The 69,510-nt window shown below is 36.9% G+C and overlaps 1 protein-coding gene across 1 annotated transcript; it reads left to right on the forward strand.

Moving 5' to 3' along the window:
- Positions 1-147: 147 nt before the first annotated feature.
- LOC104535865 (collagen alpha-1(XI) chain) lies at positions 148-35,888 on the forward strand (the record flags this gene model as incomplete). The annotated part of the gene is made up of 23 exons (XM_010190436.1): positions 148-201; positions 922-1,029; positions 1,775-1,828; positions 2,774-2,827; positions 2,913-2,966; positions 10,556-10,609; positions 11,110-11,217; positions 11,406-11,459; positions 11,754-11,807; positions 12,951-13,004; positions 20,686-20,739; positions 21,162-21,269; positions 21,353-21,406; positions 26,112-26,165; positions 27,079-27,186; positions 27,736-27,789; positions 27,879-27,914; positions 28,024-28,077; positions 28,867-29,116; positions 31,368-31,480; positions 32,277-32,345; positions 33,003-33,236; positions 34,947-35,888. Coding segments are annotated over 23 exons (1,983 nt in total), but the record flags the coding sequence as incomplete, so codon positions are not given.
- Between the last annotated feature and the right edge of the window lie 33,622 nt (positions 35,889-69,510).

Here is a 69,510-nt window from a genome sequence, read left to right on the forward strand (position 1 = left end):
CTCAATCCTCTCATCCAGATCATTGATAATGTAGAAATGCTTAGTAGACCCTGGTCATGCAGATGGGGTTGTCTCTGTATTTGCTTTTAATCTCATTACAGATGCCACAATCACTAACTTTTCCTTTTGGATGTTTGTTTGTTGCAGGGTCCTCCTGGTCCACCAGGTCTCCAGGGTCCTGTTGGTGCCCCTGGTATAGCTGTAAGTAGCTTATTCAGAGCAAATCCCAATCTTCCATAACTCATCTGATGCTTAGAAGTTCTTTGAACTGCATGATCCTTACTCAGGAATGTAATTCAAATCACTATTAACAGTTCTGTCATTGTTCCTGTACATGCAGGTTTTCTTTTTTTATTTGTAAGCAAACCTACACGTGTTATTTTATTGCAGATTTACAATAGGTCAATAATTTGAAGGAATTATTAAAAATGAAGTAGTGTAAATAGTGAATGGGGCCCAACCTGTCAGTGAACTTGTTTGATGGTTTGTATGACAGTGGTAAAATCAGCTCAGTACCAGATGCGTTTAAAAGAGAGTATCTCTCTTCAAAATCCACCTGATATTAGGTGAATTGGCCTCTGGTTTTATTTAAGAGGCTTTGAGTTCTTCTACCATGAAATCTGATAGAACTGTAAGCTGTTCAAATTTAGTAATATGTAGGTATTCAACAGCTAGAATCTATCTGCAGATATGAAAGAGGAGAGGTATTCAGGGAAAATTTTTTGAGACATGCAGTAGTTGGCCTACGTGAAGCCTGGTATTCTATTTGTATAATGGATTTCATTCAATCAAGGTGGTGGATATGCATTTGTAAAGACATTAGGAGTGATTCTTGTAGTTGTTTTCCAGGAGCTTTTCCTTGGAACATTTTCTGTTATTATCAGACTTGTGATATTTTTGCTTTTTGCTGTTTCCAAATAGGGAGGTGATGGAGAGCCAGGCCCAAGAGGTCAGCAAGGGATGTTTGGGCAAAAAGGTGACGAAGGTCCTCGAGGCTTCCCTGGCCCTCCTGGCCCTATTGGCTTACAGGTAAATTCCTTTATTATTTTACTCTCCATCTTGTAAGAACCTTGATTTCTGTGTCAGAAACTATTTTCTTCTATTAAAGAAATGATAGAGTCAGTGAATAAGAATTGAAAGATCCCCTGTTCATAAAGTTCATGTATAAATAGCAGATTCAGTGCTGAAGGAGATTAGTAGGATGCTCTGAAACTGATTTTTTTCTTTAAAATGTGTATCTCTAGTAAAAAGAAGTGCTCTTTTTAAAACACAAATATTGGACTTTATAAATGAATTAATTAGTGAATAAAATTCCAAAGCCAATGGTAGCCAGGGGTTCAATCTGGAGGCATATTTAACATGTCCTAGTCATTTACTGTATTTTCACAATAGGTTTTTGCAACACAGTGTTTTTCTCAGTGATACCATCACACACATTGCTTGTGTTCTGAAAGATTAGCAGAACACCCCACCTGGGGTCTGAATAATGATGGCAGTGTTTTTAAAGTCAGCCACTCTAGCACTTCTGTGTTTGGTTTTTTTTTTTCCAAAAATTTTCTGCCTTACCCTAAGTTTAAGCATCGTAGGACTACCTATACATTTGCTGTAATATAAAAACTCCTTTTTTATGCAAATAGGTTTTATTTTCCTCTTCCCCCCCAACAAGTTCCCAAGTTTCACGTGTAGATCCAATTTCTATTGTTTCATATGGACTTATACCTCATTATTCCAGGTATCCTACTAATAGTTTATTTTTCTCCTCCCTGTGTTTTAGGGTCTGCCTGGCCCACCAGGTGAAAAGGGTGAAAATGGCGATGTGGGCCCAATGGTAAGACTTCTTCCCCGTTGATCACTCTGGAGGATATGAAATATCATTCATGTATTATTGTCTTTTCTCTGTAGCTCGCTATTTGATAAGCTATTCCTGAATTTGGTGCCTGAGTATGAACTATTTTGTGTAACATAAACTCCCTCTGGGATTTACGTTGCTTTCCCACATCTGCCTCCTCATCTTTAATATCAAGATTTATTTAACTTAAGAAAATACCCTGAAGAGTAAGTAGGTAGCAAAGCAGATGCTACGTGTGTCTGAGACAGGACAGTGGCAAGCAGGTTCAGGAAAGAAAGAGAAATAGGAGAGACCACTGCATCAGAGTTTGGAGCTGCTTTTCTGAAATTCAGGGGCATTGTACCTTAGCTTCAGGTAACTGCAGGCCAGAAGATGGTAAACACCATTTGGCTATCTGTACTGTTTCTCTCGGTGATCTTGAGATTACATTTTCCAACTGTGCATACTGTTGACAGAATGCCTTCTGGGCTGCTCCTGACTGAAATGCAAACTATCTACAGTATAAATTTGCCTCCAACACCCTGTGCCAAGCCTGGATGCTTTATTATTGGCCATCTGCAGGCACCATGGGGCAGTACTGTCACATAGCTTTTACCAGACATACAAGCTACTCCAGGGTCTTTGCACGGTGGAATGGTTATGCAGGTAACCTGCAGGGAAATTACAGTGCAGGAAAACAATCCTCAGGAGTCCTAAGCATCAGATCTTTTCCAGCTCAGGTACTGTATAACATAGCCTGGATCGATCCCCTGTCACCTTGTGAATTCATGCAATGGGCAACAATCTGGCCCTGCTGTTTCTTTAGCACTAGAAAGATTTAAAGTCCTTTTCAGATTGAGAATATTCTTTTTCATTTTCCAAAAAAAGCCCAACTGGACTTATTCTTTATGATTTTAACTATATAAAACTGTCTCTTTGATACAGGGTCCACCTGGCCCTCCAGGTCCAAGAGGTCCCCAAGGTCCTAATGGAGCTGATGTAAGAATCAACCTGTATGTTTTTTGTCTCAATAACTCAGTAACAGCACTGTATTTGGGATAACTAACATCTTTTATCATTGTAGGGTCCTCAAGGCCCTCCAGGCTCAATTGGCTCTGTTGGAGGTGTTGGTGAAAAGGTAAGTGTTGATAATAACTTCCTAGAAAGAGAAAACCTTGAAATAGGAATATGTATATATATGTTTATTATTCTTTGAAGCTATAGAGATATATTACAGTTCCCAAGTATCCCTCATCAACCTAGTAATTGTTAACAGTGATCTAGCTGTACTCCTAATGGCTGACTTATCACAGTCGGTCTTTTTATTTCACATTTTACATCACAAAAATATTGAACAATCAGAGGAATGAGCTTTGAAGCAGAAAAGAGAGTTTTCAAGTGAAGGGTTAAAGTAAGGTTATGGTTATTCTTTTAACTACATAGTTTGATGCCTACAGTAACATTATTGTCTACCAGTGTTTTTCATTTTAATACTGGTGTAGCTTAGAATGTCATCTAGCCCTCTATCTGGAATATTAAGAATATAAGCTATTATCTAATGTATCATTGGCAAACATATCTATGAGGTGAAGCAGACCTGAAGCATCAATCAATATCATCTGTTCCTCATACAGATAGATACAGTTCCAATAAACCCAAAGGTTTGAGGATGATTTGTGCAAATTGAAAACCTGACTTAGGACTGATGCTATATTACATTCATTCATGAAAATTACTTTCATCACTATTTTAAGTTCTCTATTTAGAAATTTTTCTACCAGTATATGAAGTGGGTTTTTGTTTTTTAATTTCATGTCTTACCTAAAGAACATGTCAGATATATCTTCCATTTTCTTAAAGGAAAGATATTGCATGCAATAGATGTAATGGCTTTTTCATGTGGTTTATTTGAATCACCAGTGTTAACTATTATAAGATGAGCAAACAAAGAATTCAGGAGAGAATCTCTTGAAATTCCCATTTATGTTTATTTTACCAAGTTAGATGACCTCAGCCATAGCATACTTGTAAGCCCACAAGCATTTTGCTGTAATGTTACAGATGTAGTATGGTTTTTTTGTTTAACTTTGGATTTGGAAAGAAGATTCTGAAAGGAGCACAAGGTGAAGGAAACAGAATAGAAGTGTATTCCATGCCACTGTATAAATAACATATTGAGAAACTATGTAGACTGCTCTTGAGTATTTAAATATTTGCTGCAGAATATCATATGTATTCAATGGAACACTGATGTCAATGAATCCTAGAAAAGACATCCCTAAGAATGTCAGTATTGGTAGTTTTTCAGAAAGGTCATGGTATTGATAACTTTTCAGAATATGAAGCAAGTTTTCCCTTTTTATTCTTGTCCCATCAGATAGTTAAATGTACCTTATTTACCTGCATAGGTACCTTTTCCCTCATCTTCCTCATACATCATTATTGAACTTCAGCTCTTCAGAAGTCTTAATTTCTGCTTCCTTTCATTTAGCCACATATTCTCTCTGACACAGTGTACCAGTATTGTACCTTTAGGTATAAATATATCAGATCTATGAGTTTAAAAGTAATGACTCAAGTACCAGGTTAATCAAAATCACTTTTATTTCTTGTGATTCTCTCTTTGATCACTGTCCAAAAGCATGTCACTCTGCTTCACAGAGCTTTTAGATACTCTTTCTTTTCACAAGATAAGGAAGATGCCATTGTTTTGCCAGGATCATTTACATTAATAATAATAATAACAACAACAACAACAACCACCCTGCAGTTCACCCTACAGTATCTCACAAGCTTCTTGTTCCCCTGTGATAACAAAAGATGTTTTTAATGATCCTTTTCAATATTGTTGACATCCACTATAAAATGTTGATTGTATGTCTATTTTTTCACTAAAATATCTTTTCTTTAAATAACCCTTCAGTTATATTAGGGCCATGTCAAAAGGAATCACCAGCTTCTTGTCAGTATGATGAAACTATTCTTTTAATAGAATCTCCAAATGTTTCATGATTTTTCCTACATGCCCATCAAACAAATCACTTACCAGTGCTCTAGGATATGGTGAAGAGAGGACTGGAATAATGTAGTATAATATATGGTGTGATGAAAAATATCCTACTTTGTTTTCCTTCTTTGACTTTTAAGATCAAAGGGTACTGAGCCCAAGCAGATGAAAATATTATCCTTGTACTGTAGTTTTTTCATGGTAGCACTGTCATGTCTTAAGCTGACAGCGCTTCATTGCACTCCCTGTTTCTCAGGATGTGGCTCTGAGCATCAACTCATCTCTTGGTAGCAGTGGCATTCTTTTGTCTTCAGTCTTTTTTACCCCAAATTCCATGAGACACACATAACATGACGCTCTCCTGCTTCACTGCATTATTAATAACGATATTCCCTCTAAGTGCCAAAGTTTGTGACATTGTTCCTCCAGACTATCTTAAAAGAAAGCTTGGCCTCATGAAGAGCTGAGGGATTTGTTTTTCTCTCTGGGAAGAGTACCAAAAATGTGTCTGAATGCAAGAACCGGTAGAGATGGCAAAAACATTACTGGAAAAAGAGATTGTATATCAGTGGAATACAGAAAAAAATGGGCACTGTGGGCAGAAAAATTCTTCCTGTGACCACCATGGTACTGAGAAAAACGTTGATTGTAAGAACACTACATCCAGGGTAGCACCTATTATATTCACTGCTTTGAAAAAACCCACCTTGTATAATATTATGGTCCATTGAAGTTAATAGGAATTTTGCCATTGGATTCAATCACCTCTTTATTTTTTACTGTTTCATGGTCAAATTATAGTCCACTCATTTTCTAAAAACACGGACTTACATTGAACTCCTTAATCCTTTGTTTCTCCCTGTGACTCTTCTATGTGATTCAGAATCCCTATTTGTGATAATCAGCCCACCAAATTTAATTCAAGCACATTAAATTCAGACTGTTTATCACTAGTTGTCATTTTTATTTCCTCTTGCTTATTTCCTGTATTCTCTGCCTTCACACAGAGAAGCTTCCAAGTCTATTATTTCAGAAGTTTTTATTTCTTCTAATTACTTTCCTACTCCTCAAGTTTTAATACATGCCTGGTTTTTTCCTACTTAGGATACCTTCCTTCTTAATTTCGATTCCATTGAATGAGTTCTGCAAGCTTAGAAATCATAAAGAGTTGTTTTGTCAGGAGGAGCTCCCACAGTGGGAGGACAGTTCACACTCTAAAACATGCATTTTCTCTTTTCCTTTTCTTCCCACATGTTTTTTCCTAATGTTTTTCTTATTACATCAGCATGCTTTGGCCACTGCATCCCTTTCAGGAAATACGTACCATACTACAGATAATACAATGCAGTGCTGATTGTAAAGTGTGACTAAACATTTTGGTATCCTCCCTGTCACTGCTGGGCAGTGAAATAGATTTGCTCACTTTCATATTTGAATGGTTAGACTAGGAGATATTTTGTCATTAATACTGGGGATTCAAAGCCTGCCTATCCTCTGGCAAATTATAAACAATTTTTGACACATTTAGTGCCATGTATTTTTAACTACCTTGTTTCCTCTGCCACAAGCACAAAGGCCTAAATGTTCAAAGACCTCTGTGGTACAAATGTGCATGTAGCTTTCCATTATTAATGCCTGTAGCCTCCCTGGAGCAGTCTGGAAGTCTTGAGACTTACGCTTAACTAGAACCACTGAAATTCAGATTCCACCCTGAGATTATTCTCTTTGTTGTGCTTATAATTAAGAAAAAGTGGAAAATCAAAATGTACCAACACATGCTTATCTCTAATTTGATATCAAAAGCCTAACACACAGATATTCTAAATATCCAGTAAGTTGCTCACAACTTCTAAAAACTTATTTTACAACATCTAAGAATTTACAGCACAGAGAGGAAAATAAACAAGTAACATTAACCTCACACTTCTGTTCCATAAAACCTAACAAAATAAATCTGCCTTTCTAATTAAGGTTAATCTGTGATAACTGCACAGTAGTGCACCCCTTCTCCCACACCATGCGTTAAACTGGCAGAGTCAATGAGTAATGCAAAATGAATGCCTGCAGAATTAAAGCGTTCCTTCGGTAGCCTCTCAGGGTTTAGATCTGTTTTACTGTATGAAATCTGTTTTTTACTGTATGAAGCCTGATGTTAGAAAACCACTACACTCATCTGAGTTTATACTCTTTCCTATTCTATCATTCTAAAATAATTTTTAAAATAGTACACTAATAGGGAGTCCCATACAGTAAACAAGTGAAATCAATAACGTACATGTTTAATCAGTCACTGATTTATACTGCATACAGAAGTAAGAGGACAGAATCAATTGAGTATTCTGACCCTAAGTTTAAAAGCATGTCTGATAAGTTTGCACAGACATCTTTGTGTGCCTGTCATTTTTTCCACACACCTATGTGCAGACAATTGCTAAGGTACTTAATCAAGATGTGTCTATGACAGTTTATGCTACCTGAATATCTGGCCTGAAAAACTGCTTCTAATAACTTTACGTGACTCACTGACTGTGATCTCTTCCTATTCTTCTCCATCTCTTCAACATGCTTGTAAACATAAGCCATCCCAGAAAATATAGTACAACTTTAGAATTTCTCTCGATTAAATTTAGCTTTCTCTTTTCTGTTTGTTTTTTTTTTTTGTCTATTTTGTGAGGATGGCAAAAAGGAACAGAAGTGTAACTGAATCCTTTTCACAACTCAGTCAGTTCCAAAGTTGCCTCTTTCTTACACAATAAATCACCATGTCGCAGAATTTAACCAAAGGGTGGCAGCCTCCCATCCACTATCTCTTTTTTTATGCTTTGTATGGACAGTTCTCTAGAACTGGTCATAAGGAAAACAAAGGACTTACTTTGAAACTACTGTCCTTAGCCTGATAGAAATCATTCTGCTGCTTAATCCAAGGAGGTTTTCAGAATTAAACATGTCTGTGAAATGACATGACTCTTTGTAGTTTAAAATGTCTGTCTTTGCTTGTTGAAATTCTGTCAGAGGAAAGCTTTGCCTAAGAAAGAGTACACTCACTTTTAAAAGATCTGACCTGATAACAAAGCAGGGGGAAAATCCCAGAGGTGGAATAAATCTATCATTAGATTATAAAATCTATTTCCCAAAAGAACATGAGATATTTCCCATGGAGAAGATGCATCAGATTCTGAATTGATACCATCCTTACCAAAAATGCAAAGACAGACAAGGGCAATCAATAACCTATAGATTGCACAGTTTTTAGTAGCTATAAATATGCATTCTGTAAATATATATTGGCTATAATCTTCTCCATCAAAAAATTGTTTAAGTCCCTTAACAGCTGTCTAAAACAAGTACAGCCTTTCATAGTACCTAATATTTGGAATATAAAAATTAGTGTCAGAAGAAACAAGGACTGCATACAGGGAAGAGTCACATTTTTTAATAGAGCAATGACTTTGAAGTGTTAATGTGAGATGAAACTTTAACTGGTCTCATCTTTCACAGATGTCCTTTAAGGGGAACATCTTGACATTTTCTAGCCCTTCTAACTTTGCCATCTTCCACACCGTTGCTTATTGGGGAGTTACTATGCACAGTGCTCATATAGGCTGCCTGCATCTGCCAGTTTCAACATATGTGATGTAGCAGGGACCCCTGAGCTCCCAGGAGCACCGTGTTCCCCTGTTGTCCCCATGTATAGGTCAATATGCCAGAGAAAGCTCCCCTTTTCTCTTGTTGCGTGATAGTATAACTTGGAGGTGTGTTTGTCAGTGGGAAGGGTAAAGTGGATTACAAATCAAGTATGAAACATCATAAGTTACAATATCATTTGGCAGCAAGGCAGAAAAACAATTTACTCTCTGAGAAGCTTAGAAGGGGATTATACTGGCACAAGTGCTTGTCAGGCAAGACTTGGCACAATTAGTGCTCTCCTGTCACTCAATCCTGCAATGAGGACACCTGTTGAAACAGTCTATATTGTGGACTCAGTTAGATATAACTACCAACTTGAATAACATTAATTGTTCGCTAATTCCAGATCTTATTCTCTGTGGCTACATAAATCTAAGTAGTCATGGACAAAAAAAATACTAATGACGTTGCAGATTCAGTAAACCCCATGCAGAGGATAAGGAAATTAAGATTGTTAATTTTCCCAGAAAAAAATATTTAATTCTTATTGACCTGAAGTATCCACTAGATTTTTGTTTGGTTTTTTTTTTAAAATAGTGAGTGCTGTATCACAGAACCAAATTAAGTACTGAAAGGGATCATTAATTTTTAAGACTACTGCAAATTTAAGTATGTCTAATAGGACATAGTACAGTTTCTAAAGGCAAATTCACCTTTTAAAAGTGCCCTTTCTAAAGGGCATTTTAATATTGCTCCTAAAATTGTGGTTATCTGTTAATTATCCTATTCCAGAATTCACTTGGGTACTCGGATCTGCCTCCATTCATCTAACATGATATTTACATTGGGCCAAATTCTCGTCCCAGTGTGCTCATCGTGCTGCCATTAGCTTCTACAAAAAAGAGCTCAGTACCTACACCATAAGATTTGTTCAAAATTTATATTTTATGATTTATACTTTTATACTGTCTGTGTGGAAATGACGGGCATGCATGTTGTGTTAATTGAATTGTCATAGAATGAAATGGGGCGTGCAGGTCATACAGGATATGAAGGATACACAAATCTATTCCAAACCTGGGTTTGAGTTCAGTAGAGAGGATTGGGTGAAATGCATTTTCATTACTGAAGTACTCCTGTTTATAGGCATAATTATTGTCAGTGTTCATTTGGTTTGGAAAAAGAATATATATGTGGAAAAAAAATCCCTGCATTAGCAGTTACATTGAGAAATCCTTTGGAATAAAAACCTATAGTTCTTATCTCAGCACTCCATGGCAACCACAAAGCAGATTCTGTTATGCTTTCACAGATTTGTGTGTCTGAGATGCTAATAGCTAAATGTTCTACTAAGAGAGTAGTTTTCTATAAAGGTTTATTTATCAGACCACTGAGCTAGAAAATAATCAGTCATAACTAAACTTTAAAATGAGCAATTGCAAAGACAGTATTAATATACAGTACTAGCTCAAAAAGAGACTGAATTAACTTAAACATTCATGTAATAGAGTATTATCTGTGACTTGCACAGATTTTCTCTATATAGTGTCATCCTCAAAGCCATCTGCTTTACTAAACAATTTCCATCATCATTATTTCATCTTATTTCATACTTAGGTTTTTCTTTATATTTACTTTATTCTAACCATATCTATAGCAGTAATATCTTCTTCACTCCATTGACATTCATTGCCAATTAATATTCTCTTACTTGTAGAAACTTGCCTCCAGGCAAAATGTATCTTCTAGCAAAAAACCCATACACAGACAATACACTTCTTTGTCATTTCTGGGACTAGAAAGAAAGATGACAAACAGGAAATTTGCAATATATGGGATAATAAAGGGGAAGATCTTCCAAAGCCCAAAGGGAAGGTTAGTCCTCCTGGCTTGCAAGAGCTTTGTTTGATGTAATCTCTAAACTTTCAGATTCCAGTTCTGCAAAGCCATATGTAACTCAACCCCCTTTAAGCAGACCTAATAAAAGACAGCTCTTTTAAGCTGTTCACATGAATAAGAATATATAATAACCAAGTAAATTCATAGAAATTTTCTCCCTAATGACTCATCAATTTATCCTCACACATTTATAGGGTGAACCTGGAGAAGCTGGTAACCCTGGACCACCTGGAGAATCTGGAACATCTGTGAGTATTTAGGTTTTGTTTTATTATTAGCCTATCTATGGTAAACTAAGGTATCTGGGAGTGCTTACTTTAGAAAACATTTAATCAGATTACTTGTGTACTTATGTATGTTTTATTTAAATTTTCAGTGAAAGACTTGTACCTTTAAAATGTGATTTGTTTCCACATAATTACAGCAACATCTTGTACTAACAGCTGGAGGACAAGGATGAAGACTTCCTAACAGACTACCTATTTTTGCTTCCAAAAGTGTTTACTTTGACATGCATGTTTTTCTCTCTGAAGACAATTCATTGATGCAAACTGGGTGCAGATGTTGGCACTCAACCTGAGCTACACAGGTTTTCCAATCTGAGGCTGAGGTCTCAATTTCCCATTCACGTGCCAGCATTTACTGAGCAGTAACATTGCCCAGGTCTGAAAAACAGTTTTGCCATTGTAATCTTTTTTCAGTCATTCAATTTCTAGATGACATTTGTGTGTTTGTATGTTTTCTACAGGGTCCAAAAGGTGAAAGAGGAGAAAAAGGTGAGGCTGGTCCACCTGGAGCAGCTGGACCACCAGGTGCTAAAGGACCTCCAGGTGATGATGGGCCTAAGGGTAACCCAGTAAGTGAGCTTTATAATTTTAACACAAAGCACCACGAAACACTGCTGAGGTTGTGCTACATATAGAACTGTATATAAATTTCTACATTTGAACTAAATTCATTTTATGCTTCATAATACATTTTTGATGATTGGTACCTGCTTGTCAATGGATGACATGTTCCTTGCTTTTTTCCTGACTTATCTAGGGCCCAGTTGGTTTTCCTGGAGATCCTGGTCCCCCTGGGGAACCTGGTCCAGCTGTAAGTATACTTAAAACCCAGTTTTAGGTCCTACTCTTGGTTTGCACTACATTCTAGTTAACTCTACCTCTTCCTTGTCTGGGGATGAGGTCTCACCTGTAAGATCTGTTGCTTTTCTGTTCATGTGTTACTTAAGACTTAAAAAAGGTTTAGAAATCTTGAAAAAGTTTTGAAAACTAGTGTCCTTAGGAAAATGCTCTGTAGAAAAATACTGCTCCAATGTTCATATATGAAACTAAGTTACTTAATTTAGCTGTATTTTCTATTTTGTTTATTTCCCTGTGACTTCTGTAGGGTCAAGATGGTGTTGGTGGAGAGAAGGGTGAAGATGGTGATCCTGGTCAACCTGTGAGTTGTTTCGGACATTTTACTTTAGCTGCTCTCCTCTGCTAAGAAAGTATCTTTTGCTAAATCAGTGCTTTCTATACATTCATACTCAAAAATATTTTCTAAGTGGATGTTTTTTCTATTATACTAAAAAATATCTATTTATTTCCTTGCAGAGATAGAACTGTCCATATTATAGTCACAATCAGAAGCAAGAGATCAGTTTCTTTGAGACGTAGAAACAAATGATGTGTTAAAGATTTGTGCTGGAGCTGTTGAGGAGCACTAAAAATAGAGCAATTCTGAGCATAAGAAAGGAATGCTGCAGCCAGATAATTTTCATTAGCTGGCCTGATGAAATGAAGGAAAATCTTGATGTTTGTGCTTTAAGAAAGTTAAGGAGCATCTGACCAGTACCCACATTAAGCATCAAAGTTCTCATATTTCTGTAGATGCCTATATTAAAACATCATTAATTTAACTTTTTACTGCAAAAATATAGGGTTTCCATTTTGGATAGTCTCTGTCTAGCTCTGGAAGCTCTAATTATCAAGAAGTTATCGTATACAGTACTGTTGGAAAATACAAGAAATGCTAGTACATTGAACATATTGTCAAGAAGTTATAAACCGGGGTTTACCTGTAAACTTTTAGTACTTTTAGAGTGTTTATCAAACTGTTCAGCAAACCTGAAATATTTAAGATTATCACAGTTTACCAAGATGGAGTAGCCAAATGGCTATCAAGTGCACAAAAGATTTTTCAAGCAAGTCACCTATGGGGCAGCTAACTCACAGCCGTTAGTGAAAAATGTTAGCAAAAGTAATGACTTCAGCACAAAAGAAAGCAAGAAACTTCTTAATGGATTTAGACCGTAGTCTATGAATGTATGTTACTTCTGTGCAGCCACTTTCTGGTCTGAAATGTTTTGTTGAAAACAGGAAGAGAAAAAAAGAATGGCTGCATTTTGTACAGCTGTTAAAAAGATTCAGATGACCACCCTAAGATAGAATTTGTTGAATAAAAACGTGTACTTCTGTGTGTATTTATGGTACTTACTTTTTCTCCACTGAAAGGGGGCCAACATATTGCAGATGTTTATTGCATTTAATAAAGATAATAACTTTATCTCTGTACCACTGAGGTTATCATTTTCCATTGCAGGGTCCACCAGGTCCTTCAGGTGAAGCTGGCCCACCTGGTCCACCTGGAAAAAGAGTAAGTAATCTCTCATTTTCTCTCATACATGTCCCTTTGTGAGACATTATGTTCTAGAGAATTTCAGTTACTTGTTTTCCATGTTGTGACACTCATATACGATGTTTGAAATTCCTTTTAAGTAATGTAATAGGAGAAATGAAAAAACAGAAACAGCAGATAAAACCCTTTATCATGTGTTACATGGAACATAGGAACAAAAATACATAGGGAAGAATGTATTGTTTATCTATAAATGCACTTTTTCTTTTCAACCAAGTGAATTCAGTATCTGCTAGGGTAAGAATTCAGTGTGTGCTGAATTAGTCTTCTAATAGGAGTGAGTGATTATGAGAATAATGCAAGACATCATCCTTAGGCTCATGACTGCTGGCAGGGAGCAGGATGAATGTGTCTGCTTTGGTGTCTTTAGCCTCTGAAATAAAATAATTTCAGTGCAGCTTTTGTGCAAACCTGTGTCATCCCCTCTGCACACAAAATTAACAAGCAGCAACTTGCCATAATGAGCTGTAACTTTTGAAGCCATTCCATTATTTCTGAATTCTCTAAAGCTTCACAGGCTTTACAAATTTAGCTAATCAAAACCACTAAGTAATGTTACACTTACAGAACTGTAGTAGATGCATCAATGTTTAGGTCTGCTTTAGAGAGCAATTAGATGCAGTTTTTGCACTTTAAAAAACAAGGGAGGGGGCATCATTGAATGTACCCTGAGAGCTATTTAACAAAATGTGTTAAATTGCTCTGTTTAATAGGCTTGAGTAAACTGACATGCCTAATTAGTTTTATCTATTTTGCACAATAATATATTTTCTCCACCGACCTGCAAAACATTTATAATACTGTAAATGATTATGGTAACATTAGCAACCTTATCACTAGAACTGAAACATGGCTGGATTGAATGTTACAATTAGTTTGTTTGTTCGACATTAAATTAGAACTTCCTACTTTATTATACAGAAAGGCTGTAGCTCATTCCTCACAGATGGGATATATTGCAACTGGTCGTACCCAGACAAAAACACTTCAGAAACGCAAATACCACATCACTTGTGGTTGCACACATTTCCAATTTAGGGAAAATATATGGTTAAATATTGCCAAGAAATCCCATTCCTGAATTCTGAAGAAAACATTTTGTAGAATCAGATTCTACATTACTTCAGTACTTGAATGTTTCAAGCTTGTACAGAGTCTGTATTGTATTGATATTATACCTGATAGAAACAAGGAAGGGTTGAAAGCTTCACAGTTTGCTGGCAGAATGAATGCAAAAGAAATGCTCCTCAGTAGTTTTCATCATTTCTACAGTAGAATCAATTTCAACAAAAAGTCCTAAGAAATGTCCTTTCATCTGGATTAAGAAGGACTTATCATTTCAGTAGTAATACTGCTTTCTATGGAGGTGCAGCTCTGGCTAAACTACTAGAAAGCAACATTCTACCCCATTTTTTGTTTTTCTGTCTCTGAAAGAACACACTGGCAAAGCTCTCTTTTAAATCTAGTCCCTTGAACTCATCAACTGTACAGTCTCTTTATTTATTCTGTTATTCATTTTCATTCCCTTGAGCTCATCAACTGTACAGTCTCCTTATTTATTCTGTGATTCATTTTCATTCCCATCTTTCTTTCTATTCTGGAACTGACCTGAACCCAGTTTCACTACCTGGTCCTCTGAAATTATTACCAGGTTTCAGAGTTTTGAGCAATCCATGTTCAGTATTGCTGGTTACAAAGAGGTTCCCCCAGCTTTCCCTGGGAAGCAAATTTTAGTGAAAGACATGGACATAAATACAGTTTTCCCATTGTATCTCAGAGACTTCAGCTACAGATCCATACTTACAGTGACATTCAACTATCAAGTGAAGGCCAAGAGTAAACTGCTTTTCCCAGTTATTGATGGATAGCAGTAATAGGATTACTGTTATTTGGTGAGATAAGCAAATACCAAAACTGTTTTAATTTGGTGCTCTAAAGGCTTTGACAATAAGTATCAGAGCATAAGTACCAGCCTTGCAGACTGAGCAAGGTTCCCGTGGACCAGCAGTATGGTTTTAATACCACTTAGGAAGTACACAAAAAGCCTGTTCCAGATTCCTACAGTGAAGAGGTAAAATTGACTAGCATGCTAATGACCACTGAGCTCAAGTCTAAATCAAAATAAAAGGTTAAATCTATGGGTGAAAGAAAAATGGATCATTAGGGCATCCACAAAACATGTACCCTAATTAATATATTACTTTTCAGACCTAACAATTGCTCTTCCAAAAAATATTTCCACCGCTGCCTTTCAGTAGGTTCTAATACCATAGATACACTGGTCTCTCCCTTATAGAACTGGAACTATCTTCAGAAAGAAGCCCTATATGCAGATGAATGACTAGATTAAATATATAATTTTATAGGCCAAACCCATAATCTACAAAGTGTAAACCTTGTGACACATTGATACAGTCTCTCAAAGTGATCACATTTTTTTCTAATTTTCATTAAATCAGAATTAATATTTTACAAATCTTGGCTTCTGAAATGGTCTGTGCATGTACCAGACCAGATAAATGCATGCTCAGAAGGCTTTATGCATATACATAGTTATGGTGCAAGAGATCATAGTTACTGTGTGTGCAATTCTAGCATGGATTTGTGCATATACTGTTTGGGAAATTAGAGGTATGAATTCTGTTAAGGGAAACATATAGCTGAAGTGATTTTATCATTAACAAGTGGAAGGCCAGATTCTCTAGTTCAATGTGAGAGAGGGTCAATGCCCAAAGCACAACTGATGCAAAAATACAGTCATTGGGTCAGACTTTCAGGGACTAGTTTAGTATTGACTAAACTCTGTCTTTTAATTCAATGATAAAATGTCCTGTAGTGAAATAATAAAATAGTAATTCTTTTAAAGAGTATCTTGTCAATGAAGTAAAAGACTATGCTCAATATTTCCTATAGACAAGAATATAGATATATATATATATACACTCCTAGCTTTACTTGCATAGTCAAGCTAGGTTTTTATTCTGTATAAATTCTAACTTGGCTTATAACTTTTAATTAGATACTGTATTAACTGAAAAAATATAGTAAATTTTGGAAATATGTGGGGAAAACTTATTCCTCTTAGTTTAAAAAAAGCTGTCTTATACTTGATAAACCAAAAAAAAGATGTAGTTCTAAAATAAAATGAATGTACTCAGAAGCATTTGCTACTCTGTCTTAGGCAGAAGTAGTCAGCATATGGAATCCTGATAGCAGAATGTAAGAGTAGTGTAGAAGTAAAAGCATGTCATGATTGTTACTAAAGTAGAAAAGAAAATGAAATTATCAATTGCATAATATACATTATATATATGTATATATATGTTCTTTCACATATAGATGGGAAAACTTGAGGAACTGAACTACAGAATTTAGTGCTACAATTAGCACTCTAGCTAGTCAGTGCTAACAGGTCTGTATCATTCTGAAGAATGCTTAGTAGTAGTTAAAAATGTTTCCCAAAAATATATTCTTAAGTCATCAAAGCCTTACCATGCAAATGAAAGAACTTTTAAAGTAAACTTATACTACTTAAAGAAATCTCTTGCAGCTCTCACTGTAGGCTTTCCATCATCAAATCCCTTGACAAGTTCTCCACTGATGGAATCAGCCCAGATTCTCTAGAAAACTTGAGGCATTACATGTATGTATATTACACATACTGAGCTGAACAGACAAATAGTCTAGTACGGCTTTGGGACTAGGAACCCCATTTCTAACCCTTTTCCTATCATATGTGTATTAAATGTTTGTCATATTGCCCTCTGACCTTCTCTATCTGCAAAGAAAGAGAACAATTACATTTGTGAACCTCACAGAAGTACGTGGCTTCTGAAGTGTTCTTAAATGTTCTGAAGACAAAAACTCATTTATAAAGTTAACGTTATTGTTGGAGCAACATAAGACAACAAAAGACTTCACAGATTGCTATGGGCTTGTCAGTGACAGTTCTCAGCTTTACAGCTTTCCTTTTGCTGACCAATGACGTACTGTGCAGAGGCTGTGTTTCTGAAAGGGTGTAGTATTTTCCAGCTTCTCTTTCCAATGTAGGTGAGTTAGTTGTGATCAGTTGAAAGTGGACCACTTCAAAAGGCCTCTTGATCCAAAGCCTGCTTATCTAGAAATGCAGATGCAAAGACTGAACTACTCTACAGTTACTTGGTTACTTTTAGTTTCTGAAACTTAATTACTTACACATACTTCTGGATTTTTGTTTTGTTTTGTTCTGTTTTGTTTTGCCACAGAGTACTGGGTAACATCTCTAGTGTGAATTTATTGATTTCTATCTTACAAATGTTAAAAATAGCATGAGGAAAATACACTATTAACAACTTTCGTTCTTAAAGCAAATAACATATACAATACATAAAACCAACACAGGTAGTACTTCTTGGTTATGCTCCTCTCAGCCTTGCAGTGCTAGGCCCTTCAGCTGTGTTTTCTGCTGTTTGGCTGTTTTCTTTATTAGAGTCAATTAGACATCTAGATCACATACACATAAGGCTCCAGATATCAATCTAAAAATGTTAGAATTTAAAGTGCAAGATTAAGATAAATTTTTGTTCTCAACTGGAGGGCATACTGCCTGCTTTGAACAAAAAAGCAGATGTCAATACTGCAGCAAAGCCCATCTCTGAATTTTGAGAGTTTATTTGGTTAATGGCCTATATATACAATGTTGAATAACTTACTGAAAAAAGGAAGTGTTTCTACGAAGGAGATATCTTCCATTATGTCTACAGCATCATGCTGCCTCAGCTAGGCACACACACCACTTAAAAATTAAGCTAATTTTCTCTCTTGATTGCAAATGCACAGAACACCTAACAATACCCTAGGTTCCTGTCTTAACAGACTGATGAAATGTGGTCATGGTGCTCTGTGTTGGAAATCATGTTTTCAGTCAGATGACAGACAGCTATAAACAACAGTTTAAATTATTTTAATGAAATTATGAAATATGGAAGAGCAAAAATGTCCAGTACGTTCACATAACAAAAATTGAGGACAAGTTTGTTTCTATGTGAGTTCTTTTGTCTGCATTTTGTCTGCAGTTCTGCATAAAATATAGCAGGCAATCTGTCCAAACTTCAAATGTAATGATCATAAAAATCACTGTGGTAGCTTCGGTGGGGAGGGTGGGGAGCCATGCGTTAATTCAAAGTTATTGTTATTGAGTTCTCTTCTGTCAGTTGAAATTTACCAGACACTCCAACAACTCAAGTGTAGGAAGGTAAGATAAATAATAATTAGCAGTCTTTCTCTGTAGAAGCACCATCTGTGCCAAGCCCGCAATCACAGCCTGTTAGAAAGAGCCCTTTATTTGGCTGCTTTGCACTTGGTGCAGCATTGGCACTGTTTGATAATGAATGCACCCCCTTTGTTTAGCAATCATGATTCATTGTATTTGTAATTTAGCGATCACAGTGTCTTTAGCCCTCCTAATTCATGTTGCAGCTGTGTTTCTAGATTATGCAGAGACCATACTTCTCAAATACTAACTACCACACTAAACCATTTTCAGTTCCTTGGGTAGTGTAGATTATAATCCATATGGGACCTTGAGTGCAAGGAGTAAAGACAATGGGTGTGTAAATTAATTCATGTAAAAAAAGAGTCCCATTTCTAAAATGTTCCTGAGTTTGTTTATATACCTGCTAATCATAATTCTTGTTATCACTGCAAACTGCGATCCACCCAACCAATTACGATGTACACAAAGGGGTATATGCATCAGAGATTATTATTGGAACAGTAGTGATTTAAATTATTTAGTGATTTAGTGTTCTAAAAAGTCAGCAATTAGATCATAATACCCAGGGCTTTTTAGGTTTTCTGTGTTTTGAAGAGGTAAAGCTAAGTCCTGTACCCTTTACAGCTCTTAAAAATACCAAAGAGAACAACCTGTAGATAATTACAACAAATGACCAAAGTCCACTGCGGGTAATTCAATTAGTTTTGCATTATTTTGATGGAAAGCCTGTATTATCTCTGTTATCCAAGGGAAAGCTTAATTTCAGAAGCAAATGAATGATCTTAATATAGTTCTACGTAAATAGTTATAAAATGAATGTAAATTTCCAGGCATGAAAATTGGTGGAGTTGCTCAAGGTATATGCCAATAGTAGTGGATGGTGATATATATATATATATAAGGCTATAAAAAGTTTGGGTTAAATTCAGCTCTAGTATAAAAAATTTGCTGTTAGATCAAATTGATCTAAAGCCCTGAGATCACAAAGCTTGCAGGTAGATGCTTGACTGGAAGAATAGTGCTTATCTGTAAAATTAAGAATGTGGTTTAGTGCTTTTAAGGGCCTGCATTTTTTTGTCTGCTGTTATGAAGTAAAAAACAGTGAATAAATGAAAGTGGTTGAATCTTTCTTGTTACTGATCCTTAGAATATTTCTTTTTACATAACAAACTGCTTGTTGCATTAATGAACAGGCGAGACTTAGTAAGTTTTAAAGATTCTCAAAACCACCTTGTATTTGATCATGGTCATTTGAATGTTCATTTGATCATTTTTCTTTCCTTTTGCTTTAAGCTGCTCATTGTTTGGCAAGAAATAGCTACTTGTAATAAAGACATTTCCCAGGCTAAAAATTAACCTTTTAGAAAAACATTTGGTCCATTATCTTGAGTGCATCTTTTCTAAACTAAGTATATATAAGAGAACCATTTTCAGAAGAATACATCAGTTTCTAGATACCACTTCTGTTCATAACTGAAGCTATGAATATTAATTCCCTGACCTGAAAAACAGCCCTTGATGTTTTGGAAGAGGAAAATATCTTTTTATTTTTCACTGAAACCTTAAGAGAATGAAAGATGGGTGACATCAGCAATAGCTAGTCGGTGCTGCCAGACAACTGCAGCTCCTGTTTTGTGGCCTTCGCCTGAACCTTATCCCACCTCTACATCTGCTTGCCATACCGATTTCTGTCTTAATAGTCAAACAGGGCTTTTGTAGAGCAATAGCAGGAAACCTGATAGCAAGAGCTATTTGTAGTCAATGTCTTTGTCATTCCTTACAAACTCTAGCCATGTGATTTATTTTTCTTTTCACTTTCATATGTACTGGATAATATTAAGGCATGTATCATTTTTTAGCTATCCAAATAGTGTTAGTGTTGTGTTAGTGTTGTGTTAGTGTTAGTGTTAGTGTTACTAAGCCCATCTCTGACTTAAAGAATAAAGAAGTATATGCCATTCTGTGCACTGCAGAATGACAGGCCCTTTTGGAATCAGTGGACAAACTACAGTGGATAGAAGCCAATGCAAAGCAAGTTTAAAACTGTTATCATATATGTAAATTAGTATTGTTCTTTTCCTTTTATATCCTGTTTTGATTTTTCTTGAGCTATTTTTTTGATTTTAACTTCATCATATCAGAGGTGTTAGGTGATGTATATTCTTTTAAATATTCTAAAAACCCAGAAAATTTTACAAAGGGAAAAAGAGCTGATGGGACAGACTGGGATTTTTATCCTGTGAATAAGACGTCAAGAAAGAAATTTAATGTTCTTTTGTTAGCATTTATGACTTATTAATACAGTGGAAATTACACTCTTAAATTATTTTCACTGGTAGTCTTTTTGAAAACTGAGATAATTCGTTCAGCCTCTGTGTTTTGCAGGGACCTCCAGGAGCAACTGGTGCTGAAGGCAGACAAGGTGAAAAAGGTGCAAAGGTAATACACTCAAGAATTGTTTTAGAAGCATGGAAATGTGAATTATATATAAATGAAAAGTAAACTGCTTATCATGCATCAAGTTTGAAACTTATCGAAGTAATAATAGGTAAAACCCAAATTAAGACCCAGAGTTAGTAGCAATACATAATGGAGTACATGGTGGACTCTTACCAGTGCCGGTCCGACTTAGCTCACCCTGGCAGAAAAGCAAGATGAGCATGCTTTGCTGGCACCACATCTTCATATGAAGCTATCAACAATTTGTTCAGAAAATCATCCTGTGCAGAACACTGTTTCAGAATAGCTTAAAAAAAAATGGAGTGAGGAAGCTTTGCTTTCACTTTGCAGTTTGTGTTATCTCTACAGTGCCAAGCTTAGTCAGCTTTTCCTCTCTGACCTGCTGCTTATCTTCTTTCTAGGGTGAACCTGGTGCAGAAGGGGCTCCTGGAAAAACAGGTCCAGTTGGTCCACAGGGACCTGCAGGAAAACCTGGCCCAGAGGGTCTCCGGGGCCTTCCTGGCCCAGTGGTAAGCAAGCCGAGCACATAATAATATTTTAAATGTTTCATTTCTTGTACATGCTCTGGTAAAGCAAACTTTGTTTTTTCTAGGGAGAACAAGGTCTACCTGGAGCACCAGGTCAGGACGGCCCTCCTGGGCCTCTGGTGAGTACTCTTCCTTTCAGTGCCAAAACAGAAAAAGCATACTTTAAAATATACCATTAACATGTCTGTGCATTTACAGAGAAATGAATGTACAAGTCAGTTCTTAGCACAAAGTCACTATTCTTCTGTGCTGGTAAAATCTGATACACAACTGCCTTCTAATTTTACTGCTCTACTTTAGTAGGCAGCTGTGCTGAAAGCTGCTGAGTTATAGCAGGTAAAAAGTGAAGTAAAGCAGTGTAAAACCAAATTTTTTAAATCCCTGGGATAGAATTAAAAATAAAAGTAAAACGAATGAGGCTTACAATCACACAATCCACTTCTGTCTCCAATTCAGCAAAGCTTAATACCTTATATAATTTTGTTTCCTTAGCAGTGGGAAATTTTGTACATCCATTGATTGTAATGACTGCTAGGTTAGGAACATTATTCATAGCGTAAAAGTTCAGATTATATCTATTTCTTAGAAAAAGAAAAAAATTAAATCAGAAGTAGGGCCAAAAAGGGACTTCCACCAAAGTAAAAAATATGCTAGTTTTATAAAAATGGACAGTAACATCCTGTCTGTTGTTCATTGTGGCAGTCCCAGGAAATATAATCCATGACCAAAGCGTTTAGAAGGGTCTGACTGAACCAAGCTCCCAGTTTCTAGGGCATCTAGGTCATACCACAGCTCTGCTCTGTGTTAATAGTATGAATAAAGCAAGGGAAGATTGTAGATCACATATTATCAAATTAGATCATTGCTCCTATTTACACTTGCTATTTTAGTGCATTTTTTTCTAACAAGCTGAAAAAAACCAACACTGTGAGCACAAATTGCACAAAGTTGGTGTTCTTATTCGGCATTATGTCCAGAAATTCAAATCTAAACGATATGGCCACAGGATAATTCTTCACACGTCAAGCAAAGGTGATCCAGTTTAGTGGAAAGATCTCATATCTTTTGCTCTCCAAACTCACTGTAGAGTTCACCTGTATTGTCACATCTGAGTGACACATTTGGAATAAAAAGCTTTGGAAAAAATATGTACTGTTATAGTTTGATGGAAAAAAATAAACAAGCGGTGCACTCTCAAGGCATTCTACAGTTGGCAAGCAGTGTTCTCATATACTAAAAAAAATCCTCCCTGTTCTTTTGACCAGAATATACAATCAGATTGCTTTAGGAGAATATGGTAATAAGGGGCTATCCTTATGCAGCTCTTAAAGGGGAAAAGGAAGGAAAACAGGAAGTCTAAAGGAAAGCCTCTGTTCCTTTTCTTAGATGAACTTAGAGGATGCAAATGATACAGGTCCTTAGATAGCCTTAATACTGAAAATTTTTGTGCTTAAGCAATATATACCTGTACTCAAAATCTTTCCAAGAGCATTCCTGCCTCACCAGTGAGCACTCGGGCTCTGAACATCAGCTATAAAATTTTCATATCAGACTTTTCCAGTATATAAAAATTAAAGTGGAAAAAATGGGGAATTTCAACTGAAATGCTGCATAGATCAAGACTTTTACCTGAAACCAGTCTTTCACTTTCATGTACATATGTGGACATGAGCAATTGCCTTTTCTTTCACTGACTGAAACACTTTAATGAGTGAAAGTATTTGGGTATCCATTTACATTTCCAAAAAATGGTCCAAACATGCAACTTCTTAACCTAGAAGCAAAGAGTTTCAGAACACATATTTTTACGCCCCACACACTAGAAAGACTTTTTTCCAGTGAACAGTAATCTGGTGTGTACGTGTATCTATCAATCACTTCTGTGCATATAATTATAGACGGTATTACAATGGATCCTATATATAATTTAATTTTTCTCATTTCCATAGAAAACAGTAATAAGCAAATAACATACTGAGGAAATCTTACACTTACTCTTTGTTATTTGTTTTAACATTCTATTTTTGTCTAAAGTCTCATGAATAACATGAGATAACACGGATAACATAATATTGCTTGTAAGTCAGAGGTTGCAAACAATGAACGAAAAGCTGCAAGGAAAAGGACTTCACTGTGCTAAGCCCATGACAAAAACCTCTTGTCTCCAAAGAGTTTATGATGGGACCACCACCATAGTTCCCAATTTACAAATCAAATGCATGGAGGACAAATCAGGGAACTGAAAACGGATGATCTCAGTTACAATTCTGTGCTGAAATCTAAAAGCTGATGAACAATTACTCAGCAATAATAAGCTTTCCTTTCCCACATGTCAGTCACCAGAAGCCTCCAAATACACCATCAAAAGATCGCTCTTCCAACATTGGAGAGCTTAAATACTCTATTCATATCTGAAGCTGGGTGCAGTAATGAACTGTATATTCCCAAATGCACAGGCTTCCTGTCAGCTCAACAATAATTTTTTTTAGATGCATTGCTGCAACTTAAACTTTATTTTGAATTTTAAGAAAATAAAGTTTATATGTAAAAGTTGCTGAGGTTAGGTCTTCCTCCTTCCCTCCATAGTAGATTGCTATCAGGAGAAGGATATGAAAGCCGATTTGCAGTAGAGCACAACACACTGCAGGTGAAAAAGGTCTGATTCTGTATTCCAAAAGCTTAAAAATTTCAGCTTTCATTCATGAATTATGTATTTGCCTAGGCTTATGCATCTAATGATATCCTGAAGTAGAGATGGAAAGGATACGCACTGAATAATATTTTGTATGTGAAATGTTATCGCACTTTTGACTCTGTGCCAGGTTGAAAATGTCACTTATTACTGCTGTCCATACCATAACTTCAAAGATGTCCACTGCCAGCAGGAGTCCAGCAGTGGTGAGATACTGACTTAGTCTAGCAGCTCTATACCTAATGCATATATGTTCAGTGTGAGATTAATAGCCTTGGAGAAATAAATGCCTTTTCTGTGCTTCCATAGGCCCTGCATGGCCTGAATTTTTCACTTCATTCTGTACAAATTACACAAAACCAGCAGTCATTGTTATGAACCTCAGAAGATTCTTCACTCAAATCTCTCAAAATTCTTCTAAAATTATAAATAATGATGAAAACAATTCTTTTTAAAGCTGGAGGGAAAAAAAAGCAAACAACAAAACAAAAAAAACACCAAACAAGAAAAAAACAAAACAAAACAAAACATGACAAAACAAGACAGCCAAACAAAACAAAAATTTAAAAAAAAACAGACCAAGGAGATTTTAACAAATTTTATATATAGTCTTTTTATGTCCCATCTATCCAGCTGTATTTTTGACTATTGGTAAAAAAGCATTTTTAATGGATTGTTCTTATGACCCCAGTAAAGATTAAAAAAACCACTGTCAGAAAAAAGAAGCTTGTGTCAAGTTGTATGAATGAGATTATTCAGTGTTGTTTGCAAGGGATGTGCAGAAGGTAAGACCTATCCATGTGAATGTGTTTATCCTTCACAGTGGTTTCACAGGTAGCAAGACTGCAATGCAGTTTTCCAGTAGATTCTCTAAGCATCAGCTTACACTGGAACCACCTGGAAAAAAACATGTTTTGAGTTGTCCCCTCCCCACACCCACCAGAGAAATATGGAAGGGCTTGTAGAATGGTTCTGTTGACCCCTATGTTGGTTGTTCACAGCTCTGTCTCCTGGTCCAGCATTTTTCTATTTCTCTGGCTGCATGGAGTGATGTTTAGCAACAACTGCAGATAAAACTTAGAATAAAGAGCATTTTTTAACTCAGTTTCATAAAGTAACATATCTTTAGTGTGCTGCAGAAAGGATGGCAAATTAAAAATTGTAAGCTGCTCATATGATGTGAACCATATAAGTAGCAAAAAAAGGTATCAGTTTAACACCTCTGTAAGGTAGGAGTATTATTCCTATCCAACAAATAAGGAGTGGAGGCCCAAAGAGTCCAAGTCAGATCCTGAAAACATTTAGGATTGCCCAGACTAGTATTGCAAAACCTAAGTAACTTTTGTAACTAATCGCATTTACAAAAGTGACAAAGTAAATGTCAGTGGAAGTAGCACACCTACATCACATTAAGTAAGCTCACAATGTTGAGTAGAAAAGACCTGAATATATAGAAACTACAGATTTAAATTACTCATGGTCATACAGGAATTTCAGGTGGCAAGTCAAGGAAACCATAATCCCAAGATAATGCCCTGAGTGCTAAAACAAAATATGGGGTAGTTCTCCAACCAAACAATATTGAGGAACAGTTATTATAGAGCAACCTGATTTATATTCTGCAAAAATCTTACTGAGATGTACTAAAATGGGAAAAAACAAATTAAGAGGATACTTTCTGCTGTCTTATGAAAGAGAGGGCTAATATAACCAACCAAAATAAGGTACAGCAATTAAGGTGGAAGTAGTAATTGAAAGCATGTAATGTAACCACAAGTGAAATTAGGCTAATCAACCAAAAATTATTTGAATTTTTTTTAATATCACTTGCTTCACTGAAGTGCTCTTTAAGAATTTAGTTGATCCTCTGCTTCATAATTTTCTAATAATAAAACCCTTCATAGTTTTCTAATTATAAAGTAATTTAAATGCTACAGTATCATTATTATACCTTTTTAAACATACATTTCAACTTTATCTTGGGTCCTAAATCACATGCCATCAATTACAGCCATCAACCACTGAATGGCTCTGTACTTTGACTTATACTGCCTTTAAAAATATTCCAATGAAGCATGATCCATGCAATACGTTAAAACTTATTTTAACATTACTTCTCTTGATTTCTTCAGGGTCCACCTGGCTTGCCTGGCCTGAAAGGAGATCCAGGTTCCAAAGGAGAGAAGGTATACTTTACTCATTGGTCTTGCCTTTGTAATTTTGACCCAGTCTAAATGTCTGTATAAAATTAGCAGAAAGAAACAGTAGGATTTTTGTATCAGAAAGCAAGGCTACTTACCATGTCTATCAATCAGCTTCCTGTAGCTTTAATAGTAATCATGAAGTTTTAGACGTTTGATATCCTGGAGATATATAGAAAGAAAAAGATTACTGCCTGTCCAGTTATCTATTGACCATATGATTCTTCCTTGCAATAAAAATCCCAAAGACATTGATGTAAAAAGAAATGTTGGGTTTATGTAAACAAAGTAAGCAGAAATAAAAAGTATTTGAGATTGTTGTCTTAAAAAACAAAATGTAAATATTTAGCAGCTATAATGCTTTCTTTTGCAATAATGGATTGAGATATCCAGGATAACATTTTCTAATGGAGTCCCAACAATTTATTGATTGCTTGTATATCAGATAAAAACTGTATAGGGGGATGAATATGATTGTATCTTGTGAATTTCAGGTTTTGTTTCTGTGCTTGGATCAGCTCTTTATACAGCTATATTACATACAGAAACAAATGTGCAACTCTGTAAGATGCTTATAGCATCTAAATGTGAAAGTTGGGATGAAAATTGTACCCATGAGTATTGTTATTCCTGTATCAGTTTCAGTGCAGACTATGTGCACTTAGATCTCTTTCACTGAATAAGGGGTCACAGCTTGCAAAAGGCCAACCATTCTATCATTCTATGATCATTCTATGAACTAACCACAGTGAATAAGCTTTCAGAATAATTTGTTTCCAGGTTAATTGATGACTAGCAATAGTGATGATATTTGAAAGCTCTGATTTTTGTGTTTGCAAAGCACATTTACTTTATATATATATAGAGTTTTAACTATATTTTCTTCTGTCTTGTTTAGGGACATCCTGGTTTGATTGGCCTGATTGGACCTCCAGGAGAACAGGGTGAAAAGGGTGATAGGGGCCTTCCTGGCCCACAGGGATCTCCTGGAGCCAAGGGTGATGCAGTGAGTAAAACACACTTGTGTTTTCATTCAAGTTCCATGCACTTCCAGTCTTGCTTTTGAAAGACATAAAGATGCTATAAATATTTAACACCCAGAGCCTCCTGCTAGAGGTTAGAACTTTCCTAGGCATTGTAGAAACACAGTGAAGTTAAACAACTTAAAACGAGATCACAGTGTTTCAGAAGATGAAGGAAACATACGCACTTAAGTTAGGGATGAGATAAAAGTAGCACCACCAACCTCACCATGTTTATTAACTGTACTACCCAAAGTAGCTTCCTTCACCCTAGTTATTAAGCCATGTTTTAAGGCACTATGTAAAAAGTGAGGTTTCCAAGCCAGTCGTGATTGCAAGTACTGCAGTGTAAGAACAACTGTCGGATAATATTTTAAACTTACAACTATTTGGGACCCTAGCAAATGGTTAAATAAAAAGTCTTCAGGGTTGTATGCATAGTAGGACTACCTTTTTCACAGATATGCATTTTTTAACCCATATCAGTATGTAAAATACTTTAGTTCTTTACTCATGCTCTTACTCTTTCTTAGGGAATTTCTGGTCCTGCTGGTCCACTCGGACCCCCTGGTCCTCCTGGGTTACCTGTAAGTAATTTCATCCAGTCCCTCTGTTCAATACACTCCTGTGCTGTGTGGAATACACTCCAACTGTAGTTATATGTTCTCGCCCATAGGGTCCCCAAGGTCCAAAAGGGTCCAAAGGATCTAGCGTGAGTAGTTCTTCTCCATAGTTTTTGTTCTTTTACTTAACTTTTGTGTGTGATCATTTTTAACATTGTGTAGCATGGTGAACACTGCATTTCTTTCATTGCTTTATAGGGTCCTGCTGGTCAAAAGGGTGACAGTGGGTTACCTGGTCCACCTGGTCCTCCAGTAAGTAAGAACTCTTATCTGACATAAGTGCACATTACACTGACATGATGACCGTGTTTTGAGAAGGGTAGAAAAGAGTATTTGTAAACTTGAAGATCAGGAAAATAGTAACTGTGTTTTGAAAATTCATTTTTCAGGGAACAGAGATCCACCAGACACAGAAATACATTGTCTTCACTGAAAAAAACATTAGAAACTTTAAAAAACCCAACAAACACCACCACAAAGCCCTCCACAAACAAACAAAAAAACCCCTTGCAATAATTATTTAATGTGTTATACTGAAGCACAGAATATAGAATTATATTGGTTCTGTTTCTAGTAGTTCAATATAAAATGAAAACAGTCCAAATCTCAATGAAGTGTTTCAATTTCTTGAAAAGAAATACTGCTTTATAGACCCCAAGTGGAATTTTACAGTTTTATCATAGGAAACATCCACAGTTTTCATTTGTCATAGGCTACGCCTGTGCTTGAGGGAATTGCCAGGGATAAAGAGGCAATGGCAAATCCCTTACGTGAGGGCAGCACACTCTTCCCCAAGCAAGAGTTTAGAAAGAATTGTTTAGAGTACAAAAATGGTTTGCCCTTCTACAATCATCTTTTTCTGCAAGTAAATCAAAGCACATAGGCATAAATCTGACACTAATAACTGAAATAAAGAAATAAAGAATTTGAAGAAAACCAATTGAAAGCACCCTCAAGCCACACTTTGTGGTCATCCTCTACATATTTATGCAGCAGAAAAGCAAACAGAAAAGGTAACCAGATGTGTTGTTTTCCACTCAGGGTCCTCCGGGTGAGGTAATCCAGCCATTGCCAATCCAGTCACCCAAAAAGACAAGAAGATCTCCTGATTACATGTTGTCTGATGCTGGTGATAACATTCTTGATTATTCCGATGGCATGGAAGAGATCTTTGGTTCATTAAATTCACTGAAGCAAGACATTGAGCATATGAAGTATCCAATGGGCACTCAGAATAACCCAGCCCGAACTTGCAAAGACTTACAGCTCTGCCACCCAGACTTCCCAGATGGTATGTTACTACTGCATGACAAAGGCAAACAAGGCTGAAGTTACTGTCTACTAAGATAATTTGGCAGAATAATTAATTATTGGTAGATTATTAATACAGTTGCTCAATGAAGACAGTCTCATTAAATCCATTTTTGTGGGTATAAAAGTTTACAAAATGTAAGTAAGAGATGTTCTCATGGTAAAAGCCAAGATTTTTTAAATACATAACCTAATCTGGTTTTAGATTTAAAACTTTTAATAGTTCTAAATAAAAAACAGTTATTGTTTTGAAAGGTGGGCCTTGCATTTTCAAAACTATCCAAACAGGGATGAAGGATTGATGCTATTTAGATCAATGGAAAGTAAAATCACAAATGTCAGCATGCTGGGATAGCCAATAGCTTCTTTTAAAAGAAATAATTTTTTTAGTAGCTGTATACTTTAGGTTAGCATAATAATATAAAATAGCATTGCTATTATATGAGATTTATTACTGATTATGATTTTTTAATTATTTACTATTCTCTTACCCTTAGAAACAATAATTTGTTCTACCACATGACTACTGTTTGTTTTGTATCATTCAGCAAATAAACATGCAAGTTTCTTTGGTGCTGTTTAATGCTACTAAGTACTAGCTTAATAAAAGGCAGAGTAGTATGAACAAGACACTCTGTTCTAAAGAACTATCTTGATTTAATTATTCTTTGTTGTTTTCTTCTTTTTTTCCTAACTGAGTTTACCCCTCTGGAAAAGTTTAAATGAGAGCCACCCTTTACAGAGTTTTCATCCTTTCATATTTTTTTTATTGCAGTAGATATTTTTCCCAGTTCAGAGCAATATTTTTCTGTTTTTAAATGGGAGGAAAAATAGATTTTGACAGTTTAATAATATTTTATTGCTTTCACTCTAGACAGATAAAAACAGATGGTTACCTTGAGGAGCAGTTAAGCAGTGTATGTGCTATATGAAAAGTACATACTTTACAATTCAGTACCTCCATAATAATGAATGGTTTTTATAGAACACATTCACTTTCTTCATTTACCAGTATTTCCTTATTATTTGGAGCTTTCTTCAAATAAAAAGTAATGTTATTTTTGGTAAAATAAAAGTAAATGTATTCATTAAAATACAAAATTCTCCATGGACAAGACTTGGAGGTAGGAAAGACTGTTTTCAATAAATACAGCCTGAATCAATAGAATTTTAAAATACCATAAATGCTTTTTCTATGTGCTGTATTCAAAAGACAGAACTGGGGAGAGGATTTGTCATGCCTTTTTGAAACCTCTAGTATTTGCTTAAACTAGATTAGAAAAGTAGTGTCAGAAAATCATTTGCTGTCACGCTGTGAAACTAGCTGGAGATAAGGACCCACATCATCACAGAAATCATCATTATAATTAGAATGGTAGATTTTAAAAAGCACTGACTTTCAATGGACCTTGGATTGACTGTGGCTTTCTTTCATCTGCAGCCTTCATTCAGCCTAGCATTGTAGGGCCCAAATTACCAATCATGCCAGTCGGATAGGACTGCTGAAACTATGGGAAGACTCATGCAAATTTTAACTGTCTTTCCCACTATGCCACCTAAGCAAGCATTGGTTAAGGTGTTTTTATCAACTGAAGCAGCCTGATGTTTCACTAGTGTTGCAGCTTCATAACCCAGTAGTAAAAAACATCTTTGCTTGAGGTGTATTTCTCTCAATGGAAGCTTTAGGTACTTGTGCCAGCTACAACCTCCCCAAGTCCTGTATGACCACCTTTTTATGTAGATAGGTGTGCAAACAACTCCATTTTTGCTCTCTGAACTAAGCCATAGCTTATTTCTGCATAAGGCTGCCTCTGCTCTGTTTCTGATAGTGCTATCACCACAGGTACAAATTATCCTTCTAGCTGTAATACTGCAATGGCCAAACTGTTGAGATCTGCAATGTATGCTCACACGTAATGTCCTTCCTCCCCTAGACTGAGGTCTCTGCAGTTACTCCACAACCTTAGCAGTATCCTGCAATAAAGTCATAGTTTGAAGTAAAACTAGACAAAAACAAAAGGATGCAGATAAAAATAGACTTTGATACTAGTGGTGTCTTTCCTAAACACCAACAACTGCAACAAATCACAAGGCAGGAAAGAAAGGGTTGCCTTCTTATCATTCAGATAACTTTGTAACAAACTTTGGAGGACCATTAGGTACCAGTAAAACCTGGATCTGCCTAATACCATTTCCACTACATAAAGCAAATATTTTCTCATTTGTTTTAGGGGAATATTGGATTGATCCTAACCAGGGCTGTTCTGGAGATTCCTTCAAAGTATACTGCAATTTTACAGCAGGTGGAGAAACTTGCATCTACCCAGATAAGAAATCTGAAGGAGTAAGTACTAATCTGTGTTTTCAGTTGGTTGTTTACAAATCCTACCATTCTGTGGCAATGTTGAACTAAACAGGTTAATTACACTTCACATTTTCATATATCTGTCTTTCTGATTACACTGAAATTTGCAGAAATGTGAATGAAGTGGTAAAATGGTACATAAACTGTATTTTCACCCTCTTGCTTACATAAGGAGTCTATGCATCTGCTTGCTAACCTTTCACTGCACTGCAGAATGCAGCGTAGCTGTGCAGCCAGTTAAAGCATAATCTAGCATTTGACACCTAAAAGCTAAACTCTTACTGTGCTTTTCTTCTGGGTTCATTTATATCTGTTCATTTATACCTATACAAATTAGATGTAAACTGCTATCTATGTGTGGCCTCACTCACTGTTATAAATTACTGCTGATGGGTCATGTGGTGTAGAGGAAGGCTTTCTAAAACTTTGCCTAAATGAGAGAGATCTATTAGCATACACAGCAGTGAAAACTAATTATACACTCTTCACAGGAAAAATTTGTATCAGCAGTTTACCTGAGTCTTAACAGATGATAACAGTCTCCTTTAAATAGAACTAGTTCTCTTTATTAGCTACCACCTTGATTGAAAGTTACTAATTTGAAGGCACTCTATACAAGAAAAACAGCCTATTTTAGACCTTTGAAGAGGCTGAGGTCTCAGAAAGAAGAACCATTCTTTACTGTATGATGTGCAATTTTCCCAGGTAATGTAAAACCCTCATATCTGTTAACATTTGTTTTAAATAGTTCTATCTCTGCTGTTTTACCACACAGGTCAGAATTTCGTCATGGCCAAAGGAGAACCCAGGATCTTGGTTTAGTGAATTTAAGCGAGGCAAACTTGTAAGTTGTCACTGCAACATAATAGTTATTCACAAATAAAGTACATGTTATCAGTGATCAACAGATCTTAAGGAATTTTATAAATATTTAGGTAATGAAAAGACCTTTCAGCCCTAGCCTTTTTTTGTCCTAAATAGTAGCACAGCTATATGGCCTCTTGCCACTGAACAGCAGATGTCTGCTTTGTATAGTCCTACAATGATCCCAGTGGTCACCCTCACAGCTGATGGTGAGGATCTGGCTTCTGGCAGACCACCCATCACCACTGAACCTTAGTAAAGCAGCTGGAGCACAGATCCTCTGCCCCATTCTAGGTAACTGGAAATGTACTGAGTGTGCAAAGACAAGACTGCAGGCTGACCTAATTTTATGATTAACTAAAACAGAATCCCAAAGAGATTCTGTTGGCTTACACAGTATGATAGAATTCATTCATTCATTCATTAGAATGAAGATAAAATATGTAGTTCTTCATCCTAAATATATTGCTACAATATGAAAATCTACTTAGTGAGCCATAATTTTATTGAACTTTAAAACTCCATAAAATGTTATCTGTTGGTTGATTATTTTTTTAAGGACAGTTATGGGGTTCTTTTGTCAACAATAGTTTTATTTTGCATTTTAATAAATATTTATGTAACTTATATTTTCCAGCTTTCCTATTTGGATGTTGAAGGCAATTCCATTAACATGGTCCAAATGACATTCCTTAAACTACTGAGTGCCTCTGCCAGACAAAATTTCACTTACAACTGTCACCAGTCTGTAGCTTGGCATGATGCATCATCTGACAGCTATGACAAAGCACTAAGGTTCTTAGGATCAAATGATGAAGAAATGTCTTATGACAACAATCCTTACATCAAAGCTCTTCACGATGGCTGTGCAGTAAGTAGAGATACAGAAGAATCTTTACAAAACCAACCTGTCAATTAAAGTACAAAACTAACAAATTCAGTTTTTTCCAGAGCTTTCTTCTGAGAAAAACTTTCTAAACAGTTTAGTTTTAATAGACTGCCTTTTAAGAGATTTTTAACTAGAGTACACTTGTCCCTTATTTAATTTTCATATGTATTTAAAAAAAACAAACATAAAACAAGCAACAGAAATGGAGCAAACCTGGTGTCAATACAAGTCATCGGCACCAATGTGCTGAAACTTGACTATCTGCTAGTATGAGCACAGTATAAGAGAAGAACAGAAGCAGAAAAGCATAATCAGAGCAGGCAGCCCATCAGCAGAATATATTTATACTCAATACACACACAGATGGAATATTTAGTGAATACAGTAAAAACATGTATGAACTAAGCCATATGTATTTACCCAAACATAGTGAATTAATTGCATATTTTGATATATGACTTTGTATCTCCTTTTCTCACTTTTTGGCAGTCAAAGCCAGGCAAAGTTTGTGGACTGTACCTTTCAACATCCTCTCCTAGCTCAGCTAAAACCCCTGACGCTGTCCACACTTGCATCACCTCTCTGACCACCTCTCCAGCAGGGTCTTTGTAGGCATAGCAACCATTACCTCTTCAGAAACAGAATGGTGTGTGGAGAACACTTTGAAACAGTTAGCAAAGGAGCAAGTGACAGTGGAAGCCTCATTAATTATTTTAGGTTCTGATATGGCAGCATTTTGGAGGCAGTTCCTGAGAAGTCACTGACAGAGAATCAGACACCTGAAAGTGCCAGAATACATACCTGGCTCTGAGGCAGAGATGCAGCTCAGGTAGATGCAGAGTCACCTCCCCTCAGTAATGAGATTCTAATACATAACTGCTTCATGGCAGCCTTTCTATATGTCCTGTGTATTTATTTTGCTCTTGTTATCCACAGTGAGTGGGTGAGTGTAGAGCTCCAGAGAGAGCTGGAGGTGATGTAGGGTGTAGCTCCTAACATTAAACTGAGAACACTCAGACCTACCAACTTTGATGCTGATCTAAACTCTAAGACCCTGGCATAGCTGAAAGGGGTCTCAGCAAGGTATGAGCAAGGTGCAGTCCTGGTAACTAATGATGACTTGGCTGGATGATATTTAGAGAAGGTAGAGAGCCTTTGTTAGGAAGTAAAGGTGTGCCTTCAAACCTGGTTTCTAAGTGCATCAATTGGCAGTCCTGTCAGACTACTACTTTCATGTTCAAGCAGCTGCTGTAATATTTTGTGAGACAGTTACAGTCTTTCTCCTTAGAAGTGGATCTTTCTTCCATCTTTCAGAACTAATTAGTGATTACTTCCCAAGGTAGACATGCGCACTGCTATGAGAATATTACTATTTATGAAATAGTATAGATGTGACCTCAGAATTGTCTAAGAAACATTAAATGTCTTAGCTAGCTTTTCATTTCTAGGCCTATGTTAGTAAGTCAAAAAGCTATGGGCCCATCTCTTACTAGAATCTAAAACACTCCATGTCACATTTTAAAAATAAAAACTCAAGAAACCATAAACTTTAGAGTTTATAGTATTTGATGCATGAGGGGTCAATAGTTCAGAAGTTCTACACTTCAGAGAGAACCTATGAAGACCTACAGAACATGCTTATTGCTCTGATAAATAACCACGTATGCTGTTTTTTCCTTCTTTTTTGAACAGTCAAGGAAGGGCTATGCAAAGACGGTGATCGAAATCAACACACCCAAGATAGACCAAGTGCCTATAGTTGATGTGATGATCAATGACTTTGGTGATCAGAACCAGAAGTTTGGATTTGAGGTCGGTCCTGTCTGCTTCCTTGGTTAAGTTTAAGGCAAAATCAGATCAACAAAAATGTTGCACTTTGGTGCTACCAACCCACTTCATGCCACATGCAAGTTTTGAACAAGGATGGCATAGAAAATATGTCTTGCTGTGTATGTATGTCTTATCTAGAAAGTAATTGTTGCCCTTGTAGGGCCAGAATCACATGACTTAAACTTATTTTGCAAAGATGCTGTGGCACAGACAGACAACATAGAGCTCACTTTAGGAACACCCCCCTTTGGATTCCTTTGGTGCTGTAAAAAAATGAACAACATGGTGCTCCTTCCATTACAACAAAGAGGTGTTAAGAAAGTGTTTAATAAACTGTAATTATTCTATGTACAGTACTATACTGTTATTTTTCTGTCCATTTCCAAAACTTGCATGTGTCTCTGAATTGCATCTGGCTCTTATTTTATAATTACAAAACTACATTGTCAATACTGTGTATGTATTCTGAAAAAAAATAAAGCTGTAATTGCCAGTGAAGCCAATTCCATTTCTGATTAATAATAAAATCCCTTTGTATATATAGTTGTTGAAAAGCTTTGTTATTTGAAGTCGCCAACAAAACTTAAGGTGGCAAAACTGGAAGATCTTGAGCAGCACACTCAGACAACTCTTTTCTGCTGATATCAGTCTGTGATGATGAATTTCAGTAATGAAAGCACCTTCAAAGGTGCTGTGTTCCATGGTGCTATACCTCAGACTTTTTATTTTCTTTTCTAGTTCCATAATTTCATAAGATATCTGTATATACCTAAAATAAACAAGTTTATATTTTTGGGTGGGGAAAATATGAAAGAAAAAAACCAACCATCTGTGTAAGAGATCTGTTAAAAATCTGTTGGAAATAAGTAAATCATAGAGCGTTCCTTTTTTTTTTTTAATCTCATTTGAATTTGTTACTGTTGTGCTTATTTGGTCTGCATTAATATTAAGACTGGATTCTAAACAGTTATTTATGGATTTTTGCAGTGTTTACTTAGAGTTTTATGTAAGCAATGATGGATGTTTGCTTCCTGAACTGGATACTGAAAGTTCCACAAAATGGTCCTATACAATATTTACCCATCCCATTAATATGAATGGTTTTTTCCTGTTATTTCACCTGAAGGCCAGAGATGCAATATGTCTAGGTCATGTGATTCTACATAGTTGCTGAGCAACATACGAGGGGACTGCTTCCTACAGAGCTGTCTTTGACCCAAACTGTTACAATTTGCTATTCAAATCTCACAAACACTGTTGGTTTGGCCTTCCCTCTGAACATTTTATTCAGGTAGTCGGAAGTAGAAATTACATTGTAGCTTTACAACACAAATCCTTTTGTAATTATGTTTCATAATATATGTAAGACTTGAAAAGAAATGTTTGTTTCTATTTCTTATAAATTGTTAAATTAAATAGTACTAGTTTCTGCTGGCTCATTTCCAACTGGTATTTTCTTATGCACGTTTATACACGTAAAAGTGAGATTTCAAAAGTCAACTTCTTGCTGTTCATATTTTCTTTTATTTTTGAACCAAAGTTTGTAACTGTCACCTCAAAGAGGAAAATACAAATTTTATTAATAAAATCAAGTCTTGTCTACCTGGATTGGTCATTCTCTTTTTTCAAAGTCCAGAACTGACCCACTTCACTCTGCTTCCAGACCATCCGGACTCAAAAAAAATTGCATGTCCTGGCAGGCACTGGGCAACAGCACTGGGAAGAGAAACGTTAATAGAAAAGATGCTGATCTGGCCACGGGCAGTATGCAGCAAGGCTGATAATTTCACATTCAGTTTGTGTGGATTTGTAGCTGCAGCAGTCCACATATGCTACCATGCTACCATCATCCAAGATTATAGTACCCCAGTATTTTTTCCTTAGCCACTCTCTTACAACCTACAATGGTTGAGTGTTTCACAATCTCATGCTTACCCTTGTAGGCAAATGACCCTGTTTATTAAGAGGAACTGAAAGGCAAGAACTAGACCAAGACCTAGAAACAAATGGAACACAAATTTTCTAGTACCTTATTTTAGATAGAGGAACCAGAAGTGGTGATGGGTCTGAGCTAGAGACATGACAGATGTCACCTGGGGCCTCCTCCAAAGTGGCTTGTATTCTTTCAATCTAACTGTTCTTTATGAACTCTGGTTATGTCCATGATAGCTGTGAAAGAAGCTCCAATAAGTTTGGCAGAGGAGCAGCTACTTTCTGCTGCGCAAGTGGGCTAGGTTAAGTTAGGAGCTGAGCTGTTCAAACCTATCTTAGAGAAAAAAAACCCACAACAAAACAAAACCAAAAACTCAACACTTTTGAGTCAGGTGCTTTAACAAGTGGGCTAGGTTAAGTTAGGGGCTGAGCTGTTCAAACCTATCTTAAAGAAAAAAAACCCACAACAAAACAAAACTAAAAAACTCAACACTTTTGAGTCAGGTGCTTTAGGCTGATTTGGGTGAAAAATAAAGATGGCTGTGATTTGGCAGAGTCAGGATTAGGCTGCAGCAGAATGGTGTTTCTAAGAGTGCAATGCTGTATGCAAGAAGCCAAATGAACCCAGGTCTTTTCCAGCATTAGTCAAAGTATCTTGCATGGTTCATGTCGACAGCATCGCAAAGGAGGAAGTGAACTTGAGTATTCCATCCTTGAAAGATTTAAATACCTGCCAGTGAAAATGAAAACAGTGACATAATTGGCTTCATAAGGAAAATAACTTCATCCCAGTCAAAGCTATAATGCCAGCCTGTGGTTATTAAAGCTCAAACACTGCAGCTTTCTCAAAAATCCAGCACTGCTGGAGCATTAAAAGGGAATTCTACAATTCAACCCCAGCAAAACCAGGACAGAAGACACACAGCAAACACAAGCCGATAAATATTACAGATTGAGGCAATGTTCTGTCCAGAATAACATAGACATGTGACAGATTTAAATGATAAGCTACGACTATAGAGGTTCAAAGTGCCCTGTGTACAGTTTCTTCTCCTGTCTCTCACTTCCTCTTTCTAATCCAGGATAGGGCAATATCAACTCATCATGACTGGCACATCTCTTGGAACACTTCATGAAATAAGGTAGATCATACTTTTTTCAAAGTGACAGTCATTATGGCTAACATCAGCAGTCGCCTTGTGACACAAAAAGCTACCACGTGTTTCAAAAAAATAAGCAGTTACTTACCCAAGACTCCTTCCCTTGGGAACAGCTTTGGTAATTTAAAAATGAAGCTTCACATGCTAATGACTGGTAGGAAATGCTTTAATAGCAATCAGTTTTCTATTACGAGCACACTCATTTTTCTGTGAATGAACAACTAAGGTACACACACCAAAAATAACTTGAAAATTACAAAGACAGGATATTAAATGTCATGTCTATTATGTTTACCTGAAAAGGTGTCTTATTTGTGTTCCTTTTCTAGGCACATAAAGTATCAGAGGCTCATTGTTAATTAGGTGAAAAAGCCCAAGCCTCCTAAGAAATATTATGGCAAAGGAGCAGACTGCTCTAAAGCTATTTATTCGTTTTGTTTTCAACAAGGACATCAAAGATTATTACAATGAGGAAGGCTGCAAGCACACAGATACTCAGACATGCTGCTTTAGCTAAAATTGGGCTTGTTTTTTTCTCCTCTATGTGAATGCAGGCTCTGTTCTAATGAGAGGATGCAGCCAAAGCCTACAATGCTGCCATGGAGATGTTTTGTCTAGATTCTCTCAGCAGCTTTGCCAGACCTTGACTGTTTCCAGTTTCTCAAGTGTGGAGATGTGATCTCTGTCAAAACACATCTAACTTCACTGAGACAGACAGGAGTTGCTAAGAATTCAGCAGCAGGACTGGGATCTAAGTGTCTTCTCTACGCCCTGATATGATCTAAGAAATTACTTTTTTTAACATCAAAAAGACATTGTAGCTAAATCTTGCTGAAGCATAAAAGAACTCCAGCTTGCACGGTGATTAAAATGCAGATGAAAATTAAAATTGAGTCCATCCAGTGTGCTATCATTACATTATACACTACTAAAATATAATTTATATAAATAGAAGATGATCAAGGGCCTAGCCAGTGAGCTGTGATAAAATCCATAAATAAAAACTCGATGGAAGTTTTTACTTCCCTTCCTTGATGGTGCCGGTTGTTCTGTTCAAGTCCAGAGTTTACTCTCCAAGAGAAACCTGGAGTCTGTTATCTGATTTCCTTTAATCATCATTTGGTAATTTGCATTTTGGTGGATGATGCTGACTAACCGATTGCCTTTCAATGTCTAGTACACGTGTCATGAGCTATTACAATCTAATAGTAGCAGTAGTGTTCAATTTCCTGATAGTCAGCCGTTCTGCACCCAAGTGACTAACGTTCTTGCTTTTTCTCATGCTCAGCTGGTACTTTCAAAGCAACATAAGGCTCAGCAAGGATAAATCACTCAACCTCCTTCATGATTTTAAAACAAAAAATATCTGCCACAAACAGCATCAATAAGCCCTCAACAGATATCAGGAAAATAAGAAATTAATTACTTTTCAAATGACACAGTAAGCAGAATAGCTGATTGAACATTTATCAGCATTTCTCCTTCTATGTGCATTAAAGAAGATTGGATGTAAGTACCTAGCAGAGTTCTTTAATAGCTTGCAAAGCCTCTTCTAATTTTACGCTCCAGCATTCACTTTATGCCTTGCATAGTTGTCAGTAAAATTATTTGCAAGAAGAAAACCAAATTAATTATTCTTTAGCCTCAGAAATTCTTTAAACTGGATCTTCTGTGATGTTTTCACTACAGTAAGGATGTGATGGGAAATTAAAAGACTCTTTCTGCGTCCACAAGGCTGGGAGAACAAGGCTGCCCGGAGTCCCCAATGACCCAGAATGAACACAGAAGCCTCCCGCTCAGTTCGCATCTCACCCTGAAATATCTCCTAGCCAGAGATCTTGAAAAGGGCCACGGCACACCATGTGCTGCAGCAGTGCAAGGCCATGGTGTTCTGCAGCCTGCAGAGACCCGGCCTGCAAGCTCTGTCGTTTCCTAGGATGAGTATAAAGAAAACATATCTAGAGAAGAACCATAAACCTGAGTTTTGAAACTGAAAATATTAACTAAATGTCAAAATTGTGAGCAGAACTCAGGGTGTGACTAACAAATAACAACAGTCCAGTACAATCAGTGTTTCTGAAACAGAGATAATTTGCTATTTGTTTACTCTGAGTCTTACACAGCAAGCATAGTGAAGTCAGCGTGGGTATTATCACCCACCTGCATGACTTCCAGAGCAGGCTATGTTCATTACAGCTCATCAAGTACGTTAAGCGAATGAGAAGTGGAGAGATTTAAAATGAAGTTATTTTTATTGACGTGAAAGCTTCCTTCTGTCAAATATTAACAAAAAAGATAAGGTTTTATATTTTATTCATACAGTCTCTTGAGCCTATGATTTTTTTATTAGAATATCATCTCCGTGGCAGCTCAGGTGAGAAAGTAGCTCTGCTTTGTGGTCCTGTTGCCCAAATTGACTCACAAGATAACAGCACAATGCAAAGGCTCAGGCTCTGGAGAACGCATAAATACATAATCTTCATAACATTCAGTATTCAGTAACTTTCTGATTTGGATGTATAGGGATCACTTATCTCTTTGTTATTCCTCAGAAGGATTTTAGAAATATCCACTTTGCTCTAGACCTGCAAACTTGCTCAATGCACAGATATTGAGATCAAAGCTGTTTACTGTCAGAAAGAGCCAAAAAAAGAATTCTAATTTGTCAAAAATTTCTACAGCACTCCCATTTCTGAACAGAACAAAGTATGCTTCACCTGCCCACCTCCCCTCTTTTTTTAGTTCTGAAGTTTCCATTTTAAGGCATTTTTCTTTAAACTGCCTGAAAATATTTGACTGGTAGGAGGAAGTCCACTGGTATCCATGCTGAGATTGTTTCCCCATGTGCTGGGGACAGGAGCTGAGTACAATACTGACAGCTGAATAAAGGCATCCGTATAAAATAAAAGTACAATAAAAGCAAGCAGAAAGAGTTCTCTGTGTACAACAGAAAGGAGACAAATGGAGGGGGGGGAGGAAATAAGGAAGCAGTTAGGCAATACATAGGAACAGGACAATGGGAGCTGAGCATTGCTCCCTCCTCAACCTAGGGCAGGAGGGTGAGAAATCTTTATGGCTCAGTCTAGGAGCATCCCATGCGATTACCAATATGCAGCAGTGGTCAAGGCTTGTTTCTCACAGTCATTGCAAAGTGTGGGGAGTGCACCAGCCCTCTAGTTAGGAGGCAGCAGCAAAACTGGTTTATAAAAACCACACCTAAAAAGAGCAGCAAAGACTGCAGGCCTCTGGAAAACATGGTGCCACTAATACCTATAGCACTGGCTGCAGCCACATCCTTGCCCCTTTTTCTCCCTCCCCTCCCTTCTCAAGGGCACTTCTGTCTTAAACAGATATTCCTGAAGTTGCTTCCTCTGCAGGAGCTGTTCTCAAGGAGGAGTCACATTTTATTGTGGCACTGAAAAGTACAGGAGATATGAAAAGGGGGAGGAGAGGCTTAACTGTTGAGGTCAGGTACTTGCATGGAGGTAGGTAAGAAAGGATGACGGAGGTGGGTAAGTAGGCTAGGAAATCAATATACAGCCACACTAAGATGTTGCCAGGCTCACAAAACAAAGCCATCCAGACACGCAGATAGCGAACAGGCAATGACAAGAGCTGCTCGAGTTCTGTGTCCTTTTTCTATCAAAGAGAAGCATACGGGTCAGGCAGTGGTACAGTTCCACTGAGCACTGACTTGGCAACAGAAGTCAGGTGAAAACAACAGGGAGCTCAGCTCACACTGAAGCCCACGTGAAACCTCCCTCTGCATCTTAAAGTTGGCCTAGTTCATTTTCTAAACACATCAACCTCAAAACAAAGCCATAATATCTTGAGGAACGACATCTGAACTACCGTCACATCTTTCCATGACAGTTTTCCTGGAGAAAGCAATTAAAAAAAAAAAGACCAAAACCCTAAAAAAAGGACAGTACGCATGAACTGATGATACCTGAAAATTTTCCTGATTAAATTGTTCTTGACTATTTCAAGACATTAAGCAGTTTTGCATGTGTGCATTCATTTCTCATGTTTTGCATAATCTTTCTGATGACTGTATGCACGAGTGTACCATGTAGAAACAGCAGCTAGCCAGTGTGATTACTCATTAAATTTAATGAGTAGGTTAGAATTATCTACTGTAAAACTAAGATGAAAGCAAAATCACAAACTCGAAAGCCAACTACGGGCTGAAACGTATGCAAGTGCAGTTAGTTACTAATACCCTCCTAATATGCATAACGACAAATACTTCATACAGATATGCAGCAAATTTGGATGCACATTACCCAAGTGGAATTCAGCTGTGATGATGTATAAAATGATACACTTAACTTTAATGAGACGCATAACTTGGAGGAAGCAAAACCATCAATGCACTTTAGGGCTCTCTCACAATACGAATATTTTCATGACACAGTTAGGGATAGCCAGACAGCATTCAGCCCTCCTCTGTTTAAATACAGGTAGGAATACAGATCTTGATAAATGCTTTCAAATCTCTGTAAGTACACACGGGCCACCTCCCACATACAGAGGACAGGGCTGTAACAAGGCAAAAAGCAGAGAGGGGTAAAGCCCAGGACCTTTGAGCACCACATACACAAGAGAGGATGACAAAGGAAGGGTAAGATGACCAAGTACAATGGAATACTTACACTAGACCCTCCTTTCAACAGATGGTAGTAAGGGCACTTATTTGGATGGTTTTTCTGAGCAAAGCCTCCACCTCTACCAGGAGGGCCTTTTGGGTGAAATTGGTAGAAAGGGTTTGTTTGGAGGTCAAGCAGCCAGTTGCCCTGGCTCAGCTCCAGCAGGAGGGGAAAGGCAGAGCTAAGCCCAGCCGCCTTCCAGGCCCACCGCTACCTGCAAGGGGCTCTGCTCCGGGATGGGGCGGTGCTCGGCATCTCTACGTGCGTGCAGAGCGGCCCGATGAACCCGCAGCCGAGAGAGCAGCAAGCCCGAAATAACTGGTGCGAAACAAGTGCAGAATTCTCCGTCCGTAGGGAAAACCCCGACCCCAAGCACCGCCCGTTTCCACCAGCAGGCAGCGCCCGCAGGTAGCGCAGGGGAGCGCTGCTTCAGAGCGACCCCTTCTCCCTCAGCGACCGCCGGGCGGCCCAGCGGCCGGGCCTGTGAGGCCGTCGTGTTTCCCGCTGCTTCACAGGCAGGACCTGAGCTCAGCTCAGGGCGACTGGTTTAAAACTTGTAAGATAACTTCTGAATCCGTGTGTGTGTGTAAAAGAGATGTACTGCCACTTATCTCTAGCCAAAAAATCCTGCTATTTTTTTGTCAGTTTTTTTCCTCCTCCTAATTCTTATTTCTCCTAAAATGTCCTATTAAGAACATACCACTAGCAGAGCCTCAGAGTTTTATATCTTTGCACCTGGAAAAGCCGGAATCTGCAAATTACCCCAAAATCTTGCCTTCTCTTCCTTCAGACACGTGAAGAGTTACACATCCTCATCTCCCTGTTCCTGATGTAGAGTTCAGTGTCACCTCCCGCTCACTTGTGTTTTCTCCCCTGTATGCAAACACTTCCATTGAGTTAGCACTGATCAGAGAATAATTCTGCAAACAGCTGGATGTATGCAACTAAGGCAAGAAACCTTTTCAAAGAGTAGGAGGAAGAAAATGGGTCCTTTGTTTTCTTTACCTAGATGTTTCTGTGGTAGAAAGGGCTGCACCGTCCTGCAAAACCTGAGTAGCCACAGGACTTCTGACAGCAGGTATGCAAAAACTAACAATATTTGAACAACCTCATAAACTTAGTTGGGTTGTGCATCATTAGTTTTGAAACATTGTTTAAAGAGCTTTTCCCACTGAAAACTGTTCCATTTAGACATAAGTCATATTAAGCAGCTTTGTGGTGGATGTGGTAGCTCCTCTTTCATGTAATCTCCTCCTCTGAAAGCTTTGATTGAAAACTAAACCACATTCAGGGCTTTGTGGTTGAGCCTGGGAGCCTCCTTCAGTAACCTCCTTCCTGAATTAATTGCTATTGGAGCTCATAATCCATAATAATATTTCCAGAATCTTTCCGCTATTGCATTCATCTGTTAGGTTAAATTCACATTTTTGACATGGCACCCATTAAACAGTGTAAAAGAGAAGTACAAGCTTCATTACTCAAAAAGGAGAAGCACACATTGCTGCTCCTTTCCACAGGCCTGCCTTCGCACTTTCTGAAATATAAAGGACATTACATCGCAATTTTTAAGATAAACAGTTGAAAATAAGAAATCTTCTGGCCTGTGGTCCATCATCTATAAGAATCATGGCAAGGACTCTTCTACATTCACAGTTTTCAGGTGTTTCTATAATTCTTGCTGAAAGTATTCAGCTGCCAGACAGGCAGGTAGGGATTTTAAGTTAAAACATTCCTGAACAGGTGAGAACTCTAGCCTATGGTAACTGTTAAATTAACACTGTTGCAAACTGTGCTTTCTCCCTTGTTACCGCTGGTCCTATCTGGATTGCAAAAAAAAGGTCTTACCCTTGATGAGCTAGGATCCAGTTACACAAGAAGCACAAGGACACATTTCAAACACCTAGGGATGAAAGGAGGGAAAGGTTAAGATAAGTTTTGAGCTGTATCCCTCTTGAAAATAAATGCAATTTATCTGCCTGTTAGATACTTTCTGAATGTCTGAAAAAAATCCACAAGAAGGAAAAAACCCAAACTTTCATTTTCTGTGTAGGCTTTCATCAAAACACTGTTGACTTGAAGAACATGGCTTGTGTGGTAAACAAGTAAATTCAAAGAAACTGTTTCAGTAGGCCTAGGTTTCCTGCACGTGAGTGCAATACATTTCATTTTTAAGTTTCTTAAAACCTTTTAGATGATTTTTGGAAAAAAATATCCCTTCAGTCAATAACTCATCATAAACATGTGCCACTATAAAACATACAAAGGATACTTTTATAGAAGTGACTCACATAAATATAAGTTCATGTGAAGATAAAGATCTGCTCTTCACTGTGGTGATATCAACTATTTACAAAGACTTTTGGTCTAATTTCACATCATTTCCATGTTTTGTGATGGTATCAAACCAAGTCTGCAGAGAGCTACTGAAGGCTGATACCAGGGTAAGTGAAAGGGGAATCAGAGTCATTCTGCTTATTCTGACTGCTATTACGGTAATGCGAGCAGTATCTTGACAGATGCTAAGAAGAATCATTTTGCTGATTGACTTTTCCTCAAACCTAAGGCTGTGGGCAATCAAAGAAAATATGAGCATCTGTCTGAGCTTTTGATTGCCATGTTCACTGATACAGTGCACCCAAATAAGCAACAATTAGTGCAGCTTCTGTCGAAAGACACATCAAGTTAATTCAAATTAAGTCAGGATAAATTGAATCCAATTGGCATTCATGCGTATTTGTATGCATAGCTTAAATAAGCTTCTTCTGCTCTACATTATCCTTTATTTACAAGGAAAACACATGCAAAGTTTTGTGTTTTAAGTAAATACTTTCAAAATCTTTTTGACTTCTGAAAGCCAAACTTCTGAGAAAACTGTGTCCTTCAGAAGCGCAGTTCCAGACTCATAAAGATAAAAATGTGTTGGCTTTCTCAAGTTCTTGATTCTCACTTGCTAATAAATTTCACAGATTTGGAGAAGTTATTCCTAAGCATTTTGTCAGTAACAGTTACAGTAATACCTGACTGCTATTTGGGTAAACTTAATAGCTAAGATGATGGTCAAGATAACTAACAGATCAGAGTAAGAAAGGGAAGTCCTAAAAGTGAAGACTAATTTCCTCATGTTTTCACTTGATTGTGAGAGTAGAACTCTGGGAATATGTATTTGCTTTCCAAAATACTAGCATTCTTGTTTGAATTCTATTTATTGCAGCAGTAAGTAAAGGTGCATGAGAACCTGAGATTGAAATTAGTCAAAAGCAAAAGACAAAGCTGAAGTTGTGTGCTTGATTTGTTAAAAGAGAAATTTTAAAAAGTAATGTCAATTTGATTTTTTAAAATTCTAGCTCCTTGTAATAAATATTGATCTTTGCTTGGTAGATATTGTTTCCAAGTTAACCTTTTAAAATCTTATTTGTAACTTGGGGGTGGAAATCTGTTCTTGCTAACAAAATAGTGACCGAGTCTCTGGCTGAGGTGCTATCAGTGCCCAACTAACTAGAGGTGAAATTTACTGCAGTCTCACCTAAATCTCAGTTAGCTCAATCTGAACTGATTCTAAAATTCGATTACAAAATCACAGGACTTGTTCTGCTACACATTCAGATGTGTTCACCTAAAGCCTATTGCAAAACATTGTTTCTCCCACTATATGATGGGAAGCAATCACACCCAGAGCCCCAGCTGCAGCATTGCTTGTGCAGTGGGTACCTCACTCTGCCTGTGGCCCTGAGTTCCCAGCGTTATCAGAGCCAGGGAGCTTCAGAGCTCTGCTGGGAATACTCCAAATGCTGGTACAACAGAAGAAGGACAGTGTCAGAGAAGGTTGGATGGGTCAGTCCATGAGACTTGACCTGCTGTGTTACCACCAGCTGCCACAGCTGCAATGAGTGTGACCAGCTGTTTCTTTCTTCTTTTTCCCTCACTTTGTTTTGGAGCCAAGAAAGGGATTTTTTGCTGTTCATTGACTCCAGTGAATATTAAGAATCCAACACCCTTGAGAACAATCATATAAATTAATTAGAAAACTCTTACCGTGCAACCTTCATAAATCAGAGGATTAGCTTGCAATCCATAACTTCAAATAGCCTTTTAGCAGCTGGTTCCTTGAAGTTCTTTCATTTAAAATACTAACCCCTCTTACATATCCATCTTCTGATTCAGAGGTTAAGAATTCTTCTATTAGCATTACCTGTAGAAATGTATTTGATGAAAAATCCCTTAGACAGTCTAATGATATGGTTGAGTTGCTGTCAGGTGTACAGAGCTCTTACAAATGCTACTCAGAAATCAATACCCATCCTTCAATGCCTTCAAAGGATGTGGAGTCAAGGCCATAATAATAGCGATCGTCTCCAGCAAATGGCTGTTCAGTAATCATCCTGTAGTGGCCTGGAAGTCCAAATCCTCTTCAATAACTTTCAAAATGGAAGCATGCTGGGAAATATAAAATTATCCCTAGCAAACAGGCCAGCAACTGCACTTTCTGGCTAGTCAAGTTCCTACTTATTTACTCCATTACTTGCTTACTATTGGCCTAAGGTTTTGGAGAAGAATGTCTGCTAAAATAACTTCCAAAAGAGTAGGTCAACATTTCAGATGTGTTCAGCACACACATGCATACTGTGCACCGCAGGAGAAACAGCTTGAAGCTCTTACCTTGCTTGTTTTATTTATGGATTTGAAAGTAGATTGAGGAGAATAAATTTTCAAAGACTGTGGTCATAGGTGAAAAAATAATTTCAAATGATAAACAGCAAAGCAATATTTGTAGTTATGGCCTCTGATATTTATTCTTTGGGTAAAGCAGCCTTCTTGCTGGGAATCAGTAGCAGGAACAGGGGAATATTTAGCAAAGATTGGAGTAGCATGGCAACTACTTTACTGATAAGACTGCATATAATACACTACATGGACAATTTTTTAATGCATTTGCAGCAGCATGTGGTGAATAAACACAGTAAAAATATAAAAATATACTTTAAAAATGTCTTTTTTTTCAAAGCTTACTCTTAATTTTATCATGACACAAACCAGTACTGATTGTGCCAATGAGATTTCCCAGTCTTAAATCTACATCAGTGAGAAAAAACAATATGAATGTGACATTTTTCCATTTATTGACAGGTATGCAAACCCTGAATTTAATTGTATGTCTGTATCTAGCTACTGTTGGTTTTCTTTTACGTGAGTTTATCAATAAATTGCAGTATATAAGGTGTTAGACATGAAAAAATAGCCATTTATTACTTCTAATTAAAAGAAATAAGAATTTCATATGAAAATTTCCTCATTGATAGCTGAAACCTTTCTACTAGACTTATGTAAATAAGGGTCAATAAAAATAAGAACACAGCTCTACAGAAAAGGTTAATTATTTTTCAAAAATTGTTGCTATAATGAATTAGTTTATGATATAAGATACCTTCTGTCAGAAAACCAAACTTGTAAAGCTCTCAAGAGATTCTGATTTTCTGATTAGCATTGTGATTGATTTTATAGCCAAAATAATGCACATTTTTATTACTCTTTCAAAGGAAATTTCACCTGTGCAAGCTTACTTTTCTCATTTTTATGGAGAGCTTGGAAGGAGGAGTAGGTGATACCTGAAAATAGATGGGAAAATATCTTAAGGAATTAAGTATAGAGAAGGTCATAAATAAAGATGGATTAAGTCCAAAATCTCAGGTCTAAAGGGGCTGACTGGGACTCCGTTTTGAGGCATCTCAGCACTGTTTTATAGGCTTCTGTCTCCTTTAGCAGGTTCATTCTGGGATGCAGGGGCCTTTCTCCTCTTCTCTCTCTGTCTGCACATTTAGTCTGTTCTCCTGCCTGGTAGCAAAGGGGACATATGAGTGTGAGCAAAGGGTGTTATAGTTGAGAGGGAAGACAGAGATTCTCTAAATACCTTCTTAAGAGCAACTTGCAGAGTAGGAATTTATGTCATTGTACTGGGGCCCATGCTGAGAGAATGGATGGAGAATTGCCTGCTTCTCTGCATTTAACCAGTGATTTTCCTTCTCATCCTAGGGCAGAGCCTCACAGACTGCCAGGGTGAGTCTGCAGCATGTGCTACAGCAGTGAACACTTTATGGGGCTAGGGATATGAGATCTTTTCCTACTGCACAGCATGGAGAACAAATTTCACAGACACTGACTACTTCACTGCGAAGTCCTCAGTGGCCTAGAACTTGTCATGCTTATTAACTATTCACAGTCTGACCAGAGTGTTCACCCATTAGTACAAGCTGTATCTGTGGTCGTTGTTCTGTCAACCTGTCAGATCCAGCTGCTTTCCACTGGGATTAAAACTGCATATATCTTTTTCTCTCTCTGCAAATGAAGTTAATGTAGTGTTTTCATTTATCAAGGAAGTCTTCTTTTAAAGCTTTGCTTCAGAAGGACCATATTTGTCCTTTGTAGATGCAGAATGTTGCTGTCTGATCTTTGACAGTAAGAACAGAGAACACAGCAATTAAAAGGTATTCTCAGGGCTAGAATCTGTGTGTTCGTGTGTGCTATTCCTCTCTTTATCCATTCAGCATCAGATTTATATTTTCTGTTTTCATCTTTCCTTTTGAATGGAGTTATTAAAAGAAAAAAATCTCATTGTCATTAAGTTCTAAATTAATGAGTTGTAATTAACCTTGTGATTTAGTGTTTCCATGGTCTGTTGCCACACGTGTATGCCATTCCTCTCTGCATCTTTGTAAGTGCACTTCTATTTTTTATACAGTAACCAGGCAAGAGTTCTTTCTTTGGTACTACTGATCTGTTATTGTGCTTCTTGTTAATAATGTGCTTCATCTTTGCACAAAACATAGCACACACGAGCTGCTTTGGACCAATAGGGTCTTATGACTGCTAGTCACAGATAACATGAATTCTAGCAGTGTGTATCCACTTCATCGGGCTTTACTACCATAGCAATCCTAGAAGGTAACACTTGTGACTGGATGGAAAAGGAGTTCATGTTATGCCTTTAGTGCCATTTGTTTTAAATTATTAACTTTCTCAGTATCTGAATAATGTTCTATGTTCATTGCCTAACAGACAGAAAGTTCCAGTCATGGCCTTATCACTTCTAATATTTGCACTTTATACATAATAAAAGAAGCCATTTAAAATGAATAGCAAATACAGTCAATGTGTCACAAAAAGTGGTCCAATGCATTTCCTATAGACTTGTTGCTTGAATTATTTGCCATTCTTGAAGATATACACAAGAGTGGTTTTCAGTATCTCTTCTGTTTGGTAAAAGTTCAGACTTTTCTTAAAGTCTTCTCCTTGGTTGAATCAATGTGTGGCCAACACATACAGTTCACTGTCTAATATGAAAGTCACAGCAAAGTCCTGTTTCTCCACAGAATTCTTGGAAAGTGAATGTCCCAACTTTCATAAGAAAGTTCTTGGGATACAGAACAGACATTCTTGCTACACTTATGTGTAGCACTTCACCTTATCAAGACCTTTGAGTAAAAAGAGTGGAAAAAAATTGTCCATATACATAGAGAGATCTACTTCTAGTGATGTCACTTGCTAAAAGAGACGACAAAAATAATGATTATGGTAAAAAATTATAATCTTTGGAAATATAAAGTCAGAGATGGTTTTTTATGTTAGCCACAGAAGTACAAAATAAAGACCAGAAAACTCCCAACTGTTTTTTATGCTGCCTTGGATTTAAAGTATTTTATTTCAACCATCTCTCAAGTATTAAAGTTTATGTCCTAGTAGTATTTCTTCCAAATTAACTGCCTTAGCAAGTTTAAAAAACAAAAAAACCTTTGTGCAGACATGCTCTACCATCATGTTGAATTCTACTGCTCCATTAACCATGATAAAATCATTATCATTGTTTGTGTGTGTGTGTGTGCATAATATAGTGTTTGTATGAATGCTTGTTGCAACTGGAAGTATATTTTGCCATCTAGCATCTGACAGTTTGAGTTATGCAATGCATAAAGATTAGACTAGAGAAAATCTTACTGTGATTTCACAGCCAGTTTCATTGAAACCAATTCTCTGAACTGGCCTCTCAGTTTGTGACATCTGTTCTCATAGGACTTTCTGGTAGCTTTGGGGGTTTTTTATTTCAAAGTACTTAAAGAACAAATGTTATGCCCAAATATATTCTCTGCAATAAGCACAAGTTGGTGAAATATATTAGACTAAGTGCCTACTCACGAGTAACATTAGGTTTTACAGGCATGAGTGCTACCACTGCTATCAGACTCAGGGAACCCTTTACCATGTGGATCTTAGTGATATGGCAATAATATGGTACAAGCTGTTGGTTGAATCGGTCAAGTCCATCCCGACTGTATGTTAGTGAAGCAATTTTATCCTCATAGGCTGATTTCAGGCCATTAAGACAGCCTTTTTGCTTCACAGCATGCATAGTCATCACATTTCCCTCCATTCATTTGTCTTCATTCAAAGCAGAACTCAACCACCTTGGTGCTTATTATTGTTAACAAGCATGTGCTCTACCTTAGTGCAGTGTCAAATGAAATCAGAAAGAGTCATGTGGATGTCAGCAAGAGAAACTGCATCAGTGTACACAATGTTATCATGCAGATGAGAAATATAAATGAGGGATGAAATGCAATTTAAGAGAACACTCAGATGGAAAACAAATGTGCCATTGCAGACGGACAATTTCTGAAGCAGCTGCATAGGAATCCTCCTTCACTTGTAATTCTTGTTATGAGATTGAAAATCAGAAGAAATCAGAATTGTTGAGCGATCAGGAAATAGCAGATACTTTCACTAAAAGTGGTTCTGTTATAATTAAAACCTTAACTTGTTAACTGACAGGACAAGCATTATAAGACATACTGGGTTAACTGCATGAGCATCCTAAAAGCTTGTGTATTAAAGCTGTTCATTTGGCAGAGAGACTAATAGGCCTAAAAGCTTTCTAGCTCATTTTAGCACCTTCTGTTTTTCTCGTTAATGCTGGCACTGATGTTCAGTTATTATTGTAGGAGCTGATCATATTTACAAAACCTTGCTACTTTTCCTCTTTAGAGACCACATCTGAATCACTTTTGAATATCTAGCAGATGTTCAGATATTCAGTTCTTGGAAAGATGTAACAGAGCCTTTAAACATAAGGGCATTTGAAGCAACTTTACAACCTCTAGCTATTGTGCCTAAAAAGGAAAACTTTTCTTAAAGATACTGTGTCCTATAAGTACCAGCTACTGGCTTTATCTTCTCAATCAGATTGTATTGGTCATTGAGGAGTCAGAATCCTAGGCTAGACTAAACCCATATAGCATTACAAAGTCCATATGTTAAATTTGTCCTCAGTACTTATCATGCTCAACTTTTCTAGTGCTGCTTTTGACATTGCAGTCTTCTTTTACTGTCAGTCCTTGGCTTCCAACCTTTGGTAACAGAAAAACTGTAGCTACTGAGGCCTAAGAGTATGAAGAGGAGAATCTGCAGATTACAGCTCTGAGCCCAGTAAATTTAAAAATGCACACTCAAGGAAATACATTAATTTGACTGAATATTCCTCACTTCACTAAAGAATCAACATTTATCAGCATCTCAGATTTATTCTTTGGCTCTCATATACAATGAATTCATGGGGTCTGTGCATAGATAACAAGGTTAATTGTCTTCTGGAAGCAAAGTGGTTTGCCACTGTGCAGCAGCAGATGGGCTTGAGGAATCGAAAGACCTGCTGAGATCAGATCGGTTGCAGGTGTGTTTTAGAAACACTTGTCATTTTCATTTTCCCTGAAATATATTTAAGAGTAAAAATGTCTGAAGGTTAAGAAATGTCTTCATTAAGGATGTGCGCCTAAATGCCCTTTCTGTACACCTTACTCTCCTTCCGCATTATCCATAGGGGAGTTAATAAGAGGTTAAAAGAGAACATGCATAAACAACAGATAGGCTAGAAGAAATTACTCATCTCTCATCGGCATAGTAGTCACCTATCTGCACATGGAGATGACTGCAGATACAGAACTGAGAGTAGCAAGAGCGATCCATCTTCTGTGTCAAATCACAAATAGTTCCCAACCAGCAAGAGAGACTAGTCCCAGCTATAACAAACACAAATTGTGATTCTGTGACCAAGCAACATTGTCCAGTAGATGATATATGTATGGTGTTTAAGTGTATGTTTGTGATGGTAACAGACCTCTTCCCTACGTTTTTTGATATGGCCAACTTTGGAACCAGCTGTCTCTTTGAAGAAGAACTCAACTCTCTTCCCTGCCTGCCCCTCCACACCCTTTTTTCAGACATATATTCCCAAGTATTCCTATTTGCTCTTTTGAGCCTAAACTGGGACTACATAAATCAAATCTAGTCTGCTAAACTGCTAACTGCTAAACTAATCTGGTTTTTATATGTATATCTATTTGTACCTGCTTTTTTAGATTCCCTGACCAATGAATGTTTCCAATGCCACTGGAGCTACATCTTTTGAGTGTCTTGGCCTATTCTGCTCTCTGAGGAGATGAAAAGCATCAACCTGACATTCCACTACCCTTGTAATATCACCAAATAGAGAACAAGTTCATGAAGGACAGCATGCTCTGATTCTGTCAGCATTTACACTTAAGGCAAAAATGGAGCTGGCTCTGATGACTAATGGTACAAGGATGCTAATGTGTAAAACTTAGTTTCAATTTTAAAAAAAGCATTTATTTTAAAACCTCAAACAGAATTATAATCAAAAAACTGAAAACCCTTTTTGTTCTTCGTAAATTAGATCACACAGAAATCATTGTAGTCATCATTTTATAGATGCGTGAAAGAAGGACATATGACTGACCTTCAAATCGGCCCTCAGTTTGACAGACTAGATCAATGCATTATCCAGGCCTGCATTTCTCATTCTGTTTCACCAGTCAAATAGAATTTGTTTCTTATGGTAAATAAGAACTCTTCAATAACAACAGAAAAAAACATGCATGCAGCCAGCTTGCAATGTACCTGTCCTCAAAATACTGTTTTTTTAAAGAACTCCAAATTTCCAAGCTGCTTGCATGAATAATATGTCGATTTCTCAAAGGTAGACTAGATTATTCATAATGAAGTAAAATGAATTAACACTTAATAGATGTGGAGTTGATTTGTTTTAATATATGTCATTCAATAATGTAAATAGTTACTAGTATTTTACAGCCTTCAGATACCAAAATCAACAGTTCACAGTGTTTCCTGGAGGACAGAGGGTTGACACTAGTTAGAGATAAAGGACCACTGTGTTCTGGGTGTAGGAAGATCATAGGACATCTCAGATGATAGCAGGTCTCAGATCATACAGGGTCTCAGCTTGAACAAAAATATAAACCAGAGACAGAAAATTATGGACACAGACTCTAACACTGAACTGCAAAACCAGCACCCCTGTGGTTTGCTGCCTCTTGGTGAAGCCCATTTTTGTTCTAATGATGTGCTTGAAAAGAGTCTTGACTGGAAGTTTCTCCTAATTTCTCCTTATGGATATGGAATGATTGAAAAGTTGTAAAGAAATACTCTTAAACTACATGTTCAGATGGTTAGGAATCTAACAAATAAAATTATTTTAAACTCAGAGTACCTTTCAAAGCCATAAATGTCATTGAGATTATCTTCTTGTGAAGACACATAAGGAGTGGGTTTTTGAAGTAATTTGTATGCCTTAATAGACTTGCATTCATTGTCATGAAATAAGTAAGCCAGATACACTCCTTTGTTGAAGTACATAAGTTTTGGGAAAGAACGCATGCTGTGAGGAGGCATCCTTTGGCCACCAGTAATTAGTTCCCCTAAGAATACTGTACCCATGAGATGCAGTTAGGATTAGTTAATGTACCACACTTCGAAGATGTAAAAAGATTTCAAAGAGCTAATTGGTACTAGATTATCCATTACACTGGGATTTCTGTATTACCATTTTCAACTATCTTACTCTAAATATAAAGTGATAAAGAGATATTCAGACCAATGTGTAAGTTATTTTTGGCAACTATTTAGTTATTGCATCTACTACTTGAAAACACAAAATAGAAGCTTTCATTATGAATGTTCCTTGCATGAAAGGAAAGAAAAGCTTGTTTTCCACTTGGAAAGGAGCCTGAAAATCTGATAGTTTTCCTTTTTTAGGCGTGTTTACTCCATTAAAAAAATTGTGGTATGTATAAAAGAATAGAATTTTTAGAATTAACTGTTCTTTGATTATGCTGCAAGCTTCACTGAAATTAAAAAAATAAATAAATAAATAAACCCCAACAAATCACACAATGGGATTTTGTCACCTTTTTGGTAGCAGGGCAACAGAACTGAAATGTGAGCAGCAAGAGGATTTTTTTCCTTCCCAAGGCTCGAATTTAATATGAAAGTGATAATTAAAAAAAAACAAAGTTGAAGGAGAGTCACACAGACATCAGAAGAAAACTTTTTCTCAAGGAAGTAATGTCACACAGGAACAGGTCGCTCAGTGAGAACACTTTGAAGGTATTCAAACGTCAGCAAAACAAGGCCAGGGCTGGCTGGACCAAGTTCTAGTAATAGAACCACCTCAAGCAGGGGCTGGAGGTGAGGACTCCCAGAACTGCCTTCCAAGCAATAGTTCTGTGGTTGGTGACCTCCTACTGCAATTACTGAAATGACCCAAGAATCATCCAAGAAAAGAGAATATAGGGTCTTAGTAAAAAAAGTTAAATATGGCAAAACCCCCAAATACAGAAATAAACCACAATACTAAAATGCTAATGCAAAAAAAGGGACAAGATTCAAATAAGGAAGCATATGCAACCCTCAAAGCTATATTATATTTTCAGTATTCTATTGAATTATACGTACTAAATGGAAGCAAAGAAGGAACCCGCACCCTTTTTCCCTTGCAACTCACCTTAACAGGAATCAGATACATTTACTTTATCACAGCAATAGTTTGTACACAGATTAAGTATTTAATAAAAGGTACCCACATCAACTGTCCTCTACATTTTGAAAAGAACAATGTCATTTTTACATAATAAGACTCCTTCAAGGATAAGTACTAACACTTTAACATGCTTTTCTCCATTTGAGATTTTCCTCCCCAAAAATTTCACCCTCAAGACTTTAAGTTATAACAAACTTTATTTTATTTACCCTGGTCCAGCACCAACATTCAACTCAACTCTTCAAGCAGACAGGGTTTGTGACTGGTTGGAAAGGCTGCCTGGTGAGCAGGCAAAACATTAAAATCTATTAAATTATTCTCTAATACTTGGGTCAGTGTACTTCTAACAAGCCAAGAAACTGATAGTTTACTCTCTCAGCCTGAGAATACACCTTAATGTAGACAAGCTAAAGAGAAAACCCAGCACAAAATCCAGCTCTACTCCCTCATAAGCACAAGTGCAACTGGCTTACAAGCATGTTCTACTTCTTTAATGAAAAAATAGATCATGAGTCCACTACAGTTTCAGCTACAGCAATTTCTTGGGGCTTAGTTTCAGTGAAAGAGGAAGAATTGGCACAGGCTGCAACTGTTCAGATTTTTAAAATCTGGAGATTTATGGTTCAACTTGTGTACTGGACAGCATCACATATGTGATCACATATCAATCTTATTCTTGCACACAGATTTTCCTGTGGTTTTGGACTGAAGCCTTGAAGAAAATGATGTTTGAATCATGGTAATTTCACTACAAAACAAGAAAATGGGAGCTATGCTAACCAGACTCAGAATTCAGTGACTATATCAATTCCCTACATCTGCTCTACTTGTCCATAAACAAGCCTAACATCTTCTTTCTGTGCCTCCTTGTTTCCTCCCCTTTAGCTTTGAATTCTTGTCTTCATGTATCACTATCCACATATATTTAATTTATGTCTTCCAAATTACTGCTTGGCTGCTCATCTCATCAACATATGGTAGCTCTGCTGGCTGGTGGCACAGACCTCATATCTGAGGACCGATTATGTACCATCTTGTAGCTGGCACAGTTATTTACATGTCTTAAAGGCAATTACAAAATATTGCCACCTCAGAATATCCTCATCAATGAAAGTTTTTTATCCAGATCTACTTAAAGCACTTCATCTTTAATTTGTTCACTCTGAAGTGGGTCATAATTTCAAAAGTTAAAATAAAGCTTGATGCTAAGTCTGGCATTACCATTCTAATCATCGCATTCTGATCTTGAAGCTTCCATCTGATCTGGAAATTTATATTCAGAAGTAGGGATTTGTGAGATAAAGAAACTACTAAATATTTTTTTTTCCCTCCGAAAGGACGAGGAAAGCTAAATTTCTACTTATATTTTATTTGGAACACTAGATTCCCTCTTTGAGATGCCCAATGAGAAAAGTACACACAATGAATGTTCTCCACTTGAGAACAAGGATGTTTCCAAGCTTGGAGGATCTTTCTTGCTGAAGTTTGGTCTCTAGTGATCATCTCACAGCTGCGCAATAATGATGTTGGGTTTTGTATAAATTTGTCAAGTCCTTCATATACATAAGCCAAGAAACAATGCAGAGCTGCTCATCTGAGCTTTTCTAATTGTTCTTATACCAGCAGCTTAGGCATTCTTGCAATGGGTTTGTCATAATACTTCGTTGGCATTTTTTATAACAATTGCTGCTTCAAGCTAAGCAAACCCTGGAGAAAAATAAAGCTGTGGTGAATACAGATGCAATGTTAATTAACAGACACTCTAGATGTGAATGTTTTAGCAAGAAATAAAAAAAAAATTACAGTGTATTGACATGCCAAGCAGCCAGGAAATATTTTGAAAATCAAGCTTTATTTCCCTGAAAATTTGATTCTATGCATTACAATATATTGAGCTGAAATGCTAGGTAGAAAATTAAAGGCAAGTGTTTTGTGTGTGCACATATGTATTATTGCTTTGGTGATGTTGTTTCCCTCAGCTGCCCCTTTGGGTGGACTGCATAATATGGACAACTTCATAATTTTACTGGTAATCTCTAGGCTTTAAGATACTACAATACAAAGTATTAGCAGCAGTCTTCTGGGAGAGATTTCCTGATTAGGTAGCCCAAGTTAATTAATAAAGACATACTAGTTTTTATGTTGCTATATGTCGCATCCGTAGGGAAAATAAAGGAAACAACATCAGCAATAGATATTCTTTGCTATATTCTACTACTTTGAAACCATATGTATATGAGAACTGGTTAGAGAAACTCATGTGAGCTCCTCTGCAGAAAAAAAACCAACAACAATAAAATCAAATGATAACTGAAAACAACTGGTTCCACTCCAATATTGCCTCTGGAAACATCTGATATTGTTCTCCTCAAGTAAATAGCAGTGCTAATATGTAATGATTAAACTAATCCTTTCTCAGAGGTGAGACCTGGAGGTAGATACAGAGATTATATTAATCCTCCACTAGAATTGATTTTATTATGTGAATATTAGTTCTTTTACGACATCTTGTGCTGTCCTTAGGGTCAGGCTGTACCTAAAATAAGTATCACCTAAAAAGGAAGCAATAATGGAGATGATTGGTTTGGTTTGTCTTCATCTAGTTAATTACTTCAGCCTGCACTAACTTTCCCCTTTTGTTTTTCAATTTCCTGGATCAAGAGAATGAATTGTTATTGCCCAAGGAAAAGGAAAAGGAGAAAGAGAGGGGTGGAGAGAGAGAGAAGAGAAAAGATTGTCTGCATTTCTATCTCTTACCTTTGCATTTTGATAGTTTTGGTGCTAAAAAAATCCTCATTAATAAATAAAAGCAGCCTTCTAACTCTATTACCTTTGGTCCCAAAGAAAATCTAAAGACTGTGCAAACCTAAAGTAAAATGCAATTAATTATCAAACTCTGGGGATCATTTCACCAGAGCTATTGATTTCACTTCATCATTGCAGCCACCTCTCATTGGGAACATATCAGCTGTTTAGCAGCACACCCAAAAAACATGATAAATTACCTCAACATTTCCTATTGAATAACCTTTCAGTCTTTCACTAGAAGAAGATGGGTCAAAATTACCTTTATTCTTTTGGTTTTTTTTAAAACTTCAGTTCATATGATCTCTAGTATAACTACAAAAAATGTATTATAAAAAAGAAGGGAATACAGCTGATTTCATAGACTAGAATATATGGCTTAAGTTTCAGTAAACATATGATGGGATCTTCAATGACTGCAGACAAGAAGGATCTGGACTGGTCACATCAAACTGCATTTCTACTTAACAGCATGCTAGGAAATAGATTTCAGTAAGATACGGGACTAGATTCACATGTGCAGGACTTCCATCAAGTGAAGATATTCTATCGAAGTGTGATCCCTGTAGGAATATATACAGGGTTTTGAGGACTCTGACAATTTATCGTGACACAGTAGAGAGTTCTGAGCTTGACAAGGGGCCCTCCTTACCTATGAAGGGAAGGAGATGCTTTCTAAAATATTGTCTCCAAAACAACTACCTCATTTTCTAGCCTTGCCACACATTTTCTGTTCTGTCTTTAACAAAGCTTTGAGTTTTTCTTTGCTCTGTTTCTTCATGTGTTGAACAGGAAAGTGATTCCTCTTCTATGACCCAAAGAGACAAAATTCTCTGTTGCTGTTGATGTCCCTCAGACTGTTCCCATATTGGTAATCAGCAAATCATTTTAGCTTTTTTCCATAAGTGCAGAAAAATCTGGAATTGTCATTAACACTCAGCAAGCAATTCAGTGATATTTTCCCTGGTTTTGGAAAGCTATATAACATCATACAGAAGTGGTATTATTAATCTTTCATTTTAATCACTTATTCCCCCTTTCTAGCATGATTTAGTATGTGGATCTTCTGTCTTGTATTCCTATGATCAGATATTCTAACTTAGCTTTAAAACTTCACTTTTCTGTTTCTATTTTCAATAATGTCAGGAACTAGAGTCTTTGTCATGACACATGGGTTCTGGCAGGGAAATCCATCAAGGTGAATTCATTTAAGCAAACATGGTACATAGAGGAGCATAAAAAAGCATAATATACCCAGCTGGACAACACAGGAGCCCCAAGTGCTGAGCAGCAGCTGCCATTCTGATTGGAGTGCTCATTAAAAACTGCCAGCTTTCATGTACTAAGCCAGAAATGCCTGACTAGGAACATAATGGGCCAGAAATTGCAAACTGTTAAGGACACAAAGCACAGACCACCTCCAGTAATTTAAAGCCCCTACACGTCATGCAGATCTGTTTTGAATGGCATTCCACTTGAAGTCTATTAGCCCATGGGCCCTACTGACCTCCCTTGCTGCTTGCATGAAGACAGCTCTAATAGCATGCAGGTGTGAGACACGGAACTTCCCTTACTCGTAACCAATCAGTCAGAATTAAAAAAAGGGTTATAAATATTGAAATAGATTTCTAGATCCCAGCAACTCAGAACAGGTAGATACATGACAGTACAAAAGTCTGTCTAGAGGCGTGTAAAGACTGTACAGGTGAGAGCATTTCTCTGAACAGGAATTGTCACTGGCCTTGGCAACAGTGACCCACTGAGGTTTTAGTTTTTCCCCTTCAAAACAGGACTGCTCTCAAATCAGCACTGTTTTAAAGAGTAAAATTTAAAATGTAATTAAATCTTTATCTGATATGTATGAACATGTGTAAACAAAGAAATGCCTTCAATAGGGAAAAGGTGCCTAGCATAACCAGTGTAATCTGAGATAACATGTGAAAATGTGAGCATCTTTAAGAGAGTCCACCTTTTTTTGGTTCCTGTGATGAAGCTGTGTTTCAGATAGGGCACTTTTTGAAGGATTTTCTGTTTGTTCCAGCCAGCCCTGTAATACACTACTGGTGCATGATCATCTTCAGAGATGAAAAATTTTTCATCCTCGTTCTTGAAAAAATCAAAAAATGATGTGTATGCTACCTTATGCTTTAAAGAAGCAATTTAGCATTCATGACTGATATATTTTACTTTTCTGATGATACCATGTTTTCATACAGCAGCAGGTGCCTTGTAAATACATAGGACATACGCAAGCACTTAAAAAATGGAAATAAGGTGGTCTGTGTTATAAGCAGAAATCTTAATCTGGTACAAAGTATGACAAACGAGTGACAGAGAATCACTGAAAGACATTTGGCAGTATTGGTTGTCTGTGAAAATCATTTCAGCTACCACCTTATCTTGGACAGTCACAGGAGTCCAACTGACTTTGATCTAAGAAGCTGTCATCAAAGAGTTCTGAAAGCTTGATAAAATACAGAGAAATCAATTTTTGAAACCTGCCCAAACTTCAGCTTGAACACTTAGGACACACAGCAGAATAATTGATTGGCATAAAGGAACTAGAAAAGTTAAATTATCTTAATTCCTTTAGATATGATTGGATTTTTCTGTTTGGTTACCCAGTTTGCACACACAAATATTTTGCTCACTGTGTCATTATTCAGTTCTTTCCAGCTAACAGATAAAATGAGCTCAGCACCTCCACCTTTGGAATATCACTTCTCCACATTTACGAAATGCGAAATCCTCATTGCATTTACAGAATAACTGCTTCACTATGATGCTGTGCCTACCTACTATTCCTCACTTCATGCATTATTTTCACCATGTACGAAGTTGCCTGGAACCCTGTATGTATTTGAGATACAGATTATAAGAAATATTCAAAAGCACTGAAGTATCCTTAGGTCCAAGTTGCTTTCAAAAACAGAATCATATCTTTCCAAGGAAAAAGGAGCAATTAGGTGCCACCTTTCAAAAGAAAATGAAATTTTTGCTACATTTTTGCTGTTAAACATCTCCACCTCTCAGTATCATTTATATTTAAATGTATCCATGTGTATAACTTCTGCTGAAAGTCAATAGAGTCTTTGAAAAAAATTACACCAATCTTACGGAAAATACCTCTGAATATACAGTCCAAAAGGCTTAAATCACTTCTGGGACTGAGAGACAACATTGTTGGCTCACATCTTCTCTGTGGCTGTTTTCTAATTATTGATATCATGGCGACAATGTCTCCAAGCCATTTACATAGTTTTGAAAATGTAACCGGAGATCTCCTATCCATTGCTCAGCTCGGAAGAATTCTCTGTCTTGTCTTCTCATGAAACATTTTCTTTATTCTGTGACCTTCAATTCAACTACAAATAAATGAGTTTACAAAGTTGCTTTGGAATTATTGAATTTCTTTTTGCTTCATGCTGCTTCAGAGAATTTTTTAAAGGGTGTATTTATATAGAATCATAGGTAACATTTTGCAATTTCTTATGAATGTTGGGCTTTAAAAGTGATCAGATTTCAGTTACCAATAATAGTGTTGCCAGACCTCAATAATTACCACAATACTCACAGGGTGCTTACTAAATCTCTAGTGTTTTTTTCCTCTTATTTAAAACATTCATTTTGGAAAAAAAAATCTTCCTAGGTTATTTTAAGAAGACAATATTTATGCCTACAGCTACTTACTGATGATAGAAGAGAGGAGTACTGTTTGCTCATATGTTATTTTTTCATATTTGCAGCTATTTAATATTCTGCCTTACCTTGCTATGTACTAAATACTTTGCAGCTTTTAGATGCTTCATTTTATCGTTCGTAACAGTTCTTATATTCTCATCTAGCCTCATCAGATTTAATTGTAATCTTTATTTTTATGGAAAAAAGTGTCATTTTTTTATCCCTATATCATAATCACCTCTAACATCACACAGTAAATAGCAAGTGGTACTGATCAATCTCCTTTCATCTATTATTTATTCCTTCAAAGTCTGTCTTTTTAAAGTTCAATATTTTTGGCACTATATATTTTATAATACTCTCATGTATTGTTCATATGTGATGATACTGTTATCACAAGATACCAGATGTTCAGCACTTCTCTCTTAATTATCATACTTAGGGCTTATGTCTTAGAACTAATTGAGATAATCTTTGATCTGGGTATTTGCTTCCAACATTGCAAGGACACAATACTACATCACCTCAAGATACACTCATGCAATATTTAGTAAGTGCTCATAGGAATAGCAGTTTGAATGCTTGAGTCTCTAAAAGAACTTTGCAATAGCTGCTTTTCCCATATGTTTCTCAACCTCCTGTAGTTTATATACATTAATACTATGCATGTTGAAGAGCTGCCTTCTTAAACCAGGAAAAACAAGTTTTTGTCGGGTAGGAAAAATATACAGACAAGAAAAGGTATTATTTAACAGTTCTTAGTGATATCTTCTTATAAATATTGAATTTTCTCTCCTAGCTCACAGCTCTTAGCAGAAATTACAGAATTTGTGAACTGAAATTTCAGTGATGTAATAACTTCTCTGCTGTAAAAAACAAAACAAAACCAAACCCCATATTTTTTTTTAAGATAATATAAAAAAAATTGGTTTTCCAAAAACTATTTCTCAAAATAGTGGACATTTGTAACCAGCATGTTGCTTATATTGATATCTATCTTGATAGCCTAGGAAAGAGATGCTTAACAAGACCCCAATAGATTCTACATCTCACAGGTCATTAAGACCAAAGTCTCTTGCAATGATCACTTTCTCTCCCAAGAGTTGCACTGAATTTTGAGAACAGCACTCCACAGCAGTGTTAATGTTATGGATTTAAAAAATTAGTGTTTGAGGCAGATTTTAGGAGTTAAAAGCAGATTCAGCAGTGCTATTTTTACTTTGCCAAGCAAGCATAAAACTCTGGTTTAACTTCTGAGGAAAAGCCATAGAGAGAAGAGCTTATCTTCAGTGGATGAGAGAACGTCTGTCTCTAGAGACACTGCTGATTCATCTAAAATCATCCAGAAAACAGTGTGTGCCAATCAGTTCAGTTCCACTGAGTGCTAAAAAGAAGATGAATAAGCAGGTTTATATTACAGACTGGTACTGAATCGGGGTATTTGGAAGCCCGGCTTCCCTTTCTTGCCAAGCTCTCTCCAACAGTTAGCTGTGAGAATATTTTCCAGTCTTTACATTTTTGTCTTACCTTCTATCATCGTTTTTTGAATGGCATTCATACAGGAGTGCTGTATTCATACACAGGCATTCATACACAGTGGAAGCTTCCAAGAAAACTTTAGAAAATTTAATCAGTAAAATTAATAAAGATTTCTTTGTTTGCTTTAACATTTTGACCCACTGCAAACAAAAACATACCTTTGTTTTCTGCAGGAATGTTATGCTGACTATGAACCCAGCTGTCTGTGTCATAGGGACTTACATTAGGGTTTGCTTTTGTGATTATATTCTTTATGCAACTTTTTAATAGGGCATTTAAATTATAGTTAGAAAAGTTGAAGGGACTGTGTTTGACTGAAAGCAAAAATTTTAAGAAGCTTAACTTAAACTTTAAAAGCAGTTTCAAAGGAAATAAGATGAGAAGAATCCATGTGACCAAGACACAGGAGAAAGCAGCTGATTAGATAGCAGAAAATACGAGACAGTGAATCAGAAGCTGAAATTAAGCCAACAGTGACAACCTCCTAAAAAAGGTGTGGAAGTATCAACATTTAAAGGTGTGTGGAAGGAAGGAAGCTAGCTGTCTTACAGCCTGTAATGTAATTATTCCTATGTACTTACTGTTGTTGTAAGGTCTCAGCTAGCACATTGTATCCTTACTAAGAAAGGTGTGAACAACAGCAGGCAAGAGCATGGCACCCAGACCACAGACAGCTACCAGTCACAGCAATTAGCTATGCAGCAGCAGCACAAAAAAAGCCCCGTTTCTCCTATACAGCAATGACAGTGATGTGACGCTAGATATGGTTATTCTTCTTGTATTGCAATGTTTCTACAGTTGTCAAGATGATTGTCCTTATTTTCTTAGATTGGCACTAGCTTAAAAGGGGAAATTTCTTTGGTCTGAAAAGATTGTTTCACTTAGAGCCCATCTTTTGGCTCTAAATGATTAAAATAGTCTTGAATTTAGTGATCTTCTTATGCTAGATAGCTCCTTAAAAAAATAGAAGGCAGCTCATTTCCAAAATAAAGTCTCAATGACTAGAATTTTTTCCATGATTTCAGGATCATGCATTTCTAACATTATGCTAAACATTAAGTTCTCTGGTCTAGATTTATTGCTGGGATCTGAGCCACTATCAACCACCACTTAGAAATGTATTTTATAAGATACTATCATAGCTGCTGGATACTATCATAGCTGCTGAATCCTTTCAGGCATTGTTCTTGAAGATGTCTTTTGCTACAATATGCTTAAAAAAAATCACTAGTTTCTTTTCTCATGTATTTGATATGAGAGTGTTTCTCAAGTGCTAAATATCTGTCCTGAAGACACTGTACTTGTAATCTATTGCTGGTTTTTCTAAATAGCTTAGCTTCTATTGAACATCCTTAAAGCCAATTTGTCAGGTGGTCAAAATTCATAGAATCATAGGATCATAGAACAGTTTGGGTTGGAAAGGACCTTAAAGATTATCTAGTTCCAACCCCACCTTCCACTAGACCAGGTTGCTCAAAGCAGCATCCAACCTTGAACACTTCCCGGGAGGGGGCATCCACATACTTCCATCCGTATAGTTGTAGGTATGATCTCACAGAATCATTCACATACAGCTTCTTCAACAGCTTAAACAGGCACTGTAACAATTTCGAGTCTTGCAGCATGAACCATTCTGTTATCCTCATCTTTATGCTACACAGTCGGAATTTTATTTACACCTCATGGGATGGGTTATGCAGAACCAGTTCTTCTGTAGTAATAATGTATCGGTATCATTCAATGACACAGATGGTTCTATCCTGTATATCTGAAGCTGTCCACACTGTTCTCCTGGGTCAGGATTTTGTTCATCAGTTTCAGCTAAGTAAAATGACTGGGTTGGCATAAAGTACTTATAAGTCACAAATGGGCCTCTGAAGAGTGTCTCACAAACCCTGCATAAAGAGACATGCCTGAGACAAGCCTGAAAATCAGATGAGTTTTTCAAAAATAGGACTGTACCAGGTAGAGCTGCAGAGAACTGGGCACGGTGCTGGCCTGTAGGCAGAGACAGATTACACCAATTTAGCCAGCTCCTTGGGGCTTTCAGAATCATGCCGTGAGCCACTCCATGGGTGCTCACAAAGAGCTGCAGCTCTTTGAACAGCAGCACTGAACTTCACTCGGATGTATAGGCTCTGCAGTCTGATATGTCATGTTGAGGGGGGTCATTTCTTTCACATGAGAGTTCTGTTGAGCTTTGAAGTCAGAGAATTCAGAGCTTATTCAGGTTAGTATCTGGGGCTAGTCCCCAGATTTCTGAATTTAGTAGGCATATCTAATATACTTCAGATGAAGCTTTTATTCAGATTTCTACCCTTTTATGTCTTATAGTTTCTTCTTATATTTTTAAGCTTCAACCACATGGTAAGTTAGCTATTTAAAAAAAAATTATACTGTGTGATTTGTTGCTTAGCTTGCACAAATGACACTTGATTCTAGCAGGTGAATATTCAGGACTAGATAGAGAGCAAGCCTCAGCAGGCAGAAGAAAGAGGATGAGGAAAAAGTCTTGTTTCCCTGACATGTTATACCAGCCTCCTTCTGCATGTTATAGCTTTTCATTACTCTCTCCTGTCAGGTTTTCTTTTATTCCAGCAAATTTCTTTTTCTCCTTTCTTGTACACTGATCAAACATTCACAGTATGTCTTTCATACAGAACCATGTTGTGGTCACATTACCCATCAAACCATTGCCACTGGAACAAGCGATAGTGATTTCTGCTACTAGAGCATGTTACAGTTAATAACAGAAAACATTAAACAATGGACCCAAGGAACAAGTTGCCATCAGATTAGATTTCTGTATAAAGGATTGTCTTCTGGCCCAGAATATTCCTTCAGATTGCGTTTGAGGTGTTTAAATATTTCTCATTCTTAATGACCTTCAAGTGATTAAAAACAAATCAACCAAATATTTATTCTACCAATCGACATTCGTTAAGGGAAGCAGAAATTACAGTTTGATACAAATGCAGTAGTCAAAGAGCCAAGGAAAGAAACTGCAAGGCATTCTGGACAATGGAAGTCAAAATTCCATAATTACTTGCTAATTGTGGACTTGGCACCAAGATTTCCCCAAAGGAAAAAACAGCGGAGCTGCATCCTTGTCTAGCTTGGCCTGCAGAGTGAGAAGTCATAAGAGGAAGATAAGAGGCTCAAAGGCACTTAGCAGCTTGGGTAATTCTTCAGCCAGTAGAAGAGAGGCTACAGAGTAGCCTCTTCCTAACCATGATCTTCCCATCCACCAGTAGTAGTCATCTTCCCAACCCAAAACACCTTCCAGGAAAAGTATGGAAGTGACTGCTTTTGCACAGGCATCATCAGTATTTTGCAGAAATTTTCACGTGCTGTACATTACTCCAATTGCCTAACAAATCTGGATCTGAAACAATCCACTCCTGGATCACATCTGCAGAAAAAAAGCCCACATTTGCATTCCTGGTGTCAAGCAGCCTAAATACGTTGTGCCTCTGGGAAGGCAAAAAAACCAAGACTTGGACTGTACAAAGAACTTTTGCACCTTTCACCACTGTCAATCAGCCATACTTAGCAAAAAGATGAAGTCTCTAATTTATCATTGTTCTCCAAAGAGGTTTGTTTCCTTTCCCAATTTTTCAAGTTTCACAAGGTTTTGAAAAAGAAAAGCCATACTTTGAGTTCCCATGGCCTCCACAGAAACTGAAAATTTGGCCTGAAGCACAACACCAGACGCTTAATATTCCAGAATGCTGGTTTGTGGAATGCATTATAAGCCAGATGCACTCTCAGTATCTTTTCCCTTGTTTTGCTTCATTTCACATTGTACTTCACTAGGCTTTAAGTCAGCATTTAGCTCCTTTCTTTTGCAGTTTGGGAAACTGGAATAAAGTTAATTAAGAATATGCTTGGCTACCAGGATTGATTTTATTAAGGTTTATGTAGACAATTTGCAACTACTGCTATTGTTATGAATTATTTCCTCTGCTTTAGCTCATACTGAAGTATTGTAATTACTTTAGTGTACAAATCAGCTACTAGATTAATATACCAGAGTAAGACTACAGCAACTATTACAAAATTAACAAGCTGTGGACTTGCCTTAGCATTATATATTATCTGGCTGCTATGGAATCTTTTAGCTACCAAGACCATAGGCTGATAAATGTCTCAGCCCCAATCCCTCCTCAGAAATTGAGTTTATGTTCCAATTAGCGTAGCTGGTTATTACCAGCACAAAAAAAAAGCTTCCCAAAAAGAATAATCATTCATTGACACTAAAAGTTTACTAATACCTGCAAAAGTCCATCCCCTCTAAGTTCAAAATACTAAAACTACAGTTCAGTATGCAAAATCTATTAAACACACATTTTCCTGGAAAACTTGTCTTTTATTACTTCCATTTTTCCAACTGCTGTGCATCGCAACTAGAGTGTGAGGTAGGACTGGAGCAAAATCACTTAGACTGTACCTTAATACTCCTCAGAGAAACCCTGCCAGACAAAACTCATTATTCAGTTTGCTCTTCTCTCCTTACAAATCAATAGTAGAGTTGGCAGTATTCAAAGCACAGAAGAGTTGGAAACTGGCTTTCTTGGCAATAATATGCTTCCGAATCAGCCCTCAACATCTCTTTTCAAGACACTGCTTCAAGGACTGTATTCTGCCACTTCCAGAGCAGTGGCTTCCTGCTCAATCCATCTCCTGCCATAGCATGTATTCAACTCCTACATCTTTATTTGAAGATTTGTGTTTACTCATGTTATAAAATGACTAATCTCCTTCTTCTGGATTTAGAACTACCTTTTGTGACAAATACCAATTTGTGGACTATGTGCTGAGCCTATTGATTTTGATTTCTTCATTTTTATGTTAGAGTCTGATTCTCAGTTTCTGGAATAAGCTGGCTGTGTAAAACTCATTGAAGAAACTCTGAAAAGGCAGGCAAGCTGAGTTGAACCCTTCACTCATTACTAATTCACCCTAGGAAGATGTTAAATAGCTGGATGAATTGTGTTATTTATCCAAATAACTAGAAATTATAATCTTTAGTTTAGACATAAATGAATCTTTGCATTTCTCATTTATAATTAGAAAGCATTCTCTATTCTTTCATTTTCCAAGACATTTGTCACTGATTTCGAAGTTTGTCATACTTCTGCATATAATCTCTTCTTCTGGCAGCTATCCAAAATCCACTAGCCCATTGTTCAGCTGCAGCAAGCAAGTGTAACAGTGCTTTGCATTTTAATCCCGACAAAATCTGCTATTACTTCTTTCCTGTTTATTAGAAATGGGTGACAACAGCTCTCATCAATTTTTTCCTGCATTACTAGATTAAATGCCCTATTTCTTCTGTCAGAAAGGGTGATTTTTAATGTTTGCCCTCAATCAGCTGTTCATACTTTTTTGTTTCACCTAAAGAGTCTTTATCTCATTCTTATTTTTTTCATTCATCCACTCTCTGTAGCTATTCCTAGGCCAAACACTAATGATATTTGTTTAGTGGGATTTCAAATCTTTCATCTTTAAGAAACAAAAGAACCTGGTCTAGTGGAAGGTGACCCTGCCCATAGCACGAGGGTTGGACCAGAAGATCTTTAAGGTCCCTTCCAACCTAAACCACTTTATGATTCTATATCCTTGTCCCCTTGTTCATTTTTCTTTCTAGTCTATACAAGTTAAAAACAGGTCTTTTAAAAATAAATGAAAGTATAGCACAAAAAATAGCTCTTCCAGAAGAAATAATTTCTTCTAAATAATAATTTATTATAATAATAAAT

The sequence above is a fragment of the Mesitornis unicolor genome, unplaced genomic scaffold (assembly GCF_000695765.1).
Source record: "Mesitornis unicolor isolate BGI_N332 unplaced genomic scaffold, ASM69576v1 scaffold11148, whole genome shotgun sequence".
Lineage (NCBI taxonomy): Eukaryota > Metazoa > Chordata > Aves > Mesitornithiformes > Mesitornithidae > Mesitornis > Mesitornis unicolor.